Here is a 72,089-nt window from a genome sequence, read left to right as displayed (position 1 = left end):
TTTTTTATTTAAAGTTTTTTTTTTCATTTACATACCACCCACTGTTTCCCCTCCCTCCCATTCTCCTGCTCCCCCCGCCTCTCCCCATCCCACCCCCACACACTCCTCATAGGGGCTAAGTCCTCCCTTGGGTAGTCAACATAGGCTGGCATACCAAGCCTATCCCCTCTGCATCAAGGCTGAGCAAGGCATGGCACCATAGGGAATGGGTTCTAAAAAAGCCAGTTCATATGCTTTGAATGAGTCCTGGTATGATTGCTAGGGGACTCCAAAAAGATCAAGCCACACATCTGTCACCCTCATTCAAGGTACCTAGTGCCGTGTCCCATGCAGGCTGCCCAGCTGTCAGTCCAGAGTCCATGGGCTCCCCCTAGCTTGGGTCAGCTGTCTCTGTGGTTTTTTTCATCATGGTCTTGTTCCCCTTGTTGTTATAGTCTCTCCTCCCTCTCTTCAACTGAACTCCAGGATCTTGGCCAGGTGCTTGGCTGTGGGTCTCTGCATCTGCTTCCATCAGTTGCTGGATGTAGGTTCTATGATGACAGTTAGGGTAGTCGCTGATCTGAGTACAGGGGAAGGGTAGTTAAAGCACCCTCTCCACTTGCTATGAGTCTTAACTGGGGACATCCTTGTGGGTTCCTGGGGATTTCCCTAGCCCCAGATTTTTCCCTAACCCCATAATGGCTCATTCTGTCAAGATATCTCTTTCATTATTCTCCCTATCTGTCCCTCCTTGAACTTGGCCATCTCAAGCCCTTGTGTTCCTAACCCCCATTTCCTTTCCTATACTCCCCCCTCCCATTTACCCAGGAGATCTTAACCTTTTCCCCTCCCTGGGGCAATCCATGCATGTCCCTCTCAGGGTCCTCTTTTTTACCTAGCTTCTCTGGGTTTGTGGGTTGTAGCCTGTTTATCCTTTGCTTTGCATCTAATATACATTTATGAATGAGTAAATACTGTGTTTGTCTTTCTGGGTCTGGGTTACCTCACTCAGGATGACTTTTTCTAGTTCCATCCATTTTCCTATAGAGTTCATGATGTCATCTTTTTTACCCTTTTGTAATACTCCATTGTGTAAATGTACCACATTTTCTTTATCCATTCTTCAGTTGAGGGGCATCTAGGTTGTTTCTAGGTTCTGGCTATTAAGAATAGTGTTGCTTTGAACATAGTTGAACAAATGTCCTTGTGGTGTTCTTGAGTATCTTCTGGGTATACGCCCAAGAGTGATATTGCTGCGTCTTGAGGTAGGTCGATTCCCAGTTTTCTGAGATACCGCCATACTGATTTCCAGAGTAGCTGTACAAGATTGCACTCCCATCAGCAGTGGAGGAGTGTTCCCCTTGCTCCACATCCTCTCCAACATAAGCTGTCTTCAGTGTTTTTGATCTTAGCCATTCTGACAGGCATAAGATGGTACCTCAGAATCATTTTGATTTGCATTTCCCATATGGCTAAGGATGTTGAACATTTCCTTAAACATCTTTGAGCCACTTGAGATTCTTCTGTTGAGAATTCTCTATTTAGATCTGCACCCCATTTTTAATTGGATTATTTAATACTTTGATGTCTAGTATCTTGAGTTCTTAATATATTTTGGAGAACAGCCCTCTGTCAAATGTGGGGTTGATAAAAATATTTTCCCATTCTGTAGGCTGCTGTTTTGTCTTGTGGACCATGTTCTTTGCCTTACAGAAGCTTTTCAGTTTCAGGAGGTCCCATTTATTAATTGTTGCTCTCAGTGTCTGTGCTATGGGTGTTATATTTAGGAAGTGGTCTCCTGTACCAATGCATTCAAGGCTACTTCCCACTTTCTCTTTTATCAGGTTCAGTGCAACTGGATTTATGTTGAGGTCTTTGATCCATTTGGACTTGAGTTTTGTACATGGTGATAGATACAGATCTATTTGCATTCTTCTACATGTTGACATACAGTTATGCCAGCACCATTTGTTGAAGATGCTTTCTTTTTTTCCATCGTACAATTTTGGCTTCTTTGTCAAGAATCAGGTATTCATAAGTGTGTAGCTTAACATCAGGGTCTTCGATTCAATTCCATTGGTGCACGTTTCAGTGTTTATGCCAATACAAAGCTGTTTGTATTACTATAGCTCTACAGTAGAGCTTGAAGTCAGGGATGATGATGCTAGAAGTTTCTTTGTTGTACAGGATTGTGTTGGCTATCCTGAACCTTCTGTTTTTCCAATATGAAGTTGAGTATTATTCTTTCCAGGTCTGTGAAGAACTGCATTGGGATTTTGATGGGGATTACATTGCATATGTAGATTGCTTTTGGTAAGATTGCCATTTTTACTATGTTGATCCTACCTATCCAAGAGCATGGACGATTAACATAATAATTATTATTATTAATATTTTAAAGTTATTATTTTTTATTTATTTATAAGTATATAGTGTTCTGCCTGTATGTGTCCCTACAGGCCAGAAGAGGGCATCATTACAGATGGTTGTGAGCCACCATGTGGTTGCTGGGAATTGAACTCAGGACCTCTGGAAGAGCAGTCAATGCTCTTAACCTCTGAGCTATCCCTCCAGCCCTCACATAATTATTATAAAGACAATAATAGCATAATAGAAATTCTTATCCCTATTCAATGTAGTACATACACACTGTCACCAAACTTTCTCCTTTTCCTTCTTCTTTTATATTCTTCCAGTCTCTGGCAATTGTCATTTACGCTTAACAGCCAAGAGATGAGTTGTATTGGATCTATGTGAGTGACACTGAATGGCACTTATCTTGTGAGCCCTATTTATTTTACTTAATATAATGATCTCCAGTTCAACCCAAGTTGTGACAAATGACAGGATTTTGTTCTTTATTCATTGCAGCATAGTGTTCAACAGCACGTATGTACCACATTTTTTCAACTCATCAGTTCAGAGACTCTTGGCTTGATAGAAGTTTTTGGCTTTTGTGAATGGATAGTGTTGCAATGAACCTGAGTGTATAGACATCTATTAAACACACAATTAAACACAATTCTTTGTGAGCACCAAATAATGTGGTTAGTATTCCTGTGGTGATTCTGATTTGAGTTGTCCTGGTGCTTAAGATACAGTTTTGTTTTTTGTAACAGTTCCACTAACTCACAGTCCCACCAACAGTGTACACAGCTCCTCCTTCTCCATCATCAACATTACTTACTATCTAATATGCTTTTGATAATACCCAGTCTAGTCAGAGGTACTGATACTCTTCTCTTTCCTGATTAATTATATTGAGCCCCTTCCAATACAGGGCATGCCAGATGCCCACTTTCACGGTCATTTATTTTGTTATTTTGATGTTTTTTTGAGCTTCCTATATATTCTGTATATTATGTGTTCTTCCCTTTAATACTTAGCATTCCAAAACTCACTCCAGTGTAATTAGTTTTTCTTTTAGTTTTCTAGGTTTGACGACAGGAACTAGGGCTGGAGATGTGAAAATACCTTATGTATTTTTTTCTTCCTGGGACAATAATGATTTCTGACTCCTGCTGGGGCCAACTTCACATCCCCATAGAGGTACTGACATAGGCTGATTTTGGCCCAGCTGTACCTGGCTGGAGTCTAAAGATGGCCTTACCCCTTTTGAATGTAGTTATGCAGATTTTTCGGAAGGGCTCTCTGTTGACTTGAAACCACTCTATGAACCTCGCCAGGCCCAGGTAAGGCTCTCTTCTACTAACCATTGGTTACTTTCCCAATGATCTGATCAGACCTTCTTTTTCAGGAATTTTCTCTGCATTCAACCCAGTATCCAGACAGCAAAATAGTTCCTAATCAGTTGTATCCCTGGAAGAATAGGTTTTATTCTTGGGAAACACTCATGGATTATTCCAAACTCAAACATCAGGGACTTCTCTTCTCTCCTGTTGGAGCAGCTGTCTGGCCCATCTATGCTGGTCTGTTTTGTGTGAATAGAATCAGACTGCTCACCAGTTCTCTCTACCTGCAGGATAGTCTTTCCAAGCAGTGTGACAAATGGTGAAGGACTGACTAAAACCTTGGATTGGAAAAGTTAAGACATGAGAAGCCATGAGTTATTTTAATTATAAAGAAACACATGGGTTTCCATGTTGTAAATACAAAGTCACTGAACTATGTTGTGAATACCTTCATTTTTGTTACCTCTGCATCCCTACACCTCATATGGTTGTCTACATGTCTATGGACTGAAGTAGTTAAGGTGAAAGAAATACACTTCACGTTATTTTCTCAGAATAGAGATTTGCTGAAGCAGTTGAATAAACCTATTCTGAAGCACCGGTCTTTGCTAGATGGCCCACTTCCCACTCTGCATCACATTTTAACCCAACACATAGTAGATTCCTGAATGTTTATAGAACACATGAGTTCTAATTGGGAAATATTACAGATGACATGTTTCTGCTAGAGACTCTGTTAAATCATGACATAACCTTCCAATCCAGCTTGAATTCTTGCCTTTATATTCTACTTGGGCCACTGTCTTCAGGGCTCACACATTATGTTAATTGTAAACATGAAGTTTATTGTTACATCTATATTTACCCATTCTGTTTCAATTTCAGCAGTCTACAAACTTCTTTTTTGTAAGATTCCCAACAAGCAGCTGCTGTAGCTACTGTTATAGTCTTAAATGTATTTTTAATTTGTCTACCTTGAATATATTTCATCTCTGTGAGAATTTAATGGCATATAACAGGGTGAAATTTATTCATTCAATCTTTTTTATTAAGAATATTTTTATTAATTTTATATACCATCTACAGATCCTCTTTTCTCTCCTCCTGTTCCCCCCTTCAGCCTCCCCTTCCAACCCACCCCTCATTCCCTACTCCAAAAAGGTAAGGCCTCCTGTGGGGAGTTAACAAAGCCAGTTACATTCAGTTGAGGCAGCTCCAAGCCCCTCCCCTTGCATGAAGGCTGTGCAAGGTGTCCCACCATAAGTAATGGACTCCTAAAAGCTAGCTCATGCACTAGGGATTGATCCCGATCCTACTGCCAGGGGGCCCCTTAAGCAGACCAAGGTACACAACTGTTTCACTTGTGCAGAGGGCCTAGTCCAGTCCCATCTTATGTGTTCAACTCATGTATCATCTCCTTGAAACTCAGACATCTGAGTAGAAACTGAAGCCTTCATTCATGTACAATAAGTTAATTCACTTCCAAAGCTGTGAGTAGTCTAACTACTCTTTCCCTATTCCAATCATAGATACTAAACATTATAACATATTTATTTTAAAACTCCTTTAAATATTGAAAATTACGGTTCTTAAAATATCTACAGAGAGATACTTTTAAATTCTAATTTTGATGGCATGCATGATAATGCACTAACAAAGCCAATAGAATTTTATGGTTTCATTGTAAGTGTTTTGTCCATGTTTAGACAAATAAAAATGTATCTGATGATGTAAGTTATCCATCAATTTTGATTGTTGCTTACACACACACACACACACACACACACACACAGAGAGAGAGAGAGAGAGAGAGAGAGAGAGAGAGAGAGAGAGAGAGAGAGAGAGAGAGGAGAGAGAGAGAGAGGGGGGGGGAGAAAGAGAGAGTTTCTTGTTTCCTAAATTAGGAAAAAGCATTCTTGGATGTCATAACAATTATATATTAGTGTTAACTTTTAGTTCCAAGGAGTTGAAAATCTCTTAGCTAATATGCCTGAGTGTATGTATTCACTAAAACAATCTCTTTCAACAATGGCATAACAGTTTATAGAAACAGTAAAATCGGAGGGGGGGTGAGAAAGGGAAAGATCAGAAGAGAGAGAGAGAGAGAGAGAGAGAGAGAGAGAGAGAGAGAGAGAGAGAGAGAGATCAAGGTAATTTGCAGTACGATTCAGTGTTGCATTTTCTGACATATCAGCTTACTTAGCTAGGGGTTTGGTAGGAAGACTTGGGTGCTAATGACTAAAACTCTGTCACTATGCCAAACACTGAAATTCTGCCAGCAGAAAAAAAAAGAGTTAAAAAATAGATAACATCAGTTTGCTCATCTGAATTGTAGGGGGTGTCTTCCAGAATATAAGAGCAACAGATGGAAGGGTCTTTATACTCAGTGCATCATAGTTCAGTAAGTCTCAGGCATTATTTCTGCATAATGTGTCCCATTTCCATGCTGCAAGACTTACATATTAGACATAAATTTAGACTTACCATGTATTATCTATAGAGTGTTTATATTTATGAGGCATATGTAAGTAATTCACATGCAGTTGTATATAGGTGTCTAAGCTTTCTAGATGAATCTAGCTAGCATCAGATGAGAATCTAATGGAGTTTTTCAGAAAAGTTATTAACTATATTCATGGATTTTATTTATATTTTCTTAAATGGAGATATAGTAATGTATTTTAGGCAATGAGCTAAACTGTAGCAGATATAGGACTAAAATATTGATCCTGTTCATTTGCTACGTAATATTAATTCTACATTATTATGTGCTATCTTTTGACAACTGGTCTTCTAAATCATTAAATACACACACAGAGTTTATTGAAAATCAATATGTAACAACTGAAGGTGCTTGTTTACATGATAAAAACATAGTGGGGTTGTTTCTGAATTCTCTTTCATGATCCAATAACAAGAGAGTGTTTGTTCATGACCAACAAAGTAAATGAGAGTCCTAGGATGCCACTAGACTCCAGTTCGATTTTGAGCAGATCACTTCCATCTCCCCCAACCAAGGCCACAGTTTAACATGATAATGTTTACTTCACTGGCAATAATGAACAAGTTAATAGTTTGAATTTACACATGGGATTTTTGGAGAGGACAATATTAATTGCTCCGTGATAATCTTTTTTTTTTTTTTACTAGTTTCGAAGATAAATTTCAGTGAAAGTTACCAAACCAAAGAAGTTGGGATGACACAGACAGAAGTTAAACTAGTGTTTAAATATGGTCAAGTTGGTAAGAATCAGATACAAATTTCCACCCATCTGGATTCCGTCTAGTCTTCTTTCCAAAATATCACTAATATTTCCACTTTTTGATCTCACCATCCAGGCTGTGGAACTAGTGAAGGGGTGGAAAGAGAAGGGAGGGGAGATGAAGGAAAATTGTGAATAAGGGGTTTATTTAATTTAAGCATTTAGGCGTCCAGCATAGTGTTTGCTCATAAGTGGGGTTTGCCAGCTTATTTATGTTAGGCAGTCAATGCACAGCCCTACAGTCCATGCCGCTAGGAAATTCTTAAACTGGAATGGAACAGAAAAATCTACCCGAAGGGCAGGAAGCATTTCCCATTTGCTCCAGAGGACCACAACACCTTTGGGTATTTATTGAAGTCCTTAGATACTATTTTAATTAGAATTTCCCAGGACCAGAAAGGTATGTTGTCAAAAGGTTTTTATACCATTTTGGAAACACAAAAATTTTAGATTTTGGAATCGATTTTATTTTCCTAATTGAAAAGATTCGTTTCAAAGCAGGTGTGCAGAGTATTTGCCAAGGAGGAACTGTGGAACAGATGCCAGTCATTTTGGTTGGTTGGCCTTTACCTAAAAAAATCATGCTGAATTTTAGCTAAACTTTAAGAAGCCCCAGAGTCTGTCAAGTCAAGATCATGTTTTTGTTGTTTCAAGTTGGCTCATCTAGGTTAGAAATGGGTAGGGTACAGAACAAAGAGTCTGAAGCTGACAAGAAGCATAGGAGCACTTTGTCCTCTGATGATGTGTAAAGCCATTCATCCCTCCAGAGTGAAGCATCTGTGATAAAAGGTGGACTGCCCTACACAAGCTGGGAGAGGACTGCCAAACAGAGCTGAAGGGAAGGGTGCCCTGCTCAGGGTAACACCCTGACTTTTGCAGATGTTGGGAATTTCTATAATGAATTGAGAATGAAACTTCTAATTCCGTAACTTCAGATGAGATTGCCAAATTCATACCTCTAGAAGTAACATAATGACTATATAATTATAATTTGACTTCAGCAGAGTTTCAAAACAGTTGGATCGAATTTGTCATTGATCAACCAGCAGGTATTTATTGACCACTTAATATGTTGCGGGTGATTGATAAGATGACTAAACTGAACCTTAGGTTCATATGATTTCTGTCTGGTGTCCTATTGGTCCTGTCTAGGCTAAGGAACTTCAGCCTTCGATCTATCTTGGTCTATCATTGTGATAGATATTGCAAGCTTCTGTAACCATGGGATACTGCCTCACTCCTCCCTATCTTCCTCTGTTGGATTGCGCGATTCACAGAAGAGCCAAGACTGGCTAGTTCTTACAATATAATATGTAGGATTTGGGCATACAGTTTACTTAATATTCAAATCATGCTTGTTGGAGGATTTGATAAAACTAAATTATTAATGCCACACTTATGTGTTGACAATTAGAACAGAAATAAAACAGGGGAAGATGTATTTAGACAGATTAGTTCCCTTTGGTTTATATGTAGAGTGGTAGATTAGTGTAGGCACAGGCACATGTACCTAATGCCCCCAACACACACACACACACACACACACACACACACACACACACACACACACACACAAGCACACTTACTAGACACACACATGCACACGTGCCACCTTCCACAGAACACCAAGATCAGTATGTTCCCGAAAGACTATACTTTGTTCCTTTCAATTCTACTCTGTCAATTATATGAATGGTGTGAAAACAATTAACTCTCTACAACATTGACCTCTGATGACCAATGACAATCACCATGTTACTCATTGACTAAAGCCTGCTTAATGCAGTTGATTTACTTATGGAATGCAAAAGCAGTGTTGGCCGGCAGAAATATCATTATTTTTCATTGTTTTATGGGCACATCCTGCATCTAGTTTTATCCTGCATCTAGTTTTGATATTATGCTTACTAGATGTGAATTAGGATTGGCAATCCTAACTCCTCTGGAAAAATGCAATTTCTTACTGGTATTTTCACAGGCAACATGGATGAAAGTTTAACAAATGGTTTCACATCTGGCTTTGTAATTGAATGTGTTTGAGGTCTCACAGTCTCTCAGAGTATAAGCTATTACAATATCCACCTTTTTTTTTTTTAATCATCCAGAGTCACTATGCATAAGACATTGTCTGGCACACTCAGATTCTAGATACATTCAAGGAAGCCTTGCATTATTAAGATCATGAAAACCACAGCAATCATAACACTGGAAGTGAGTTCAGCTCTTAATGGTACATCTGCTTAATTAAAGTCTTTCCTGAGGAGTAGTTCTTGAAGTTCGTGTCTGTGAAGCTGCATCTGATACATCCTTAAACTCATCAGACAAAGTATAGATTGATGGGCCCTGAAGAGTTACTGGCACATTCATTTGTTTGCCTAGAAACATCTGGATTCTCTAAAATTAGATTCTTGATGAAAGATTCCTGACGGGTTGCCAGATTTCTGTGTAGGCAGTTTCATGCAGCTCAACAAGCATGGCTTGAATGCCTGTTACGGCCAGGTAATGTCTGAAGTTACAGTGACTTACAGAGCTGATTGAGGTTCCTGTCCTCAGAGAGCTCTGAGTCTACGGGAAGATATATTTACAATGCATAAAATGCAGCTTGTGCAATTATTATAAAACTGTAGCTGCATTGCAGGAGGTAGGCTAGACAGATCATATGCTTTCTTGGTGGAAAGGATGCCTAAGTTGAATGATAAAAATTCACCAGGCAAAGTAAATGTGAAGCGAATGGACTCCAAGCAGAGGGAATGGCATGAGTGACAGCTAAAACTAGGAATGAAAGTCTGGGACTTTTGATGGTGAGACTGGAGGAGAATGGGGGACAGAAGGCCATGTCCATGGAGAGCCCTCAGAAATGTCTTGAGCTATGGCAGAGAGCAACTAAGAACACAGGGAAGTCCCACTGTGAGATGTGGATCTGAATGACAGTGCGATGGATATGTATTGATTGAAGGACGCTAAGCCTGGACTTTGCCAGGAAATGGAGTTCACTGGAAGCCTTATGCTGTCAAGGAAAGCATGGACCTCTGCTGTGCTCTCTTTTCTACCTGGGGGGAGGCCATTCTCTGAGGAAAACACTTTTACAAGTCTCCACCTCTGTGTATTAATCTTTCACCTTTTCTTCTCTGGTAGGCAGCTTTTGAGCTCAGTGACGAATACCTGAGAGAAACAATGTAAAGCATGAAGGCTTATGTCTGCAGAGTTTCACTTCACTGTTGACTGGTTCCATTGTTTCTGGGCCCGCACTGAGGTGGAGCATCACAAGGAGCAGACATGGGCACTGTGGACTTGCTCATGTCATGGATCTGGGAAGCACTGGGGATGTGAAGAAGAAGGAGAAGGAGGACAGTGAGAGAGAGAGGAGAGAGGAAGAGAGAAGGAGAAGCCGGGGACAAGGTAAAGTTTCCAGGACATACTCCACTGTGTCCCACTTCCTCTAAGTTGCGCCTCCCATAGTGCCCAGCTCTTTTAAACAGTGTATTCATTTCTGGATCTATCAATGGATTAATGCTTTGATGAAACCAGAACTTTCATGATCTAGTCATGTCTCAGCCACCTCTGAACTCTGCTGTATGAGACATCAAGCTTCTGGGGGAAGACTTCAGATCCAAACCATCTCACCATCCATGGGGTTTATATTTGTGGCACAGAAAACACAAGAATGAAGCAATTCCGATGCCTGCATGAAAGGGGAATTTGTCTCCTCAACATAGTCTATTCTTAGCACCCAACATTCATAACACTCTGACCCATGCATGTTTGGAACACAGGCAGAAATGTTTGTTTATTGGCTGGGTGAATGCAAGGCTGAGTCATAAGCTGACGTAACCGTTCTGTCGTGTTTCAGAGGGAAAATCTCTCCCTTTTGGGGCAACTAATTAAAAACTGAAAAAGCCAAGGCTGCTACTTTTGTTTGCTTCTCTCTGCCACAAGTACCCCACAGGTACTAAGCACAGAACTATCTACATTCCACACTGGGAGAAAGAGAAAGGAAATGAAAGACTTTGGAGGAGAAGAAAGCTTAATTAAAATATTCAGATATTATTAAGTAGTATTTCAAATTGTCATCTAATAAAATTCAAGATACTTTGAGGTATTTATTTATCTGAACAGTGTTTTGTATTAAATCAGAGGTTGACTCAAGTGACATCGACGATGGAATGAGTACATTAGGGAGGGTGTAAAAGAGAGTCCCCCGGACAGCTGTGCGTTTCTCAGCACTTGGAGCACTATGCAGAACAACAGCCTTTGTCTTTGACCAACCATATAGTTCTCCTAGACCTCAGGTTTCTAACGGCTTGCTAATTTTAGGGTAGTTTTTCCTCCCTCCCTCCCTGTCTCTTTTCTCTCCCCCTCCCTCCCTCCCTCCCTCCCTCCCTCCCTCCCTCCCTCCCTCCCTCCCTCCCTCCTTCCCTCCCTCCCTCCCTCCCTCCTTCCCTCCTTCCTCCCTCCCTGTTTATTTTGCCAGAGGAGGAGCCACACAGTGGAGGAAAGGTCTTGACAAAGGACTTGACAAAGTCTTCTCAAGTACATGAGTTGACACTAAAGCCAAATGAAGCAAGCTAATTAACAGCAATAACTTCCGAGTTTGAAACATACGGTTTCAAACCCCACCATATTCTCCCTGCAGGCTGGGGAGATACAATGTGCTACCCTGGCCTCAGTGGCTCCTTGCTTGTCTGATTCTCCATCACCTGTCTGTATTCTCTTGCTGTCTCTCTGTTGGGTGGAACTTGGCTGTCATAAGCTTGGAGGCTTGTTCTCCATGTTAATGACAGTTTAGTTATGTTCAAGAAGTAGAGGTTCAGGGATGAAGAAAATTTGGTGATTTCCTCTCATGACATTAATTTATCATTCTAATGTTGTTTTTCCCCTGGTACCTTCCATTTTACATTTGAAAAATTGCATGTGAATATGTGTGCGTGCATGTGTGTGTGTGTGTTTCTATGGAATGAACCCAGGACTTTGCACATGCATACAAGCACTCTACCACTAATCTCTCTCTTTGGCCTTTATTTTACTGCTTTGCTTTGAGACAGGGTTTTGCTCTGTTACACTGGCTGGTCTGGACCATACCATGTTGCCCATGCTGACCTCAGTCTGTGGCAATCTCCTTATCTTAGCCTTTTGAGTGCGGATATCACAGGCTATGCCACCAGACTCAAATACCTGAAGTTTTAACAGAAAACACTCAGACTACAGTGTTTCTCTGCGGTCCTGGAGAAAGAGAAGGGTCAATTGTCCCAACTGGCAGGTTCAGCTCAGCACTATCAGGATGGCTCATGGAAGACAACTCTGCAGCCTCACCCACCCCTGCGCCCCACCCCACCCCCGGACTGTAGGTTCTGGTATTCTTCACATTCAGAGAAATGTCTGTAGTAGGGGCACTATACATATGGTTACAGAAAGCGTTATCTTACTAAGATTCTTTTTATTTTATACACCTCTTCATATTACTAAATCTATGCTATAGGTTTTGTGTTATTATTTTCTAAAATTAAATGTAAGTGGACTATAGATGTTGAAATGAAGGTCTAAGCAGTTAAGAAGTTTGCCCTATGTGCATTTCTCTTAGGTTGCTGTGTGGTGCCTGTGACCTTCCATTGCCTTCCCTGGCATTGGCATCTGTGAATGACTCAGGGCACTCTGTCATCTCTTAACACTCTTATTCTCACTCAAGAAAATTCTCGAGGGCTCATAGGATCCATTGTCAAAGAACATGCAAGCTCAGGACATTGTTTCAAATTTCACGTTTGTTTTCTGTTGATAGTATGGTAATGTGAAACAGCAAATGATATCATATTCCAATTTTACTCTTTACTGGATACATTTGGACAGGCTTTTCTCATGTCAGTTTCCAATTTTTTCACTTTTCCAAAGGAGAAGCAGATGATAGAATGGCCGTGAGAAATAAGCACAGCTCAGTGTGAAGAACCTGGTATGTGCCGTGCCAGGAAATAAAGACCCAGTACAGGCAACGCCCCAGTTACCCAGCAGGCTTTGTGGTACGGGAAACAAATTCTGTGTTTTCTATCAACTATTAAATTATGTGGCAAACATATGGATTTTACAACCAATTTTCAGATGTAATTAAAATAAAGGCACAAGAAATAAGCGTCTCAATAAGGAATTCTTTCTTTTCATTTATGTTGACCAAGCATTTATTTCTTTTTAAAAAGAAATTAATTTTATTGTTTGAGAATTGTATCCATGCATATAATGTATTTGAACCAAATCCACTCCCCTAAACCCTACTCTCCAATTTCCCCCACTCCCCTATCCCATTTCCCTAACATGTGCTTTGTTTTTAAGCTGAGTCTATTTAATGCTGTATGTATGGATGCAGGACCATTACTGGAGCATATGGCCTCTCCTAGTTCATCACATCCCCGATGAAACTGACCTTCACTCTGCCTGCAGCCATCAGTTGCCAGTAGTTCCTCAACTAGGGGTGGGACTTCATGAGTCCCTCTCTCTTCTGTGATGAAATTTTGGCTAGCTTGATCTTGCCCAACTCCTGTTCACGCAGTCGTAGCTGCTGTGAGTTTATGTGTGAAAGGCCCTGTCATGTCTGACAAGTTCTGTTTTGCTGCAGACCTCCATTACACCATCTCTGTCTTAGGACTGAACCAAGCATATGTTCGCATTGAAACCACTTCTTGAATCTGCTATAGGGTTCTGTACCGACCTTTTAATAACCAATTCATAGCTTCCCCAAGTAGCTGAGTGCTCTTAAAAGATGGTTCAGGCTTGTATCTGAAGCTACCCTGTGAATTAAGCAACTGTCCTCATAGGTCTGGGCACTGAGCCTTGAATCAGCCATGTGACAGTCCATCTGCTGTGCTAACCAAAGGTAAATGGTCCTCTCATTCTAGAGGAGTTATTCAGATTTAACCAAGAGACCTCACCTTTCACAGGTTAGTCAGGCTGGATCCACAGAGGCTTTGCTTAAGTGACCAAAGAATGAAAAATAATCTGAAATGCAGGTAAAGAAGTATATTGGGGTTATTTTCAATGTACATCAAATGAGCCTAGAAATATGAAGTGCCAGGAGGGCTGTTATGAGGGGATACAGTTATGAATTGAACAACATAGCACCCTGGGTTCCAACCACATGTATCATCCATATATCGTCATTCACTCTTTCTTACCCTTTGCACTTGCTGGGGCTGGAGTCTTATTTCCCCTTTTCAGTATTTGAGAGGAATATATAAAGACGTGTTCACAGACATGAAAGGTGATATTTTGAAAGGGTCTTTGTCAGAAAGTTTCTGGCTGTCCAGTTCCATCTCTGTCATTCATTAGCTGTCATTCATACGAGACCTGAGGGGAAGGAGGTCTAGATGCCGCCTTCCTATGCCCACTCTGTCAAATAGCCCTGTGCACAGCTCTCAGTGCAAGCACCAGAAGTACCCATGATCCTATCAATAGACTTAGACTAACCTTTATTTGGAAAGGCTACTTTACAGCCATGCACAGTAATTAACCCTGAAGATTTCTGGGATGGATTATTGACTATGGCTGCAAGTTGTTTATTTAATCAAATTTACTTTTGGAGCAGTCTCAGACTCCTAGCAGAACTGTGCAGAAAGGTTCATCATATAGTCCCAGATTTTAGCATGTGGAGCTAGCTGTCTACATTGTCGTTTTCCCACACAGAGCACTAGTGTGTTTGTTAAAATCAATGAGCCCACATCGACATATCATCATCATGCATGCTCCACACTTCCAAAATAAAATCAAATGCAGTGTCTTAACAAGTCTCCTCCAAGTGCTCTGAATATGCTTTTGATGCTATGAGAAGCCAGGAGTTGGCTAGAGTAAATGGTGTTTAGAAATGTACGTGCGTAGGTGCTCTCAGACGCATGTTCCATGTAGACACTTTTAAGAACAGGTCCTACTGGGTCTGTGAGTTATCATTTCAGACATTTTCATTCTTATTACATAGCAGTAGAGCCTAATATGTGTTTAAACTCTCTTAGTGTTAACAATCTGAAAATAATCTACAATAAGCTCCAAACATATGTAAACACACACAATGGAGAGATAGCATGGCCACTTTATTTTAAAGGTTAATTTATTACTTTAATTTTTTTTTTGTGTGTGTGTATGTGTGTGCCTACAAGAGGTTGTGAAAGGAGCCGCATTTGCTTGGGAAGATGACAGGCTACGTGAGAGCAGTTTGACTAAACACAGGTTAATGGTATAAATGACACAGTGGAGCAAGACATAATTGAGGGGGACTGTCTCCTTCCTCTCAGAAGCACCATGAGCCTTTGGCACAGGGACAAAGCGGGTGAGCTCACTGTGTCATGTGGAATTGTTTTCCATGTGGCCATTAAGTCAGTGTCCTTAGATAAAGCAGCATTACAAAATTAATAGATCAGCTATTGTTAGAATCCATAAATTCACTCGTTAAAGTAGTAATTTCAGAACCAAAAACTCTTTTCGATAATTGAATTATTGTTGTGGAAGACCAAATTTAGTCTTTGTTTGATTGTAGATCCGTAAAGTATGTGAAGAAAACATTTAGATTAATCAGCCATCCTTTGTTCAAATCACGTGTGTGTGTGTGTGTGTGTGTGTGTGTGTGTGTGTGTGTGTGTGTGCATCCTCAAGTATTCTAGTCCAGTTGTAAGGCAGGGTGCTACCTTTTGATGATCATGAAGCAGAAAAATGAATTCGCTCATAATCAGCCTTTTTGTTCTGATCATAGTATATGGGGCTGTCACGTTAGTGATGGCCTGTCTCAGTCTGCCAGTTCACCTTAATAGACAGAAGGCTTTGGGCAAATATCTGGGCACCTTATGGACCAGGCGAATTGATATACAAATTTAATCATTACAAAAATGGTCAAGCACATGGTCAACTAAAACAGCCATATTCTTTCCCCAGTTGCTGATTTCGGCTTTCTTCTCTAACTGCTTTGTACACTTTCTTCAACAACTTAGAACCAAATTTCACATTTAAGCTCCACTGTTAGTTTTGGTTTTGGGCTTTTGTTTGTAGGTCTGTAGTGACAGACACAGAATTTGCTCTTCCTGAAAGCAATAGCAATAAACAGAGGGGGCAGTCTTCACTCCTTGATCAACATCTCTTTTCTGTCACCTTGATGAATGACTTGACAAAATGGTTTCCAACAACAACCTACATCGTCCTTAAACCATGACTGCTTGGACACAGTGATATCCATTGTCTCTACTTTTCTCCAACAGCAGGCATCATGCAATGCTCAATATACGAATTATAAAAAAAAAATGCAGGTAAATGGAGAACAATTTGAAAACAGCACATGAAAAGAATCTTGTTTTATAAGTAATGGTTAATAATGAAGAATTCCATTGCTACTAAAAGCAAAAACAAGAAATAAAAGTAACAAAATAAGTTATCATTTTAATGTGGAAGGTGAAATGAACTCTGTGACCTCAGCCTTAGCAATGATCTGAACACCACAGAATCAAATTTCCTAACCCAAAATGCTTCTATTTGGCTTCTTTGCCTTTTTTTTTTTTTAAATGAAACTTTTCTGTAATTATGCACCTGCTTTCCTTGTTTAGATTTATTTTTATTTAGTAAATGTAAAGAGTTAGAATGGAAAAGGAGGTACATACCATTAACTAAACATTTTGCATATTACCTATGTTCCTGTAAGTAACTGAACTCACTGAGTGACCAAATAAGTAAGTAAGTAAATAAATAAATAAATAAATAAATAAATAAATAAATAAATAAAATAAACCATGGAAGTAGAGGGGAGACTATTTGGGAAGAGTAAAGATATCCTCAAGAATGGGAAGGAGATGAGAGAAGGGATGGAGGAAAATATGGTCAAAATGAGTTATATGCACACATGAAAATGTCACAAGGAAACCATTATTGTGTATAGTTAATTTAGTTATAGTAATTTTAAAGCTCCAAACACATATATAAACACACACAATGGAGAGATAGCATGGATGCTTTCTCTATTTTAAAGGTTAATTTATTACTTTAATTTTTTGTGTATACGTGTGTGCCTGCATGAGTGTATATGCACCATGTGTGTGCATGTACCCACGGAGGCCAGAAGGCATTGAATCCCCTGGGACTGGAGTGACAGGTGGCAGTGAGTCATCTGATATGGGTGTTGGGAACTAAATCTGGGTTCTCTGCAAGAGCAGTAAGTGCTCTTAATTACTGAGTCATCTCTCTACATCCATTGGATAATTTCTAAAATAGTTACATTAAATATATGCAAATGAAAACCTTATTACCATTATAGGTAATTTTTAAATTATGAATGTATAGAAATGCTATAATTAACTTTGTAAATTCTCTTTAAATTCTTTGGTCCTTTCAGATTATTCCTTTTTGCTCATGCTGAATAAATATTTTGTTACATTTTAATAACACTTGAAATTATAAAATTCTAATATTTGAAAGTTTACTATACAAATTGATGCTTCATTATATTTTCACACATTCATATTATGAATGTATTCGCCCCTCACTGCCCACGCATCCTACCCTTGTTCCCTTCCTCCCCCATCATCTACTTTCCTGTCACGTTCTCTATTTTGATTCTACATATAAAATAAAGCACGTAGAATTGGGGACGGCTCAGTGTATAAAGCACTTGCTGTGTAAGTGTGAGGACCTCAGTTTGAACCCCAGATTCCATGTAAAAAGTCACTTGGATCTGTAACCTCCATGCTTCTCCAAGGAAGGAAGCCCTGGAAACTCAGGGCCAACAAGTCAGCCACATGCAGCTATGAACACAAAGAGATCCTCCCTCAAACAAGGTATAAGAGAACCAACAATCCAAGTTGTTCTATGACCTCCACATGCATGCCATGACGCACACAGTGCCACGGACAATCATAGACACACATCACATAGACACACGGGATAAGAAATAAAATAAAATAGAACATGCATTTTTTTTAATCTAGAAAGAATAGCTTTTGTTTACTTTTTGTCACATAGCTAAGCAGGCTTTCTATAATTTTGAGGTGGTGGAATCATGGTTAAAAAATTAAAGTAATGGGTACATTACCTAAGTCCAGTGAGGACATCTAATGCTAAAGAGGATTCTGTGCACAAGTCGTTTACCTTTCTGACCTCCTCCTATGAGGCACTAAACATTAGCTGGCTTAAATTGGAATTTCCCCTCCTCCTTTTCAGCTTTTCCATGGGCAATGAAAAGAGCAGGCAAAGTACAGAAGGTCACGCATGATGAGCCGCGGTAGCCATTGTGAAACGGAGACTTTGGTGTCCGAGATGGTGGAATTAGATAAAGACAAAGCCTGCAGAGAGTCGGAGCAAGAGTGCAAGAAGAAATGCTTGTCCTCATGCCTAAGGTCAGCATTTTTGTGAGAAGGAGGAGGGAATCCCTTTTAGGTTGACTATTCAGCTCAGGTCCAGTCAAAAAGCCTCTCTTATTTCAGAATTATTAATCATAGACATTAACAGACATATTTTTGTTACCTAAACAAAGCTTTGTGTGGAAAGTTTGCACATGTAGGATTTATGCTTTCATAGGTACAAGAGTTAACTGGTAAGAGTTCTAGGGTATGTCCACTTCATTTGCTTTTTATTTTTATTTAATTTCAAAGTTTGGTACCATTTTTGAGTAAAGCAAGGAACCAAGAATAAAATATGAACCATTCAGAATAATCTAATTCTGAAAAACCAAAGTACTTTGAAACTTTACAACCTTTAGGAAAGTGAAAAATGGAGATAGTAATTAATAATTTCGTACTGCTAACAGAAGCAATTGATGTGGCCCACAAATTTCATTTCAATATGAAAATATTTAGAACACTTTCTGAAGAACAGATCCAAAAATGGCTTCTTGGGAGCAAAGCACAAGTTGAAACATGCAACTGGGAGAAGAAGCATGTTGGAGGGAAGATTTTGAAAAGTTCAACCCCAAACTTACCATTTTAGGATTTCAAAGCTTCATAAAGTAAAGAGAATGTCGTCCACTGGGAAAGGACAAATACATAATTCATGCGGCAGCCCTCCTGACATACCCTGCTGCTTTGGTTCCTAAAAATAGATGAGGAGAAAACAACATGGACTAAATTCCTCCCGAGAAGCAATAAGGATGCTTTCTCTGAAAGGACTCTAAGCATGTGCAGTATGAACAGCAGTGGCTTCTGAGTCTATTTTAGAGAAGACAAGGGTGTTATGCAGATATATTTGAAAAAAAAATTTCCCGGTGGCCTTATTAGCATCTAGCCGGAGGGCATCTCATGATTCTCTGCCTCACTGTGTTCGGTGCAGAACACCAGGGTGAAAAGCACCTTTATTAATAGATTTAAAATACACTTTAGAGACATGTACTTTCATCCAAACAGCATTTTTTTTTTTTGACACAGAATCTTCAGTTGGGGGCAAAGACATTTACCATCAACTTGAAACCTGGAGAGTGTTTCGTTTAAGGATGCAGTGAGTTGGATTAGAAGCCATTTCAGTTAATATAAGATTTAAAGACTGGGCCCTCATCTGAAAACCCATTCTCTTCTCTGCAATTCTAGCCTTGCATTAATGTGTTAATCTTGTAAAGACACTGACAAGGAGGGATTCAGTCTAAGCAGAAATTTTTAAAAATCAAGACACTGTGCTCGCTGGGGGTCTATACTGTTTTTTCTCTTTAAATTAATATATAATATTATATTTTGCACGAGGCACACTCTCAGGACTGGGTATTTGCACTTTAGATCACCAAGACGACTCTGTGAGATTTGAACCGTATCATAGTATTTAAAATTGCATCATCATTTTGGTGGTCATTGTTCTGAAACATTCGCCCCAGTTATATTTGATTGCAAAAATAACTGCATCAATATAAAATTGTTTGGGAAGATTTCTGATTTAAAAATGAATGAGATAAATATAAAATTAGAATGTCTAGATTTTACTTAGCTATTTAATATTACCCAGCAAAAGTCTTCTGTACTACAAATTCTATAAAATATTTTAATTTATGCTATTAATTAGCATAATCTTATGAATTCTCATCTGTCTTTCAAAAAAATGTCAGATTTACAAAAACATTCAAACCCCAAATCCACAGTGTATGGACTTCTGGTATCCCCCTGTCAGTTCAGATTATTTACACTGATCTGGCTGCTTCAGTGACCCACTTTTTCAATGACTACTGCATTTTGCAGGCAAAGATAAAAGGTTTATTTTTCCTGCTGGTGGTAATTTCTCCTGCCTGAGACTATTAATAATTTAGTCAGTAGGTTTATAAAGTAAACTTTTATTTCTTTGAAAATTTTATAAATTCATAATTGAAACAATGAATTATGCAAATTTCTTCATTATTTATACACATTGGTTCTCTAATACATGTGGCACTTGATGGCCACATATTACTATAAGAATGAAAATAAATATATTAACAAAATATCTTCAATGTATTGATAAACTCTGGCCTAATTTAATATATTGTGGGTAATTTCTAAGCAGGGATAATAAAATCGGTTCTTATAGCTAGAGTTTTAAATTTTAAAAGCCATATAGTTTGGCCTTTAATTCTTTTGTGTGTGTGTGTGTGTGTGTGTGTGTGTGTGTGTGTGTGTGTGTGTGTGCACGCGCGCGCGCGCACATGCATGTGTGTGTGCAAGTGGTTGGGTGTGTGTAATCTGGCTGACTTCTTTGAACTTAATTATAGAAAGTGTATTTAACCCATCTTGTTACTCATGTATGTATTTGTACTTCTTACATTTGAAATGGTAAAGATATTACACTGTGGAGCAATTTCCTTCCCACTCATGATGTTAAACTGTAATCTTCTAAGGCAGGGAGTTCTGATATTTTGGAGTATTAGTCAACAATTGAGAAAAATAAAAAAATGAAATCACCTGCATACTATATTATTGCTGTTTGACTTACTTATTTATTTTTGAGATGTTGTGTTGCTATGGAGGCCTTTTTATCCAGGACAGCAATGCAATCCAGGCTGACCCCAAGCTTGCAGTTCTTCTACCTTAGTGTTCTGAGTGCTGGAATTATAGATATGTACCATCAAACCCAGGTCCAGCATGTACATTTGATAATAGAGACTTAATTATATAATATTAATAATCCTATTTGTACATATTGCTTCAAATCTCCTACAGCACTATTGAAATGGTTATGGACTCATCAGACCTTCAATCTCATGCATGTATTTCTATGTCCTCAATCCTTTTAATAAATTTTATAGGAAATGGTATTACCTCCATTTCTTGCTAACAAGTACTCTCATAAGAGTTGCCTACTGTCCGTTATGAATATCCATGATGTGCAATGTTAAAATGGGAAAGCTATAATTGGTAAATAGGTCAATAAGTGCACAGTTCAGAAGACAGCCGTATCATGCTGTCATGTGTGCTCATCACTCTCATAATGAGGATGTTTGCATTGTAGGTTAAAAGTTGCCTCTGTGAAAAGCAACATTGGAATCATACACAAAGCTGTTGGGCCAGGATGACAGAGCTCCTAACAAGAAAGGATAGAGCGAGCAGTCGCCAACCCCAATGTGTCTATTATAATAAGATTCAAAAGGAAGAGCTAATCTGAGCAATGACTGTGAAGAGGAAGCATATATTTTTGGGATGAAAATATATGAGATATGATCACAAGATGATCTACGACCTTAAAATGACTTGGCACCGTTGCAGAGGGAGATGAATGTTTAGACTCACAGTACGAATAAGTGATGAAGTCTCCTAATTGATGGCGTTTGAAGGTCCTTTTATTTTAAACTTCCCATCAGAAAGCCCCCTATAAATAACTGATACAGCCATAATAAGGGGCTACTATAAAAATTGCCCTTTTAAGGAGAAAAATATAGCAATTTCTAGGTATCACAAACTGAATGAATATTATTGATTCATCAGGAAATATTTATCTAAATTTAGTTAATATAAACTAGTGCTTCTAGGCTCAACTTACAAAACTTTAAAAAGCAAAGTTTTATAACAATTTTCCTATGGTGAAAGAAAGTCTTAGATAAGCCAACTTTGAAAATAACCAAAACAATGGTCCTTAATTTCTGGAACACAAAACTAAGTCTTTTAATCTTTTATTATCATGGAATCTTGTATGTTATGGCCATACCAGAGAATGTCTTTTTGTGAAGAAAGTAATGCAATACAAAAACCATTATTTACCTGTTTAATAAACCAAACTTTGTTCATATCATTGTGATATCTAGCAATCGCTATTTTTCTCCTATTGTTAATATTCAAGGATGGGACATTTCTACTGCTAATGGCAAACAAGCTAAGCATCCTTCAGCCAGTAATAGATGTCTGAAAAATAACTGCCACCATTTCCTGATCTCTATGGCCATCAAGTGCTATAACTTTGAAAGAATGAGGAGTTTATATCTATTTTAATCTGTCGAATGCAAATGAAAACCACCTTACATTCGGACATTTTATTGTGGGGGCTGGAGAAATGGTTCAGTGGTTAAGAAAACTGGCAAGTCATCCAGAGGACCCGGATTTGATTCACGGAACCCACACGGCAGCTCACAATGGTCTGTAACGCCAGTTCCAAGGTATCTGATGCCTTCTTCTGCCCTCCATAGACAATACTCATGTGGAACTCAGACATGCATAAAGGCAAGCACCAATACAAATTAAATAAAAAAGTACATTTTTAAAAATAAAAAAAAATAAAAATTCAGGTTTGAGTGCACTGTTATTATTCTGTAGACTTGTTATGATTCCTTTGCATGATAAAAAAAATGTCTGTTTAATTGTTTATGGGCATCAATTTTCTCATATCTTAAAACAGACCATATTTTGTCCAAATCCTCCATCAGGAGTTATACACGTACCTGCTTAATCTAACCTGGATGCCTCTCTCATCACTCTGAAGGTGCTCTTCAGGAGGGCACATCAAGGAATGTGTGTATGGGCACTGTTTGTGTAGTACAGAAAATGAGGACAGATGCAATAGAGAACGTAAAAGTAATGCTAGAAGTGATTTGAAGTACACACACACACACACACACACACACACACACACTCACCGTACAACAGTAATTCTAAGTTGCAACCCATTGTCTCAGAGGCAATTGCTCCAGCTTCCTATATACTGTTGTTCTTTGACACTCCCCCCTTGGATTTTTACCTTTTATTCATTTTGATTTCTTCTTTTTTTTTAAAAAAAATTTCAAAAACCTGGAAGGTTCTAACTATAGATTCATTTTATAAATGAAATTGCTGGGAATAAAACACCTCAAAACTACATGTGCTTTGTTGTGCTTGTAGACTCATGGGCTGGCAGTCAGGGAGTTTGCAGGATTTGCAGAGGTCTAGATTTTGGGTCCTCTCTCCAGGTTGACTCCTGTGCCTTGGAGTTTCTCCAGTCTTCTGTGTTAGTATCACTCATGTGGCTGTTGATATGTTAGGAGCTGACCCATTTAGTCGCCCATCATCTCATGGTTCTTAGTTTTGTAAAGAAGCATCATTTGGTATTTCACTAGGGTTTTTTTTTCCAGTATTTTTGGAATGAATTTTCTCTCTTTCATACATTGCCTTATTTCTTTTCTTTTCTTTCTCTTTTTTTTTGTTTTGTTTTTCGAGACAGGATTTCTCTGTGTAGCTTTGTAGCCTGTCCTGGAACTCACTTTGTAGACCAGGCTGGCCTCGAGCTCACAGAGATTTGCCTGGCTCTGCCTCCCAAGTGCTGGGATTAAAGGCGTGCACCACCACAGCCCGGCCATTTCCTTATTTCTATGTCTTGGCTCTAAAGTTAGAGATGTTATCCCATTGTTTATTGCTTTTTCCCCCTCACAATTCTAATTATTGTGAGGTTAAATTAATTATAAAGCAAGGATTTTCTTAATATTCAGTTGGGAAGGCATTTGACAACTGAAGTTTCCACAGCTAGATTGCTCTTAAAATCTACATCTTTGGAAATAGATAACTGAAAGTTAACCATTTAAAATTATACTTGTCTTTAGCTATTCATGGAACTGAAAAATCAAAATTAGGTTGAAATTTCATATTGATCCAGTCAGAAACAGGTAACAGTAGATGTTGGTCAAGATGTAAGAGTAAATGTCCCCTGTGCACTGCTAGGAGGGACATGATCTATCTGAACACTAAGGAAATCAATAAAGAAGTTCTTTAAAAAAAAAATTAAAAGTAGAACTTGCAGAAGGTCAATTAAGTTACTTCTGCATATACAAAGGATTTGTTTTAGTTACATGTGCATCATGGTGGCAAAATGATGAAAGTGTCTCACTCCATCATGACAGGGAAGATTTCAAAGGGTTCACGGTGTCGGGAACATGTGGCAGAGGCTCTTTGCATCACAGAGGACCAGGAAGCAGAAGTCAGGGCTACAACCAGGGGCTGAGCTAGAACAAAGTCCACCTTTAGTGACCCACCTGCCCACTATGCCATCTCCTGAAGGTTCCCTACAGCATCCCCAAATAGCACCACCACTCGGGGATCACATGTTTAATGTCACAATTCACAGCAGTCAAGTTATAGAATCAGCCTTGGTGCCCATCAGTAGAGGAATGGAGATGAGATATATAGGAATGTTAGTCATAAGGAAGAACGGAATTATATTGCTTAGAGGAAGACAGATGGGACTGGAGGTCATTATGTTATTGACATAAGGGGACATCACAAAGACGGAAATCACATTTTCTCTCTCATAGATGTATTTTTCAGGGTGAGAAGAACATAAGAGTAAATGGGGTCTTTTAGTGATATGGAGGGGAACCATGAGGAGGGGATCAGGTAGAAATGAGAACTAGACAGGTGAATATCATCAAAGTGTGCAAAATCATTACATACATGCAGAAATATCTTGCTTTGTGCAATTACTATGCCAATTTAAACATCACGTACAAACCCCATGAAATTAAGTTTTAGTAACATAATAAGTTCTCATGAAATACTGAATCAAGAATCTAAACGTTTTAAATATTCTCAACTAAAATTGGTCTCACATGATGAAAATTTAACATTTATTTTCCAGCCAATTGTTGATTGCTACTTGGGTTCTGTTCATCATTTTAAAATATTCTTATTTGTTTTGCAGTATCGCTGGCAACAATCACTAGCATAAATACAGTTACATAGTCAAGGAAATAGTGACTCAGAGAAATGTTACAAGGAACAAAAAATGGGCCCAAAGTGGTAGAACTCATTGCTTATTAATTTCTGTAACAAATTAATCCATGGATGATGATATTGAATCAGTGTTGACTGACAATGTTCCTGGATTATTTTTCCCAGGAGTGACTGCTTTTACATCTGCCTCTGTAAGGTTCACATCCAAGTAATCACCATCACAAAGCTTTTGTGCAATGTATTAACTCATAGGTCTCCCTCAAATTTGTGTAGGGAACATGGTAATCACAAAATTGAGTACATTAGCTTGTCCTGAGTTGCACTTTGGATTCAGTTGTTTTGAATATCCAAATAAAAATTAAAGTTCTTAGGTTAAACTGCAGTTTTCCTTAGAAATAAGTGGTGTTTAATTGCAAAGAAATTAACTTGCATTATATTTACTCTCAAACTCTCTTTATATGTGACAAGTAGAAACTTCACACACAAACACAAATTGAGTTTGGAAGACGAAAAAATGTGAAGGGACATTATTTCATGAAACAGTGCAGAAGAGTGAGGGACAGGCTCCTGTGGAGTGAAGAAAAATAAATACACAGTAATCCTTAGACTAGTCAGTGAAATTCCATAATCTAATTGTTGTTGCATGCATTAAACAGCCTTTTCATTTTTAATTATATTTTAATTAATTAATTGGGTATGTATTTGGTGTATTGGTGGGGGCACATGCTATGATGTGTGGAGGTCAGAGAGCAGCTTTCTGGGGTTCACTCTTTTCTTCTACAGTGCGGGTCCCAGAGACTGAATTCAGGTTCATCAGGCTTGGCAGCAGGCTCTTATCTGGTATTTCATCCTACCAGTACCAAAATTATATGTATTTTGAATGTTTTAATTTGTTACTACTATTCTTTTGATTTTTTTTGTGTGTATGTGTGTGTGTGTGTGTGTGTGTGTGTGTGTGTGTGTGTATACATGTGGGTGTGATGCTCATGAAAGCCAGAATGGGGCTAGAATCCCTTGGAGCTGAAGTTAAAGTGGTTGTGAGCCAACAAATGTGGGCTCTGGTATCCAAACTCGGGTCCTCTTGAAGAGCAGAAAGCACATTTAACCACTGAGCCACCTCACCAGTTCCTAAAATATTTGTACACTGTGGCTAGGGAGATGAGTCACTGGGTAAGAGAGCATGCTGTGAAAGCATACAGATCCAACTTTGAATACCCAGCACCCACATAAAAAGCCAGGGTGGCTGTGTGTGCCTTCAGAAGGTCCCTAGACAGTCAGCCTAATGGAAACAGAAAGTATCTAGCTCAGGTTAACATTCTGGCCTAGTGCAAGCTTGCTAATAGCTGATTTCCTCCAATTATCTCTAGTTTTCCCATTCCTCTTCAACACTGTGTGAGGCTGAATAAAAATTTACCAGTAAAGATTGTAGCACTCAATAAATTTCTTTGCATGGGTGGCAGTAGATTTTAAAAATTACTTTCCTAACCTCTCTCAGGTTTTAACGACATCAACAGAATAGAAATTCTCTGAACATGTCTGTCTTCTCCTTGTCTCTGTACCCTGCATAAACAGATCCCGCTGCATAGATTAGTTTTGCCATCACATACTTCATTCTTTGCCTCTCAGAAAACCTGTTACCTGTTTGTGAAGCCATTTATTTATTCTGGAAAAATAGACTATGCTATGTACTAAATACTAAACAGTGGGGCACACTTGAAAAACAGGTAGCATACAATCAGAAAGGGCATGGAAGTGGCACTATTTTGAAGCATAATGAGTTTTACATTTCAAGGAGAGGAGAAAGAAGATTTAAAAAAAAATTAAATAACTTCCTTTATTGGGAGACAATGTCCAATAGATTTGGACAGGTAAATGGGACCAGAAGATAATCGTTAATTATAAGATGATTATGTGCAATTTGTTTTCATGATAAGTGTGAGACTATATGCACAGGCAAACACTTAAGTCAAATTAATGTGTGACTGGAAAGGGAGGCAAAGAAAAAAGTGCATCTCAAACAAAGCAAAAAAGATATTGCAGAATCACATTCACAGCTGGATTCAGGGCCTTTAAAACAAAGCAATATACAACACATACATATGTTAAATGCTTTAGTCTCTCATAAGTGAAGTATGAGTCAAAAGCTGATACTCAGGTTATTTATTTGGGGAAATGAGAATGGTAAAGATCAATGATAGTATATTGTCCAAGTGCTTGTTCAACTTGTCCATTATCATAGCATGTCATAATCGGAGGTTAGCTCCCCTGGAGACATCTGAGGACCTGTGCAGAAGATATCCAGGACCTGCCTGTCAAAGACGGGAGAGACTTGGCAGGTCCTGTTCTAAGTGCTGACACGTGAGATATTTGCCTCCTCTCCATTCTGGGTTGATTCAATAGCTGAAGTGTCTAGATGTCCATACATGTAGCCATTCATCATGGCATTGGTTATAGTATAAAGCTATCATCAATTCTTTTGATTCATCATTTCCTTTAATTAAAAAAAACTAGAGAAAATTTTAATTTTAAGATGTTCAAATTCAGAAATCCTTCTAAATTAGCATTTCCACTTAAAAGGAAAATTAACGGCACTTGACAACCCAGTTTTAAATTGTCCTCACAGTGTAGGTGGAGCTTTTGTTGGGACCACCAAATAACTCCCAAATAACTACAAAGACTTACTATTAATTATAAATTCTTGGCTGATAGCTTAGGCTTGTTACTAACTAGCTCTTACAACTTAACCCATATTTCTTATCCATGTTCTGCCACATGAGGTACCTTTTTTCATCATGGCATGTTTATCTTGCTTTTCTCCGCATCTCCTGACAATTCCTGTGATTCTGCCTTCCTTCTTCCCTGCATTCTTTTTCTGTCTGTAAGTCCCACCTAACCTCTACTTGCCCAGCTCTCGGCCAGTCAGCGCTCATTGTTCCATAGCAATGCAATTCCAAATGTTCATGGAATGAGAGGGCTGAACTAACTTGGGGTATTTCCTGGTATTGCAGTCACTTTCCTGTCGTTCTTTGTTTCAAAGCCCCTATGTAGATATGGCAATTGCACTACCAAAGAGACGATGGCAGCCACCTGAGCTCGCTACCGATTTGCTTATCTCTGAAGTAAAACAGTTCACTCCTGAAATGAGCATGTAGAGCAGACCCTGAGTATGTTAGATAATAGCTGGAGAACTGGGAAAACTTCCACTGCTCCTGCTTGTATAGACACTAAGGGGAGTGCTACTAATAATCTCACATCTCGACACTGAGAGGCAACTGTGTCCATGGTCCCAGAGAGCCTGAATTCTGATTGAGTTGGCAGTAGACTTTGATATCATTTACATTTACATGATACTGGTTGTTTGGGTGTGTAAACTCAGGAGTCATAGAGTATTGAGGGCATCTACTCAGACTCCAAAAGAAGGCCTAGACCAAGGGTCATGGGTGGTGTTAGGAACCCAACAGACACTTCTGGAAAGGGTGATAGGTATGACTGTGAGGGTCAAGTGGAGGTTATGGTGGAAACTTCAGACATATCAGAAACATGGTGCATTTGCTGAGGAATTAGGGAGAGAGGCCCTGCAGGTGACAAGTTCATAGGTATGGGGGTCCCCAAGTCTGTTGAAGCACAATGTATATCACTACATGTAGATAGGATTTAATGTCTGCCCTTCAGGGCCAGGATTGCTTTTTTAATTAATTAATGAATCCAGCTTGATTACAGTCCTCCCCTCTCCCCCCAATCCCTCCCCCAACCTCCTCTCTTCTCTCCTCCATCCATTCTCCTCCTTTTTTTTTTTAGAAAATGGCAGCCCCTCCCCCCCCCCATGTATATGAGCCAGCCATGGTATATCAAGTTTTGGTAAGACTAGACACCTCCTTGCCTATTGACCCAGTAGGAGGAAAGGGTTCCAAAACCTGGTAACAGAGTCGGAGACAGCACCTTCCACTATTTGGAGTTCCCACAAGAAGAAAAAGCTACCCATCTGTAACGTATATGCAGAGGACCTAGGTCAGTCCTATGCAAACTCCCTGGTTGGCGGTTCAGTCTCTGTGAACCCCTATGAGCCCAGGTTAGTTGATACTGTGGGTTTTCTTATGGTATCCTTGGCCCCTCTGGCACCCACAATCCTTCTCCATCTTCCACAGGATTCTCTGAGGTCTATCTGAACATTAGTTTAGCTGTGTGTCTGCGTTTCTATCAGTTGCTGGGTGAAGCCTCTCTGATGACAACTGGGCTAGCCAATGGTCTATGAGTATAGTAGAATATCATTAAGAATCATTTCATTGACATTTTTTGCCAGTCATGTTTGGTTCTATCCCAGGCCTCTGGGCTGTCCAGCCTCCATGTCCTGGTCCTCCAGGAATTGTCAAGTATGGGTCTCAAACAGGATCAATCATTACTTGGTCATTCCCATAATTTCTGTGCCACCTTTACCCCAGCATATCTTGTAGGCAGGGCAAATTGTAGGTAAGAGGTTATTTGACTGCATTGGGGTTTGAATCCCTCCACTGGAAGTCTTGCCTGGTTATAGGAGATGGCCAGTTCAGGCTCTGTATCCCTCATTGCTAGGAGTCTTAGCTAGGGTCACCCTCCTAGATTCTTGGGAGTTTCCATTGCACTAGGTTTCTAGCTCATTTCAGAGGTTCCCCTGATTCCAGTTGTCTTTCCCAGTACTCTCTCTCCACCCTTTCCCCACCAGATCCCTCCTGTTGCAAAGCACCCTCCATCCAGACCCCCCTCCCAGTCCACATGTAATGTCCATTCTATTTTCCCTTCACAGTGAGACTCATGTGTTCTCCTTGAGCCTTCCTTGCTACTTAGCTTATTTGGGTCTATGGATTGTAGCCTGGTTACTCTTTACTTTATGGCTAACATTCATCTATAAGTGAGTACATACCATATTTGTCTTTCTGGGTCTGGGTTACCTCACTCGGGATGATCTTTTCTAGTTCCATTCATTTGCTGGCAAATTTCATGATGTTATTGTTTTTAACAGCTGAATAATACTCCATTATGTAAATGTACCACATTTTCTTTATCCATTCTTCAATTGATGGGCATCTAGGTTGTTTACAGTTTCTGGCTAATACAAATAAAGCTTCTTTGAACACAGTTGAGCAAATGTCCTTGTGGTATGATAGAGCATCCTTTGGGTATATGCAGGGCCAGGATTTCAGTCTTGCTTTGGGCCTATCCTTTCCTAATACAACTACTATTCCATTTTTTATTATTTTGTAATGGAACTGTTAACTCTATAATTTTTTTGTCTGGTTTTTATATACTTTCACAGCTAGACATTTGTTTTGAGTCCTGAAGGAAACTCCCTCTTTGAAAATATTAGAACTTTGAAGGGGATTGGGGGCTCTTGGAGATGTGCTCTGCATTATGAAGTGAGCATGAGCCTCTTGGGGCTGAAGTGTGGAATATTTTCCTTTAAGATGTATTTGTGTATTAAGTTGACAAGGGATGTACTTGAGATGATTAATCTTGATTGTCAACTTTATAGGGTTGGAGAAGTGCCTCTCCAAACCCATTTGAGGATGTGTCAACAAAGGCATGTCTGGAAGACTAGCAAGGAAGGGAGGACCCACCCATCAGCCTGCTTAGAGCGAGAGGAAAGTGAAGAGAAAGCCTGGTATCTCAGGCTCACTCTGATGCCCTAGCTGCCACGATGTGGGATCTGTCCCTTGTCCTTCTTTCTTTTCCACCATGATGGACTGAAGCTTCTGGCACTAGGAGCTGACATGTCTTTCCCCCTTAACTTGATTTGCTCAGATATTTAGTTTCAGTGATGAAGCCCTAACAAAAGGTGTCCTTCACCATTTACCGGTTAGAATCATGCAACTATCATGATTAAAAACACTGTAATAAGTTTAGCCAGTGCTAGTACTATTTTCCAGTTCTCTACAAATGAATGGGCTCATGTCTTAGTTCCCTTTATATTGCTGTGAGGAGACAGCATGGCCATGGTAACTTAACAGAGAAAGGGTTTACTGGAACTTGCAGTTCTAGAGTGTGAGTCTATGATCATCATGGTTCAGATCATAGCAGCAGGCAGGCAGGCATGACATGGGATCATTAGCTGAGAATTTATAGCTGATTGACAAGCACGAGGCAGAGAACTAACAGGGAATAGCGTGGACTTCTGAAACCTCAAATTCCTCCCCCAGTGCCTCACCTCCTCTAACAAGGCTACACCTCTCAACTTTTCCCAAACAGTGCCACCAACTAGGAACAAAGCTCCAAATACGTGAGTGTATGGGGGTCATTTTCCCTCAAACAACCACAGTCTCTAACTTCAGGAGCTTTTGTTGTCATAACCCTGCTTTTCATCTACTTGATGGCTAGCGCTGCTTTCTTCTTTCTCTTTTTTTTATATTTTATTTTATTTTTTTAAAATTTTTATTTTGCAATACAATTAAGTTCTACATACAGGCACAGATTCCCTTGTTCTCCCCCCTCCCGCCCCCCTCACCTTCTCCCCAGCCCGCCCCCCATTCCAATCTCCTCCAGGGCAAAGCCTTCCCCACAGACTGAGATCAACCTGGTGGACTCAGTCCAGGTAGGTCCAGTCCCCTCCTCCCAGGCCGAGCCAAGCGACCCTGCATAGGCCCCAGGTTTCAAACAGCCGACTCATGCAATGAGCACAGGACCCAGTGCCACTGCCTGGATGCCTCCCAAACAGATCAGGCCAATCAACTGTCTCACCCACTCAGAGGGCCTGATCCAGTTGGTGACCCCTCAGCCATTGGTTCATATTTCATGTGTTTCCGTTTGTTTGGCTATTTGTCCCTGTGCTTTATCCGACCTTGGTCTCAACAATTCTCTCTCATATAAACCCTCCTCATTCTCGCTAATTGGACTCCCAGAGATCCACCTGGTCTTCTTTCTCTTTTATCCTCCATCCCTCCCTCTCATCCTTTCTTTCTTCCTCCTTCCCTCCCTCCCTCTCTCCCTCCCTCTCATCCTTCCTTTCTTTCTCCTTCCCTCCCTCCCTCTCATCCTTCCTTCCTTCTAATCCCCTCTCTCTTTTCCTCTTTGTTCTCTCTCCTCCCTCCCCTTCTCTCTCCTTCTCTTCTGACCTCCCTCTTTTCTGTCATCTTTTTCTTCTTCTTTTCCTTTCCACATTTCTCTACTATCAAAGCAAAAATATTCTGACTATTTAAGAAATAGTATGGCTTTCAAATTTATAGTTAACTTATAATAACCTTCGTGTGTTATAAAGTTGATGCTAAAGTTCATTTTTTCCTGTGTGAATATTCATTTATCCAGCATTGTTGAAAATGATCAGATTTTAGTGTTGAATACCTTGGAACTTTTGTTAAAAATCAATTGACAGTATGCGTGTCATTTTACTTATGAATTTTACTGATCAATATTACTTTATTCATTAATCTTTATTATTTTTCCCATTATCTTATTGCTATGATGAATTTTATTGATTTTTTTAAATGTTGAATCAAGTTGATATTTCTAAACTGAGTCCATTTAGTGATTTTTATGTTGCTGTATTTATTTTACTAATGCTTGCTTGAGGATCTTGGCAAGAACTTTGTTTAGATAGTTTCATGTTAAATTTTCTTTTCTTATTTGACTTTTCTCATTTTTTTTGTTATCAGTATACTACTTCTCAAAAATTACTTTGAAAATATTGTTCTATATTTTTACCAAGAACTGGGTAAATCTGCTATTTCTCTTTAAATATTGATATAATTTACCAACAAAATCATGTAGGCCTAGACTTGGTTTATGTGAAAAAGTTTTGAAAATGAGTGTTTCTTTTTTTATAGATGAAGAGATGCTAAGATCTTATTTTGAGTGAATATTGTTCAGTTGTGTTTTTTCAGAGTATTTCTATATATACCCCTTTGTTACTTTCTCTGTATAGTTCTTTCATCTCCTTGCCTTTCTTTTATGAGAACACCTTCCTTGTTCATTAAGGTTATGGGATCTGAAGAAGATACACCTGAAAGTCTCAGAAGCTCCACACCATGTCACTTTATGTATCATAGATATGTAAATAGGAACTGTGATCATTTAAACATCTGTAACCCAGGTAATAATACAGTAGTAGCTCAGTCACATTCCATTGTCATCTGCCATCTTCAAACCCTGGTTCCAAGATCAGTGCATGAGATAATATTAAGCTGAAAAGGTTTTATTGTAAGTCACCTTTCCTGTACTATTGGATTAACCTAGCACTATTGGTGTGATGTAGTCACACTAATGAACCCAACTGCAAGGAAGGCTGATTCTATCTGGGTGTTGTGGAGAAGGAGAACATATCATAAGTTTTATAGTTTTTAAAATTTGCCTAAGCTGTGAAAAGAGGTCAGGACTCTTTGTTTGCCTAAGAATCATTGCAATTTTTGATGTTAGTGAACTGTCAGTGGTCACCAGTGGAATAGAGAATGAAATGCAAATGGCAAGGGAAATTACTTTAACTTCTCCTTGTGTTATGGCACCAGAGGTTTCAGATAGTGATGGGCAAGCCTGGCTCTACGACATGTTGCTGCACCCATAAGAAGCAGATCTGAGTTTCCCAGATGAAGTTAATCTTTTGAGGAAAATGAGAAGCAAAAGAGAAGGGCTGTTGTCTGCTAAGAACAGTCTCTGCCTAGTTTCTCACAGAAAGTACTAAAGCCATGCTCCTGTTGACTTTCTGAATCTGAGTAAACAATCCTAAGAACTTAGAAGGGTCAGTTAGATCTGGAGTTAGCTTTAGGTTTAGAGTCTAGTTCTCTTTTTCTCTTCCTCTACACCAGCACTTAAGTGCCCGATAATTCAGGCTTTTTCTAGTTTAATAAACAAGTGTTGAAAGCCAGGATGATGTAGGCACTAGGGATATGACTGAATCTAGACATGATTGTGAAGTTCAACATTTAGTTAACTATGGCTCTACTTGAAATAGCACATGCATAGCTCTGGTCTACATCTCTACCAGTTTTGTCTCATCTTTCTTCATGGTCTACAATCTTTCTTCCTGTTCTAGTGCACCTTTTCAGAATTCCAACTTTGAACAAGCTCATCCAAGATGGAAGAGTCACTTCTGTGTTTCTTAGACCGAGGAATTTATTATGTTTCTTGCCAATGAAAATGTCTGCTTTACAAATCAGATGCAATAAGCAGTAATCATTTTTTCTCCCTTGCACTTCATTAGAGTTGTTACCTTTTGACAAGTTTAATTTGATGGTTCATCAAACTGGCAGATAAGATATCTAGGAGGAAAATAGAAATAAATTGAGGAATCCATGTTTAAGAATGGGAATTCGGCTTCTAGGACCTAGGCCCCGGGACACAAGCAGTCCCTGGAAACCCCCATCCACCTTTGCCCCAGTTACCAGCCAGCAGGAAAGACTCCTGTGAACAGACTCCCCCACCCAAACTCCCCATCAGACCCTGCAATCTACAAGACCCATGCCCTACCCCAAACATACCCATCCCTCTGAGATTCCAGTGGCATCCTGAGACACAGAATCCACCAGCTCTCATTGGACCAAGAGGTGAGTGACTCTTCTCCCACCCAGAGATTTCTGCCTGTAGGACCTAGGCCCTGGAACACAACCTCTCCCACGAAGGCCCCACATATCTCTGCTTCAGTTGCCGGCCAGCAGGGAAGACTCCTGTGGGCAGGATCCCCCACCAAACTCTCCATGGGAACCTGCAATCTATAAGACCTGTGCCCTACTCCAAAGCTACCCACCCCCTTGTGACCCCAGTGGCTTCTTGAGGCACAGAAACTACCAGCTCTCATTGGACTAAGAGGTGAGTGACTCTTCTGCCACCCAGAGTCTTACCTGTAGGACTTATGCCCTGGGACATAGCTAGTCTCCAGAATCCCCTAGCCATTTCTGCTCCAGTTTCTAGCCAGCAAGGAAGACTCCTGTGGGCAGGCTCCCCCACCAACCGCCCCCATCAGACCCTGCAATCTACAAGACCCATGTCCTACCTCAAACATATCCATCTTCCTGTGACCCCAGTGGTTCCCTGAGACATAGACTCTACCAGCTCTTATTGAACCAAGAGTTCTCATTGGACTAAGAGAGGTTTCCTAAGATACAGAATCTGCCAGCTCTGATTGGACCAAGAGTGCTGATAAGACCCAGAGTGGCTCCCTGAGACACAAAATCAGCCAGCTTGGATTGGACCAAGGGTAGCTCCCCAAGACATAGACACAGCAGGCACAGACTGGACCAAGGGCAGTTCGCTAAGATACAGACACCTCTTGCACCTATTAGAGGAAGAGATGGGAAGACACCAGTGCAAAAATACATACAACAACATAAAGAGCAATATGGCATCACCAGAACCTAGCTCTTCTACAACAGCAAGACCTGAACATTACAAACGTAGATGAAGCAGAAGAAAGCGACCATAAAAAATAACTTTATGAAGATGATAGAGGCCTTTAAAGGGAAAATGAAAAATTTCCTTAAAGAAATTGAGGAAAAGACAAACAAAAAATTGGAAGAAATCAATAAATCCCTTAAAGAAAGCCAAGAAAACCATGAAAAAGCAACTAAACATGTGAAGAAAACAGTTCAAGACCTGAAAACTGAAATAGAAACAATGAAGAAAACACAAACCCAGGGAATGCTAGAAATAGAAAATCTGAGTAAATGAACAGGAACTACAGATGCAAGCATAACCAACAGAATACAAGAGATGGAAGAGGGAATCTCTGGCATATACGATTCAATAGAGGAAATAGATTCATTAGTCTAGATGAGAAAGAAAACACCAAAGCCAAAAAAGTCATAACACAAAATGTCCAGGAAATCTGGGACACCATGAAAAGGCCAAACCTAAGAATAATAAGAATAGAAGAAGGAGAAGAATACCAACTCAAAGGCACAGAAACTATATTCAACATAATCATGGAAGAAGACTTTCCCAACTTAAAGAAGGAAATACCTATGAAGATACAAGAAACTTATAGAACACCAAATAGACTAGACCACCTAAAAGTCCTCTAGCCACATAATAATTAAACCACTAAACATAGAGAATAAAGAAAGAATATTAAGAGCAGCAAAGGAAAAAGGCCAAGTGACTTATAAAGGGACCCATCAGAATAACACTTGACTTCTCAATGGAGACTCTGGAAAGCCAGAAGGTCCTGGACAGATATAATGCAGACACTAAGAGACCATGGATGTCAGCCTAGACTAATATACCCAGCAAAACTTTCAATCACCATAGATGGAGTGTTGTGAACAAGACATTCCAAGACAAAGTCAGATTTAAACAATACCTACCTACAAATCCAGCCCTACAGAAACCACTAGAAGGAAAACTCCCAAGGAAGTCAGATACACTCATGAAAACACAGGGAATAGATAATACCACAGCAGTAAATCCCAAAGAAGAGCACACACACACACACACACACACACACACACACACACACACTACAACCAAAAGATAACAGGAATTAACAATCACTGATAATTATTATCTCTTAATATCAGTGGACTCAATTTGCCTATAAAAAGACACAGGCTAACAGAATGGATATGAAATCAGCATCCATCCTTCTGCTACATACAAGAAACACACCTTAACTTCAAAGACAGATACTACCTCAGAGTAAAAGGCTCAGAAAAGACTTTCCAATCAAATGGGCTTAAGAAGCAAGCTGATGTAGCTATTCTAATATCTAAAAAAATAGACTTCAAATTAAAATCAATCAAAAGAGATTGGGAAGGACATGACATAATAGGAAAGATCCACTGAGAAGAAGTCTCAATTCTAAACATTTATGCCCCAAATAAAAGGGCACCCACACATGTAAAAGAAACATTACTAAAGCTTAAATCACACATCAGACCCCACACATTAATAGTGGGAGACTTCAACACCCTGCTCTCACCAATGGACAGATCTGCCAGACTGAAACTTAACAGAGAAATAAAGGACCTAACAGATGTTATGACTCAAATGGACTTAATTGATATCTACAGAACATTCCACCCTAACAAAAAGAATATACCTTCTTCTCAGCACCCCATGGAACATTCTCTTCATGTGACCACATACTTAGTCACAAAGCAAATATCAACAGATATAAAAAATTGAAATAACCTCCTGTATTTTATTGGATCACCATGGCTTAAATTTAGATTTCAACAACAACAAATATCATAAAAATCTACAATCGCGTGGAAACTGCATAAAGCTCAAATGAATCACCAGTGGGTCACGGAAGAAATAAAGAAAAAAATTAAAGACTTCCTAGAATTCAAATTCAATGAAAATGAATGTACTATATACCCAAACTTATGGGACACTATGAAAGCAGTGCTAAGAAGAAAATTCATTGCTCTAAATGCTCACATAAAGAAGTTGAAGAAATCTCACACTAGTGACTTAACAGCACACCTAAAAGCTCTAGAACAAAAAGAAGCAAACTCACCCAGGAGGAATAGATGCCAGGAAAATCAAATTGAGAGCTGAAATCAATAAAATAGAAACAAAGAAAATAATATAAAGAATCAATGAAACAAAGAGTTGGTTCTTTAAGAAAATTAACAAGATAGACAAGCCCTTATCCAAACTAACCAAAAGGTAGAGAGAGCACATCCAAATTAACGAAATCAGAAATGAAAAGGGAGACATAACAACAGATAATGAGGAAATTCAGAGAATCATCAGGTCATACTTCAAAAACCTGTAGTCCATAAAATTGGAAAATCTAAAAGAAATGGACAATTTTCTGGATAGGTACCACATACCAAAGTTAAATCAAAACCAGATTAACAATTTAAATAGATCATTAACCCCTAAGGAAATAGAAACAGACTTTAAAAGTCTTCCAACCAAAAAGCTCAGGACCAGATGGTTTCAGTGCAGAATTCTACCAGACTTTCAAAGAAGAGCTACTTCCAATACTCTTCAAACTGTTCCACACAGTAGAAACAGAAGAAACATTACCAAACTCCTTTTATGAGGCTACAGTTACTCTGATACCCAAACAACACAAAAATGCAACAAAGAAAGAGAATTATAGACCAATCTCCCTCGTGAGTATTGATGCAAAAATACTCAATAAAATATTGGCAAGCCAAATCGAATCCAAGAACACATCAAAAAAATCATCCACCATGACCAAGTAGGCTTTTATAAAAAAAAAAAAACTGAAAGAAAAAGACACATTATCATCTCAGTAGATGCTGAAAAAGCCTTTGACAAAATCCAACACTCCCTCATGATAAAAGTCTTGGAGAGATCAGGAATAAAAGGAACATATAATATAATATATTAAACATAATAAAGGGAATTTATAACATGCCAACAGCCAAATCAAAGTAAATGGAGAGAAACTCAAAGCAACTCCACTAAAATCAGAAACAAGAGAAGGCTGTCCATTCTCCCCATATTTATTCAACATAGTACTTGAAGTTCTAGCTAGAGCAATAAGACAACAAAAGGAGATCAAGGGGATATAAATTATAAAGGAAGAATTCAAATTTTCATTATTTGCAGATGATATGATAGTATACATAACCCAACAGGGAACTCCTACAGCTGGTAAACACCTTCAGTAATATCACCTGATACAAGATTAACTCAAAAAAATCAGTAGCCCTTCTATATACAAATGAAAAATGGATTGAGAAAGAAATCAGAGAAACATCGCCCTTTACAATAGCCACAAATAATATAAAATACCTTGGGCTAACTCTAACTAAGCAAGTGAAGGACCTACATGATAAGAACTTTAAGTCTCTGAAGGAAGAAATTGAAGAAGATATCAGAAAATGGAAAGATTTTCCATGTTCATGGATAGGTATGATTAACATAGTAAAAATGGAAATCTTACCAAAAGCAATCTACAGATTCAATGCAATCCCCATTAAAATCCCAACACAATTTTTCACAGACCTTGAAAGAACAATACTCAACTTCATATGGAAAAACAAAAAACCCAGGATAGCTGAAATAATCCTGCACAATAAAGCCACCTCTGGAGGCATCACATCCCTTGTGGTTATATTGTGTTCCCCAATATATAGTGTACCCTAATAAACTTATCTGAGGGTCAGAGAACAGAATAGCCACAATATTAAACATAGAGGTTAGGCAATGTTAGCACACACACCTTTAATCCTAGCATTCCAGAGGCAGAGATCCATCTGGATCTCTGTGAGTTCAAAGTCACACTGGAAACAACCAGGCATGGTGACACACACCTTTAATCCCAGGAAGTGATGGCAGGAGGCAGAAAGGTATATGAGTCATGAGGACCAGGAACTAGAGCTGGTTCAGCTTTTAGGCTTTTAGCAGCAGTTCAGCTGAGATCCATCTGGATGAGGAATCAGAGGCTTCCAGTCTGAGGAGACAGGATCAGCTGAGGAATTGGAGAGGTAAGGTGGCTGTGGCTTATTCTGCTTCTCTGGTCTTCCAGCATTCACCCCAATACCTGGCTTAAGGTTTTATTTTATTATTAATACCTTCTAACAATTCATGCTACAATCCCTGACATCAAGCCTTACTATAGAGATATAGTAATAAAAACAGGTTAATATTGGCATAAAAACTGACATGTGGACCAATGGAATTGAACTGAAGACTTTGACATTAACCCACACACATATAAACACCTGATTTTTGACAAAGAAGCCAAATTGGTACAATGGAAAAAAAGAAAGCATCTTCAACAAATGGTGATGGCATAACTGGATGTCAACATATAGAAGAATGCAAATAGATCCATATCTATTGCCATGCATAAAACTCATCCAAGTGGATCAAAGACCTCAATATAAAGCCAATTACACTGAACCTGGTAGAAGAGAAAGTAGGAAATAGTCTTGAACGCATTGGCACAGGAGACTGCTTCCTAAACATAAAACCAATAGCACAGACACTGACAGCAACAATTAATAAATGGAACCTCCTGAAACTGAGAAGCTTCTGTAAGGCAAAGGACACAGTCAATAAGGCAAAATGGTAGCCTACAGAATGTGAAAAGATCTTCACCAACCCCACATCTGACAGGGGGCTGATTTCCAAAATATATAAAGAATTCAAGAAACTAGACATCAAAATACGGAAAAATCCAATTAAAAATGGGTTACAGAGCTAAACAGAGAATTCTCAACAGAAGAATCTCAAATGGATGGAAAATATTTAAGAATTGCTCAACATCCTTAGGCATCAGGGAAATGCAAATCAAAATGACTCTGAGATACCATCTTACAACTGTCAGAATGGCTAAGACACCTTAAGTTGGAGAGGATGTAGAGCAAGGGGAGCATTCCTTCACTGTTGATGGGAGTTCAAACTTATACAGCCACTTTGGAAATCAGTATGTCAGTTTCTAAGAAAATTGGAAATAAGTCTTCCTCAAGACCCAGCTTTATCACTCTTGGACATATACCCAAGGAAACTCAATCATACCACAAAGACACATGCTCAGCTATGTTCACAGTAGCATTATTCATAATAGCCAGAACTTGGAAACAATCAAGAATGGATTGAGAAAATGTGGTACATATACACAATGGAGTACTACTCAGCAGTGAAAAACAATGACATCATGAGATTTGCAGGCAAAATTAATGGAAGTAGAAAATATCGTCCTGAGTGAGTTAACCCAGACTCAGAAGGACAAACATGGTATGTACTCACTCATAAGTGGATACTAGATGTAAAGCAAAGGATAACGAGACTATAACTCACAGCTCCAGAGAAGCTAGCTAACAAGGAGGACCCAAAGGGAGATGCAGGGATTGCCCTGGGAAGGGAAAATAGATGAGATATTCATGAGTAAACTGATGATGAGGGGTGGGAAATGGAGGGTAGGGGATGGGGGATGAGAACATAAGGGAATGGGACGGTTGAGCTGGAACAGGGATCGAGTGGGAGAGCAATGAAAGGCACCATGATAGAGGGAGAAGTCATGGGGGTAGGAAGAAACTAAGTGCTAGGGAAGGTCCCAGGAATCTACAAGGATGATCCCAACTTAGACTACTAGCAATAGTGGTGAGGGTGCCTGAACTAGCTTACCCCAGTAATCAGATCAGTGAATACCCTAACTGTCATCATAGAGCCTTTCTCTAGTTACTGATGGAAGCAGATGCAGAGATCCACAGCCAAACACCAGGCTAAGCTCCAGGAGTCCAGTCAAAGAGAGAAGAGGGATTCTATGAGCAAGGGCATTAAGATCATGATGGGGAAGCCTATAGAAACAACCAAACCAAACTAGTGGGAACTCATAAAATTTAGACCAATAGCTATGGAGACTGTTCGGGTCTGGAGTAGGCCTTCTGCATAGTGAGACAGTTGTGTAGCTTAATATGCTTAAGGGGCCCCCTGGAAGTAGGATCAGGATCCCTCCCTGGTGCATGAACAGGCATTTTGGAGCCCACTACCTATGATGGGACACCTTGCATAGCCTTGAGGTGGGGGACGAGGGGAGGGGGCTTAGACCTGCCTCTAATAAATGTACCTCCCTATGGGAAGCCTCACCTTCTTGTAGGAGGGAATGGGGGATGGGTTGGTGTAGCTAGAGTTTTCCTGCCTGGCCCACAGTCAGGACAAATCTCTGTCACCCGCCAGTCCCACAGCCGCTCAGACCCAACCAAGTAAACACAGAGACTTATATTGCTTACAAACTGTATGTCTGTGACAGGCTTCTTGCTAACTGTTCTTATATCTTAAATTAATCCATTTCCATAAATCTATACCTTGCCACATGGCTTGTGGCTTACTGGCATCTTCACATGCTGCTTGTCATCGCCATGACAGTGTCTCTCTCTCTCAGCCTTCCACTTCCCAGAATTCTCCTCTCTCCTTGTCCCACCTATACTTCCTGCCTGGCCACTGGCCAATCAGTGTTTTATTTATATAGAACGATATCCACAGCAGGTTGGGAAGGGGAGGCTGGAGGGACAGGAAGAGGGAAGAGAGGGATTTATGATAGGTATATAAAATGAATAAAAAAAAATTCTTAGTAAAAAAAAGAAGAATAGAAATTCAAGATAGAGTTCAGAGAATCCAGCTCTTCAGTTCATAACTGAAGAATTAAAGAGTGAAAGAGTTAGAGGGTACTATCACAAGGCTGAAATACCTCCTGTTAAAGATCAGGCTTGATCTATGAAGAAGGAGGCTGAGACTACAAGAGGAGGGAAAACAGGCTAGGCTTGAGAGCGGAAGGAGAGCTAAGGAATGAGTGGCATTGTCTAACACCACTAGCTTTTCTTACTATGGGGTCAGCCACTAATTTTCTTCTCATGACAAATGCAGCCATTGCATAATCAATCAATATTGTAAACGTTTTCTACGCTGTGTTCCATAACTGTTCTATTCATATTCTCTCTCTCTCTCTCTCTCTCTCTCTCTCTCTCTCTCTCTCTCTCTCTCTCTTCTGCATTATATACATATGCAATAGCTTTAAATATGTCTTAGCATTTCTGCTACAAGATGTGGAGTTTAACTCTCTTTCCTCAGAATGTGGCTTGGCCTCAGTGACTCACTTGTAATGATTTGAATTATAGAAATAATTCCATGAGACCTCTTATTGTAGCTTTCAGAAGATGTACAGTTTTACTGGGTCTTGGGATATATACTTTAGGATCCATGAGCTTATGTCTGAGCAGTCTGGCAACCTATATGCCAACATGCTAGACAGTTCACAAGAAACAGAGGTTAAAGTTAAAGAAAACTGCTCAGCTATCCCATTCCTTAGCTATTTAAGTCTCTCTGTGATAGATGCATGGTTGAGCTGCCCCAGAATTTCATCCCTGGGAAGAAGACATGAGCCTTTCTACTTCACCTCGTCTGAGTCCTGACAGGGAACGTATGCCACTATTGTAATTCTGTTTTCTCCCACTAAGTTAGCAATAACTTGTTATGCAGGCACAGTAACTGGAAGAGATTTTCTTTTATGAGGAGAGGAATACTTCCACAACAAAATCTTTGAGAAAAGAAGGTGGAGTAAGGGGAACTGGAAGAGTCTTGAAGAAAGTGTTAGAAAGGCTTAAAGGCGCACAAAATCTTAAAGCTTCATGGTCAACAAAGATGCTGCTAGTCAGAGCTCCTCAGCAAGAAAGGAAAGCATTGTTAGACAGAAGTAAAACGATCTTTGTTCTGCACACAGTGTGGAAACTTCAACTAGACTGTTCCTAAGGAAAGTAAAAAGTGATAGTATCTAAAATTGTTAATAACCCTATGAAGTGCATGTTTAGACATGTAGAGTGTGGCTGAGTGTTAACATTGCTACCTAGCTTCTTTTTGTTTATAGTAAATTGTGGGAGAGAAAAGATACATTAAAGGTATAGCTCTTGACCATGACTGTGAAACATCCAGGACTTTCTAGGTCCTAAGCAGAAAGTCCCACCTGTCTCTCAGAGATGATTAAGTTTAGAAAAAAAGCAGAATCTCCAGGATAGCATGCAGAATGAAAGCTTCCTTTGCAAGGGTCATGAAGGAGAAGAGTCAGGGAGAGAAAGGAGAAACAACAATTGGAGAAAGGAAAGGGAGGGGTGTTGGATCTAAAAAACAGTTGAAAGAAGCTAGAGAACATGGAGAAGAAGTGAGGCAACTCAGAAATATGTAGAGGATTCTTTGAAACTTGAGTTTCGACTCTTGGAAGAAAGCAGGAAGCAGGGAGGGAAAGAAGCTAACAAGTTTGTACCAAGCCCGGGAGTGCAGGCAGCTGTAACACGAATTGCTAAATGGTCTTATTAAATAAAAAACCCAGAACCAGGTATTGGGGTGAACTCTGAAAGATCAGAGAAACAGAAAAAGCCACATCCAACCTCACCTTGCCAACTTCTCAGCTGATCTTGTTTCCTCAGACTGGAAGCCTCTGAGTCTTCATCTGAATGGATCACAGCTGAACTGCTGCTAAAAGCCAAAAGCTTAAAAAGCTAAAGTTCCTGGTCTTCACACCTTATATACCTTTCTGTTTCCTGCCATCACTTCCTGGGATTAAAGGTGACTGTCTTTCCCAAGCAAGACGTAAGATCTCAAGTGCTGGGATTCAAGGTGTGTGTCACCATGCCTGGCTGTTTCTAGTGTGGCCTTGAACTCACAGAGATCTGAATGGATCTCTGCCTCCTGAATGCTAGGATTAAAGGCATGTGCTACCACTGCCTAACCTCTATGTTTAATATAGTGGCTGTTCTGTTCTCTGACCCCCAGATAAGGTTATTGGGGTGCACAATATGTCAACCACAGGAATCTACAGTGCAACCAGCTGTCCTACTCACAGGAGATTCCCACAGTTCTTGCAAGTGTTAAGTGTGTGGGCATTTGGTCTGACAGTGACTCTTTCCACTGCGGACACTAGCCCAGTGAGAACTTCATCCAGCCATTCACCATTTCTCAGCATTCTATCCAGGGTCTATCTGGAAAAAGGGCCCACGGTTAGGGAATAAACTACTCTGCAGATCAGAAAAGAGAATACACAGAATTTAAAGTCCCTGGGGTGCCCTGCTGTGGTAGCTGGGTAGAAGATAGGAGACACAGAGACAGAGAGGGCAAGTCACAAATCCTCTGAGAAGCTAAAGGAAGATGGGTTTTGAAAGACAAAGTATCCAGTGGCTTCACCCTCTGCATCTAAGGGGAATGCCTATCCTGAGTGGTTGACTGTCATGGTCAGGTCTGAGATACTGAGACCAAGGCAGATCCCTCAGTTTCCAGAGCTTCCTCCTGCATAGGACTCAGAGATGTGCTTCCTTCTCTCATTCTCTAAAGCACTGGAGGATAGATTGTGGCTTAGAAATAACTCTTGGAACACAGACTGAGGGATTTTGAATCCAATGTCGTCTAGTAGGTCAATGCTGTGGGATGTTCTGTATGTCAAATGTGTTGCTCTGATTGGTCAATAAATAAAACACTGATTGGCCAGTGGCTAGGCAGGAAGTATAGACAGGACTAACAGAGAGGAGAACTGAGAGAACAGGAAGGCGGAAGGAGACACTGCCTGCAGCCACCGCCATGACAAGCAGCATGTGAAGATGCCGGTAAGCCATGAGCCACGTGGCAAGGTATAGATTTATAGAAATGGATTAATTTAAGATATAAGAACAGTTAACAAGAAGCCTGCCATGGCCATACAGTTTGTAAGCAATATAAGTCTCTGTGTTTACTTGGTTTGGTCTGAGCAGCTGTGGAACTGGCAGGTGACAGAGATTTGTCCTGACTGTGGGCTAGGCAGAAAAACTCTAGCTATAGGTCAACACATTTCCGAAGCTCCAGGAACATATTTTTTAAAGCCTTTGAGTGAATACAGAGAATACATCCTTAATCTGTGCTGTGAGAAGCACAGAGAAGGGATTGACCTACATACGGCACCAACCTGTTATGTGGAAGCTAAAGAAACTACCACAAGCCTCCACTGTGACTCACGGCCCACCTCATACTTGGATGATTTCTTGTATTACAGGACCTACCAGAAAGCTTCAGTCCAAGAACTTAGGCTATGAGAAGCTTCTTTTTGTTTACTTGTTGTTTATTTTTCCATTTGTACAATTTTAATTTCCTATTTTCTGTTCTATTTTATGTGGGATTTTGTCACTTTTTTTTTCTCTTTTTCTCATGTTTTTATTTTTTCCTGCTCTTTTATTCTTGCTTCTCTATTTTTCCTTGTTTTGTTTTGTTATTTTACTGTTAATTTTTATCTTTGTTAATTTTTAACTTTTTAGTTTATTACATATTAACCTCCCCTTTTGTTAATTGTTGACATGTATTTTTATTTTTAACTGGTTTAGGCTCTGTGGTGCTTAGCTTTAACTGTCAATATGACAGTCTATAGAACAGAATGTGAAAGGAGTCTCAGACAGAGATTATCTAGATTAAGTTGGTTTGTAGACACATCTCTGGGAGATTATCTTGATTGTGTTAATTGAGGTGGGAAGACCCCTTCATTCTGGGTGGCACCATTCTGGATTGCATAAGAGTGGAGAAGCAAACTGAGCATTAGTATGCATGCATTAATTCATTGCTTCCTAAGCATTAGTATGCATGCATTAATTCATTGCTTTCAGCTCTTAATGTAAAGGTGATATAATGAGTTGCTTCAAGTTCCTGCCATCTAACTTCCCTGCAGTGATATACTGTAACCTGAAACAGTGAGCTAAACGAACCTTATGTCCCTTAAACTGCTTTTGTTCAATATTTTAAAACAGCAACAAGAAAGGAAACCAAGGCAGACTCTATTTCCATGTCTTTTCTTCTTATGGATTTGTTGTTGTTGTTGTTACTGTGGTTTGTGTTCATTTCTCTGAGTGATACAAGGAATGAAGCCTCATGGTTGTTTACTGAGAAGGTTCTCATAGAAGAGCAGAAGAGATACTTATCTAAAATATGTCTAAATATTAATAATGAAATAATATTATATTTGAAAAAAGAAGACAAAATTGACTCCTCCAAAAGTCTGTAACTCCTCAGAAACTGAATGAGAAGACAGTGAAGAGGATGGGATGGTAGGCAGAGAATTAGAAATATTTTTAAAAATATGATCAATGACCTAGATGAGGCACTACAGCCAATCAGTGACTATTGGGAGAGGGAGCTATCATTAGACTCCTAAACATATACATGTAAAATCAACACTAAATGGGCTCAAGAGATGGGTGGTGAAGAGAGAGAGAGAGAGAGAGAGAGAGAGAGAGAGAGAGAGAGAGAATATATATGTATATAACAATAATTTTAGAATAAGAAGTCATGAGGTCATGAACTTGAAAGCGGAGAGACACTATGGGAGAAAATGGAGAGAGAAGTAAAAATGATATACATACAGTATTTATTTTATGTATTTAAAATACATTCATTTCTGTATGAAATTCTCAAAAACTTAGAAAATTAAATTAAAAATATGATCTATGAATTCAAACTGAATATAAATAAACAGCTGATGTAATTAGGACATCTCAATAAAGTGAGATTCTGAAAAAAACTAAATTGAAATCTTAAAGAATGGAAACCTGAATAATTAAAAAAAATAACAATCCCCAACAAAAGTCCCACCAGTAAACTAGAAGAAACAATAGTTGGTGTTGAGGCCAAGGGTGACAAGTTATCATATCCAGATCAGAATCAAGGAAACATAAGAAATTATGAACAGTGGATATAAGACTTACGGGACATAGATGAAAAACCACTCTATAACTAGAGACATCTATAATTATGAATAATCAGTGTAGACAATTGAGATGTATAGACTATGGAGAGTGAAAAAGTATTCAGTGAATCAATAGCAGAAAACTTCCCAAATCTCGGAAAAGATATAGATATCAGGCCACAGTTAGCAGTCCTAAATAGATACGAGCCAAAAGACCCTCCATAAGAAATATATTACCTAACATAAAGAAACAAAGAATACTAAAGTCCGAAAAAGAGAAACCTCATGCTCCTTAGAAAGGCAAACCAGTAAGAATAACAACATATTCCTCAGCAGAAGTTACACCAGCTGGAGGTAGGATGGAGTGGAATAACATGCTTCAAACCCTGAAAGAAAATAATTGTTACTCCAGCAGTTTTATTGTCAGCAGTTAGTCATAGAACTAAAGAAAAAAGAGGATTCCCAAGGCAAAGACAAAATAAAGAAAAAGGAGCCAGTGAATAGTCATTATAGAATATGCTTAGACGAGTCCCACCTTTAAAAAAGAAATTGAAGCAAACACAATTGTAGGAGTGTGGAAAAGCCACACTAGATCAGACAAGAAAATGAGAATTAGAAAGTAAAAATCAACCATAATTATTTTTTATAAACCATCAGACTTCTAAAATGAATAAAGGAGGAACAAATATAAATAGATTATTAATAAACATCAGAACAAAAAATGATAGAAAATGGTATATACCATTCAATAACAACACAGAATGTAAATAATTTGAATTACCTTATTAAAATATGCAGAATGGGTAACCCAACTAAAACACAAAACTCAGCAATTTACTGCCAGCAAGAAACTCAGGTATTCACAGACTGAAAATTAAAAGATGGGAAGTGATTTTTCAAGAAAATTTAATCTGAACCAAACAGTTATACTCATATATGACAAAACAAACTTTAAGACAGAATTGATCATAAGAGGCAGAGAAAATTGTTACATACTGATAAAGGACAGAAAAATCCAACAAAATATATAATGGTCCTAAATATTTATATTGTGATCATTAAGGAATCCACTTTTGTAGAGCAAGCACTTTAGTATGTGAAAAGAAGCTAGCCCTCCCCTGCCCCAAATAGTAAAGTTTGACCTCAGGACTTGATTCTCAGCAATCAATGAATCACGCAGCTAAAAATTAACAAAGAAGCATCATTGTTAAACTACACTACAGATCACAGGAATTCAAGGATGCTTCAAAATATACCAATTAATAAATATGTAGCTCAGGACATAAGTTGAATAAAAATTTTGAATCATATGATCATCTTAGTAGATGCAGAAGACATCTTTATTAAAATCCAACATTCTTTCATGGAAAGAACAGTTTTAAAACATCTTATCTCAATGTAATAAGAGCCACATTCAACAAACTCATGTCCAATACCATACTGAAGGCAGGAACCGAAAGTATTTCTTCTACAATTAAGAACAAGAAACAAGACAATGGCATCTGATCTCATCTCTCAAAATAGCTCTTGGAGATTTAGCCAGAGTAGCCAGGCAAGTGAATGAAATAGATGCAAACAAAAAGAGGCCATCATATTTTCTCTGTGAGTGACAGGCTTGAAGATGGTGAGTCTGTACCTGGAAAACCAAAGAAGCACCATCAGGATTCTTAGATCTGATTAATGCATTTTGCAAAGTATCAGTGTGCAAAATTGACTTATGAAACCCAGAAGCTTTTCTATGTAACAATAATGAAAACATCATAAAGCTTAGGAATAAACTTAACCAGAGGTAAGAGATCATTACAATGAATATATAAAACACTAAATAGAGAAATTGAAGAAGACCCCAGAATATGAAAAGAAGTCTCATGTCCATGGAGAGGAGGAATCAATATTGTTAAAATTGCTATGGTACTGAAAGTGCTTTATAGATTTAATGTAATCTCCATCAAAATATCAATGATTGTCTTGGCAGAGGTAGAGAAAACAATCAGGAAATGAATATAGAAACAGAAGGACAATAATTAGTTAAGAAATCTTGGGTAAAACCAGAAATGCTAGAGGATCCATAATGCCAGGTTACAGAGCCGTAGGGGGGAAAGCATGATGTCAATGTAAAAACAGATGCATAGACCAGTGAAATAGAACATATAGGAGACATAGAAACAAACCAGCAATGAGCCCACACACCTGCAGATACCTGATTACTGACATAGATATAGAGGAAAAGACAAACCTTCCAATAAATTACCTGAGGAAACCTGGTTATCTACATGGAAAAGACTGAAACCAGATCTTTATCTCCCACCCTGTTAAAAGTCAGCTGATATTAAAACAGATAATTTCCCAAGGCTCCAGTAGCTCTAGAAAGAAAAACAAGCATTGCCATATAGAATTCTTTCAAAACAACCCCCCTGCCCTGCACAGCAGTACCAGTAGTAGGCAGAGTGATGGGACAGAACGGGAGATGTTCTTGCCACATGGTCATTTGACAGAGAACTGATACCCAGAATTCAGAGATGTCCACCAATGTAACAGATGAGTGATCCAATTATTAAGTAGATAAATGATAATTTACCTGTTTTCAATATATGTTGGGCTCAGGAATGTCAAGCGATTTAAGGTGTATGTATATTTATAGGGAATTTACAATTTCTATTTAGTTATCCTTGGTATCCTCCAAGCACAGGATGTTACAGAAAACAAATGACTCTATTAAATCAGTCAGGGGATTTTGTGTGTGCCGGTACAGCCCTGTCCATGGGAACAATTAATAGTGCTTATAAATACTGGAGACTGATAAATTCATGACATAAAACACCTATAAGGATTTGAGTGGCAAAGAATAACAACCATGTCAATTTGTTTCAAGGTGAGGGGTTTACCATTGAATTGGAGGAGTGTGTGGCTTGCATCAAAAGTCTAACACATTGCATACAAATGCTGAGTAGGATTTAAACCATATCACTGCCAAAAAGAAAACAATCGAAGTTAACATGTGGAAGCAGTATTGAATTTTCCAAATCTGTTACCTATTGGAAGAAGTCAGATGTGTCCGTTGGGAGATGTTACAGAATATTTTGACACACTGCTGACTGAAACTCCTATTTATTGTTCAGCACCCACTAAAGCAATGGTGTATTCTGTATGAAAATAAAGTCAATATTTTATAGAAGTTGAAAACATGAGTCATCTTTCTTGATTCAAGATACTAACATAAGCAATACAAATAATAAATTGAATAAAATGCTAATGGTAGAGTTGTTGGCATTTTATACATCATTGGGCTGCGAAGCTTGTGTGTTTATCTGTACGCACAGCTTCTTGACAGACTTGGATAATCACTTTAAAGTTCCTCACCAATGTCAAGGTATGCATCCTAGGTATGGTTATCTTATCACAGCCAGGAGTTATTTGTAATCTCACCATTTTCCTCCTTTTGAAGTTTGACTTTCTCTGACATGTGCTCTTATCAGTAACTGATGGATGTTTAGTCTAGTGCTGACCTTACTTGCACTATTCAAGAGTAATTTTTTTTTTTTGTAAAGACATCAAACTTAACAGTTCTCTGCTACATATTGCTATCAATAAAGAAATCCTCAGTTATAGATCACAATTAGCCAGAGGTATATTTTTTCTAGATTGTATGAAGTGGCTGTGAGTTGAGCATGAGGCACAGGGAACAGGGACAGTAGAAAAAGAAATGTTATATTTTCTGGCAGGTAAGTAGACATGGTGTAGCTAGAGTTTTCCTGCCTGGCCCACAGTCAGGACAAATCTCTCTCACCTGCCAGTCCCACAGCTGCTCAGACTCAACCAAGTAAACACAGAGACTTATATTGCTTACAAACTGTATGGCCGTGGCGGGCTTCTTGCTAACTGTTCCTACAGCTCAAATTAATCCATCTCTATAAATCTGTACCTTGCCACGTGGCTCATGGCTTACCGGCATCTTTACATGCTGTTTGTCATCTTGGCGGCTGGCAGTGTCTCTAACTCAGCCTTCCACTTCCCAGCTTTATTCTCCTCCTTGTCCCGCCTATACTTCCTGCCTAGCCACTGGCCAATCAGTGTTTCATTTATTGACCAATCAGAGCAACACATTTGCCATACAGACCATCCCACAGCAACATGGAATCAGTGTTTGATGTTCACATGGTAAAGCATTATACATTGGCTCATTGAAGAATATTTATTAAGTAATGGCTAAGTTCTAGATGTTAAGAATAAAATGAAAATGAAGACAGGAAAGATCAGGTCATGTTGAGACAGCAGAGGTCAGGCACAGTGCTGAGCTCCATCTCCAGTCCTCTGCACAAGCAGATTGGTGTTGATTTATGCTATTTCTAATACCTGATACTTTCTCCAATTCTCAGATAATCCATTTTGAATGAATGGAAATCTTGAAAGATCCTTCTCCTTGTTCTCAACTCAAACCCTGTAGCTACCTTGAATAAATCTATCCATTTTACACAAGACAGCTTGTCAGATTGAAAAAGATAACTATCATATATTCTGACTTCTTTCCCTCAGGCTAAACACTCCCTTTGTCTTAGTCTATTCCTCACATGATGTAGCAGTATGTCCCTATTCTTTTGCAGCAATATCCTTGAAATACAATGAGTCTGTCAATGTCGTTATTCAGATGCAATAATAGATTCCTCTACTAAACTTCAACTTGCACAGAATGAAAGGGAAAGAGACTCATTTTCTTATTTTGTGAAAGATACTCAATAAAGTATATAATTGCATCATATTTGTATTTTTATTTCATTAATTTTTGAAGGTTTTGTTTTCTAGGTTGATGAGGGAGCAATGGTGGTAGTATGTGCATTATAGATCATTTTAACAATAACTTTTATTACATTTGTTCTTTGATAATTTCACACACACACACACAAACACACACACACAAACACACACACACACATACACACACACACACACACACACACACACACACATACACTTCACTCTCTTTACTTTGACCCCCTCACTCTCTTATTTTCTTCCTACTGTGTCAATATACCCACTTCTCTGTAAAAATCCCTTTTCCACACTCAAACTTGTTTGGTGATACACTGAGTTTATTCAGGACTGTCTGTGTGACCATAGATTTGGAACTATCCTTGGGGGCCTGGTAGGTTCATCTGTGGATATACAACCAAGACAAAGACTGTTTTCAGAATCCGACAGTAGCCAATAGTTCACTGGAAAGACATAGGGTACCATGAGTCCTGCCAGATCTAAGGTTGACTCTTAGCAGGCCCAATGTCGTATAGGTTCACTTCAGCTAGCTGTAGTTGCTTGGAGATCGTGATTGTGATGGCGGTTTCACGTCAGAAAATTGCGTTTTAGAACTTCTCCCCATATTCTGGCTTACATTCCATCTCCTCTTCCACAGTGTTTCCTACATTTTCGAAGAGATAATACAAATGATATATTTAGGGCTTATTCAAGCATCTTGGCCAGCCCTGCATCTTTGTATTCACCACTGCACACTGCAAAGAGAAGCTTCACTGATTAAGGCTGAGAGTAGCATTTTTCTTGGAGTATACACATGTGTATTTAGAAGGCAATTTGCTACTATACCGATTTAGCCTCAGAGCTGTAGTGAGTTACCCCTTGTGCCTAAGACTTCCTTACCCATGGATTTTTAACCGGGTTTGCAGTACCATGCCTGAATTCTCACATGCAGTGAAGAACTCAAATCAAACCAGATACTAGTTGTTTATGTCCATAATATTCACCAGTGTTACATCTTGCCTGGCAGGTTACTATTGTAGTTCATAGGGTGCACAGCTGGTTAATACCATTGATGTCATTATAACATCTGTCTTTCCCATACAGCTTTACACTCAGCCCCTGTCTTCCTTCTGTATTTTCTAGTGGTTGACTTAGATCTCTGTTGTCTTCTTGAAAGGTAATTATATTCTTTTGTTTTGTTTTGTTTTGTTTTGTTTTTCAAGACAGGGTTTCTCTGTGTAGCTTTGTGCCTTTCCTGGATCTCTCTCTGTAGACCAGGCTGGCCTCAAACTCACAAAGATCCGCCTGCCTCTGCCTCCCGAGTGCTGGGATTACAGGCGTGCGCCACCACCGCTCGACCATTATATTCTTTAATTACACTTATTTATCTGTGGTAAGGGGATATGTTTGTATAGACTTTCTCATTCCAGTGTGTGTATGTGTGTGTGTGTTTGTATGTGTGAGTGTATAGGCCAAAGGACAGTTTCCACCATCTGAGTCATGGGGATGGAACTCAGCTTGTCAAATTTAGCAACAAGAGATTTTATCTGCTGAGCCATCTAGATGGGCCAAAATGATTTGATTTTATAACCAACTCATGTTTCACATTTTGATTTCCTTTTCCACCTTACCGTTGACAAGTAGATTTTTAGTGTGCTATCTATATTTTCACCCATTGTTGATAGAATATTCATATTCTCAGAAAGTTCTTGATCTCTATCACTAGAAACAAGTTTTTAAAAGAGCAAAGACTGTTGCATGAATCCTAAATGTTTTTTTATAATGAAAACCCTGAGCCAGATATCAGGGTGAAGGCTGAAAGATCAGAGAAGCAGAGCAAACCACAGCCACCACCTCTTACCTCATCAACTCCTTAGCCTTTAAGAGAGCAAGTTCCTGTCTCCTCCCACCTTATATTCCTTTTTCTGTCCAGCCATATCACTTTCTGTCTCAACCTTCTGGTTACTGAGATTAAAGGTGTGTGATGCTAAGTGCTGGAATTAAAGGTGTGTGCTACCACTGCCTGGCTCTGTTTCTCTGTTAGATAAAATTAATCTTGTGTAGCCCAGTGAGGCTTTGAACTCACAGGCATGCAGACAGATCTTTGCCTCTGCCTCCCGAGTACTAGGATTGAAGGTGTGGACCACCACTGCCTGGCCTCTATGTTTAATCTAGTGGCTTGTTCTGTCCTGTGATCTTCAGGTAAATTTTATTTGTTCAAAATATCACCACAAAAGACAGTAAAAGTAAAAAAAAAAAAAAGGAAGAACATTTGATCATGTTCTTATACAGACTGGTGCTGAGATTTGTCATAAGGGTCACTGCTGAGCAAGCAGCAGCATCAATGGGTTCATAATTTCAAGGGAATTTTCTAAGATCTCCCACACATAGAAACAGAGTCAGTCATTTTTGGCAAACACGTTAGAATTTGCAATATAGCAAGATTTCCTAAAGAACCTTAGATACATAGTGTGGATCCCTTCTTTTTGAGATACATTGATGTATTAAAATTGTCACCAGCCTCAAAAACAAATGAACTCATCTCACATGCCAGTCACACTACTGACAAACAAGACTTGGGTCATGTTAAGTAGCTTCTTGGACAGTTCCTCATGGGAAAAATTTTAAGATCTATCTCATCACTTTACATTAAGGCAATCATGTGATGACTGTGGGCATTGGGTCTCTAAGAGGGGATAATCAAACACTTGCTCTCTTTTCACCAGTAAAACTCAAACTGAAAAGTATGGTTAGACTGACAGTCCAATCACCTCTGCAAACCCCGTGAGCTGCTGGCCATAGAGGGAGTTGTATCAATAAGCCCAATGATGGAAGCAGTTAAAATGTGATCTCAGTTCAAACTAAAGCCTTTATCAATATTTATTTTGTGATGGTTTAAGTTTGGAAGATAATACATTAAAGAACAGTTAAATCAACAACCCTGACAATGGACTGTGAGGTTTTGCTAATTAATGGAATTAGAGTCTTAAAACTGATAGCACACAGGGATCTGGAGTTACTAGATTTCACCATTCATGCTTTTGTAGATAAAGTAGAAATAAATTGTTTTCTAAAATACTAATCATGGGGATGGAGAGTGGTTAAGAGTGCTGGCTGTTCTTCCAGAGGACCTAGGTTCGATTTCTAGCCCCTACATGGCAGCTCACAACCAGTTGAACTCTAGTCCCAGAGGATCTGATGTCTTTTTTTTTGGCCTCTGTAGGTTCTGCACCCCTGTGGTACATAGGGATACATGCAGGCAAAACATCCATACACATAAAGGAAATAAATAAACAAACAAAACAAAATAAGATGTGTGCTTTTTATGCTTGAAAATGAGACAGAAGCTTTCTTATACACTAAGAAAACATTAATATCTCAGAGCATGTCATACTTTTTTGGAGAATATTTTAAGTAAAATGCTTAGCATTAACATTGCAAACATCTGAAGAAACTATAAACAGAAGCGGAGACTAGGAGTACATCAAGCCATGTCCTCAGAAGATTCAGCTGAGTGGAATTTATGTGTCTAGAATTTAATGATTTCTCAGCAATCTTTCTAAGTTGTCACTGGGACTGGAGTTTCAGACAGTTGTGAGCAGTCATGTAGGTGCTAAGAACTGAACCTGGGTCCTCTGAGAGAGCAACCCAGGATCTTCACCACTGAGCCATCTCTCTAGTCCCTTAATTAGTAAAAATTACCACAAATAGCCAAAACAGGGTTGATGATGCCAAAGCAATAGAACTTGTTGATACAGGGATGATTTTGTAATTTTCACATCAGTGTTTGGAGAGAAGCAGCCTGAAAACATCAGTGATAGACTGATTCCACTTCTGACTCATGGAGCTGTTTTGAGCCAATCACTGACATGGCTGTCAGACAAACTAACAGAGATTAGTGATACCTCATTTTTCCTGGAGAAATCACAAGGGAACACATCAATTTTAGAAAGAATAAATGTTATGACCATGTGAATTTCATTTTGATTTGCTTGTTTTGTTTGAGACAGACTCTTGCTCTGTATAGGTGACTTTATATATCAATGTGCGTCTAGTGCAAAGAAAAAAAAAACGAAGTAGTGTAAAGCTTTGTCACAGCCTTACTTTGCCACAGAAATAGTCTTTTAGGTTCAAAAGCTTTTAGCTTGCTGGAGACGTAGTTTAGTTTGTAGAGTGCTTGTCTACCAGGCAAGAGGCCTTGTACTCAGTCTCCAGCACTGAACAAAGTGGGTACCATTGTGCAGTCCTAAATCTTGGATGATAGGGGCAGGGGGATTAGTATTTCATCGCTACATACTAAGTTTGAGTACAGCCTAGGCTACATGAGACCCTAAATAAATAAATAATAAATAAATAAAAAGTATCTTAGTGTATCTAAAGCTTTCTTTCTTCTTCTCTACAGTATGGAAAAGCTTTTTTAAGAAGACACTTAGAATTTATAATTGAACATCTAATTTGCTATAAACTGATGTAAATGCAATTTTTAAATTTAAATTCCTTTTTTTTAAACATTCATACATGAGAACAATATTCACACCATTTGCACCACACCAACTCCTCCTGTGCCACCAACTCCATCTTAGATTCATGGCTTTTTCATATTTATATCTTACTGAGTCCATTTAGTATTGACCCTATATATGTGTGTTTAGGGTTGACTACTTGAGATTGGAAAATCACTTAGGGGCATCATATCTAACAAAGACCAATTCTATCATAGCAACTATTGATTGATTACTTGTAGTTCTTCATCTAGAGGTGGGGACTTGTGAGATTTTTCTCCTTTCAACATTGAATGTAAATAGCTACTGTCACTGTTAATGTTTTACTTTGGCAGTCCTATTGTTGAGACTTCATGGATATAGCTTTCTTGTCATGTCTAGAGAAAACCACATTTTTATATTTAGAAAATGTTTTGCTTTGACTTTTCAAACTAATTAGCTAAAAAGTAAGATCCAAAAACATCATAATGCAGGCTTATCTCAGTCAGGGTCATGGTAGTCACTGTTGACCACTCCTATGTCTTGTCATATGGGACAGGTTTTGGGACAGTAGCTTATAATTTCAATGTTGACATTTAATGGACTAAAAATTGGTTTTGTAAATATATTCATGTGAACCAAATATAGGCTGAGTGATCTAAGTGTGTGATGGAGTTATATTCTGAAGAGCCTGGGGATTTACTGATATGGCATTTAGAAATCAATAACCAAAACAGTCAATTACCTTATAAATAGTCAAACTGAATTTGTCAAAGAGACACTTTAGTCATTAAGGCAAAACTGTCAGATGAGCTATTCAGCCCTGTATTGATGACTACGTACTCAGCAGTGGCATCGTTCAAAATTGCTCTTTGAGTAAAAATTGATCAAATCCATGTGCCTAAAAGAATATTTATTTGTAAACAAAGGTCAATGGATTCCTTGTGGTCAGCCTCTGGAACATCTGCATATGAAGAAACACAAATACATGCTTTCTAGATCCTTTCTGATCATGAATGAGCACTTACTGTAATGACTGGGATTTATTTGCCTTCTGCTTAATCTGGGCCACCAAATGTGCAACTGAGTCCTTATCATCAGAACAATTACATTTGCTGGGAAAGATTATGGCCTCGATGAATGACCGTTTTTCTCAGAATTTGCTATTTTAAAAGGAAAACAAATGTTCAGTGGCTTGGGGTATACTCATTTCTTTATTTAATGTATGCTGTCACCATTCTGTGTCAAGGCCAGGGGAAGGGTGTTCCTTGCTGGATAATGGGGGGGAGTGGCTATTTGCTGAGTCAGCACTACACCCACTAACTCTGACTCCACTGTGAAAGCAAGGTGATCCCAGCAAATGGAGGTACCCGGTAAAGCATCCCCAAATAATGGTGGGAAATAGTTTTGCATATAACAGCATAGGATAGGATCCAGATTGATATGGTTCAGTTGCTTCTAGAGATCACAGAGTGCTGCTTTTGGCAGCACACCCTGACTTCCCATGTTCTCCCTGGGATAAGGCACAGAAGAAGGCAACCTTTGGCCTCCATGTTCAAGAAAGGAGATATGACAACTCCTCAGGATATGAAAGAGAAAGTTTGCCTCATTATTATAATTATTATTAAATTATACAATTAAAATGAATGTATATAGAACAGTTACTTTTCTTTAAGGCAAAATAAAATCTTAAATCTCTAGAACTTTTACTATGATCCCATAGCAAAGATAAAATAAAAAAGTACTGTTTTCCTAAATTATGTGGTTCATGGAAATCATGTACTTTGTTGACTCAGTGCAAAAAAAAAGAGGAAGGAGAAATGAATGGAGAGGAGGAGAGGAAGGAGAAATGAATGGAGAGGAGGAGAGGAAGGAGAGATGATGAGAGGAGAGAGAGAGGAAGGAAGGGAGCAGAGGTGGGGGTGGGGACTGCTTGCACTTCCACCTCCAAATGTATAACAATGTGGTATTCTTTGGAGTTAAAATTTTAAAAAAGAGTTATTGTAAAAGGTGGCAGAGGAAACAGATGGAAACAGGAGTCCCAGGGCTGTATTCTCAGTCTTCTTGGCGTTCACATACCAGTTGGCATAATCTTGCATAGTCTTGAGAAGATCATAATCTTCCCATGTATGAATGATTCCAACTTCAATGCAAACTTTCCTCCTGGTCCCAAGCTCATCCGTACAACTGCAGGAACAGAAACGCCGAAAACAAAAAACAACTTCACTTGCATAAGCCATATTCAAAATTTGTGTAGAAAAGTTGGTTTTTATATGCCTTGTTAAACCCTGAATATTATTTCATATCATGCACATTCCATTCTCTATTCTGGGGTCAGGTATACAAAGGAGAGTTTTCCAAGTGCCAGGGCTTATTCTTCTCACTATTTTTGATGTTTAAAACTTCTCTGAAATCTTTCCTTTGCAGTCAAATAACCCATCCTTTCCTCTCTTCCTCCATCCTGACCACACCAAGGAAGTCCTTATCCTTAGATGTAACATGCTCGCTTACATTTATATGCTGCAAAGATTATGAGATTGTGATCCCTCTTTGTGCTCCCCCTCACAGGCACATATACATATGAATAAATATTTATTCATCTATTTAGCATCTAGCAATCAATTGTTTAGTTATCTATCAATCTACTTTGTATGTATGTATGTATCTCTATCATCCATCCATCCATCTATCTATCTATCTATCTATCTATCTATCTATCTATCTATCTATCTATCTTTCCTTCATTAGATTTAGGTATTTTGTTGAACTCATTTGTACAATAATACTTCTGTTTAGATGGTTCACAATAAGGTATTTTAAGCAAAAATCACCCCATTTTGAACTCTACAGACATAAAATAATTTGAGAATAAAATAAAAGATGATAATCTATTACTTATATAAATTTGAAAAAAAACTCTAAATGGAAATAAAGAAAAATGTGACATACTCAAATAGCCATTGTTTTGGCAGATAACTTACTTGTTGCTTTGTAGAATTGTTCAGTTAAGGAAGAGCTGGGTCCCAAACTCTATAGCAACGGGTCTTTTTCTGGATCTTACCTCTAGTTGGAACAATTCTTCCTCCGGAAAACTTAATTCTACAGAACGGGCTGAAAGAATGTGTTGGAGACAGTGCTGTTGAGTAATTCAAGCACTGAGTAAGATAGAGATAATAGAAAATGGAGAATCCCTTACAATCCCAGCAGTCTCTGATCTATTTCTTTCCTTTACATAATAGTTGTTTTGATATAATAGAAAATGTGTATAAGTTGATTGTAGTAGTTTAATGAGAATGGCCTCTATATGCTCATATATTCGAATGCCTGATCCCTAGTTGGTAGGACTGTTTGGGAAGGATTAGGAGGTGTGGTCTTCTTGGAGAAGTTATATCACTGGGAGTCAACTTTGAGGTTTCAAAAGACTCTTGTAATTCCTAGCATGCTCTATTTCACTCATGCTTGTGAACTTAGATACTAGCTTTCAGCTGTTCCTGCTACCATGCTTTTGCCCCACCATCATGGACTCTAACCCTCAGGAACCATAAACTTGATTAAATGCTTTCTTTTATAAGTTGCCTTGGTCATGGTCTTTTATTACAGCAACAGAAAAGTAACTAAGACAGAATTTGGAACCAGAGAGTGGTCAATTGCTATGACAGACAGGCTGACCATGCTGTTTTTTGAAGGGCTTTGAAAATTTTTGAGACTTTGGACTAGAAAAGCAGTTGAAAGGTATAAGCACAGCTTAATGGGCTATCCTCATAGGATCCTGAAAGACACAAGACCTGGGAGCCATGGGGACTATGGATGCTGGGATCAGGAGGTTTTAGATAGGAACAATATTAGCAACTGTATGAACAGTGTAGCTGAAAAGGCAGCATGACAATTGCATGCAAAATAATTGAATGTGTGCCTCCCCCATGTATATATGGTGTATGGATTCAGTTTTACACTGTGTGGCTTCCAGTGTTACAGTTGGATTAGCACCATCAGATTATTTCATGTGCTCATGGTGCAAGCTCAGTGAAATGCATCAGTTGGCAATGTTTTGACCTAATAATGAAAACCAAAGACATTCAGTGTTACTTAGAAGACAACATTCCTATTTGATTATTAAGGGTGCTTCCACAGCTCACAGTGCTACAGACATCACTGTGATGGCTGTTCTTGGTTGTCAACTTGACTATATCTGAAATGAACTACAATTCAGAATGGAGGGCACAGTCGTGATCCATGTCTTGAGGCAGGAAGACAACATGCCTTTGATCTGAATCTTGAGGTAGAATGACAGACGCCTTTAATCTAGATCTATCGATGGAAAGCCACACCTTTAATGTGGGCCACACCTTCTGTTGGAAGCCTATATAAGGACAATGGAAGAAGAAAGGGTTTGTTCGTTCTTTGCTGGCTTACCCTCACTTTGTCAGCATATCTATTCCTTCACTGACACTGGAGCCTTCCTCTTTGGGATTCCAGCACATACAGAAGACCAGCTGAGACAACCAGCCTTGTGAACTGAGCAACTACTAGATTCTTAGACTCTTGGACTTTCCATTAACAATCATTGCTGGACTTTCCATTAACAGTCATTGCAGCCTATAAGTCATTCTAATAAATTCCCTTTGTGTGTGTGTGTGTGTGTGTGTGTGTGTGTGTGTGTGTGTGTGTGTGGAGAGAGAGAGAGAGAGAGAGAGAGAGAGAGAGAGAGAGAGAGAGAGAGAGATTCATCTCATAAATTCTGTGACTGTAGAGAACCCTGACTAATACAATCACCCACAGATTTATAATTGCTCTCAGCTCTACACCCCTCAGTATCATCAGCTGAGACGTGGAAGGGCCCAAACCTTATTGTTTTCCTGCTATCTTCATATCAACATAAATAATTCTTTTATCAATTATTATTTTTAATTCCAGTGTGACTTCTATAATGTCTCAAAAAATAACGTAATACCCACAAAGAAAAATTAAGGACTAAAAACAATTCTTCAATGAAGAGTGGACACATGAGTACTCATTTTGAGAGGCAAATAGGAAGGCTGCTGTTTGATTTGTAAGGAGTTCATACAAGTTTTCAAGGGGTATAATTTGAAAAGTTACTATAGGTAAAACATGCTGCTGAATTCTGTGTACCAAGGATGAAATGCTAACTGTCTCAACAAATATTTTCAAAGTCACAACTCAGATTCTACAGTAAGAACTAGTTTGGTGGTATTATACTACACAGCAAAATAATCAAAGCCACTGATGGATAAAGCATTAAGCAAGGTACAAAAAATGGCAGGTCTAATATGCCCTGACAAAGGGAGCACATGCTGTGTGTGCACCCACACGCAGGCGTGTGTGTGTGTGTGTGTGTGTGTGTGGGGTGTTCCTAAAATCAGTTTCCTCATCAAACTACAGTCAGAAAAGTTGAAGCAGCTGGAAAACCTATCAACAGTGTTTGGTGAGTAGAGCTACTAATTTAAAATTCTGTGCTTTGGAGCGAACAAGATGACTCAGATCAGCTGGTAAAGGCACTTGCCAACAAGCCTGCTAATTAGAGTTGGATAGCAGAAATCCAAGACAAGATGGAAGGAGAGAACCGACTCCACAAAATTATGCTTGACCACCCCATGTGTGCTTTTGCACATGCACCTACACACTCACACACACACACATACACACACACACACATTAAAAGGCACAACTAAATCAAATGATTAATGTTAAACTCTTTTGTTGTTGTTGTTGTTGTTCATTGTTGACACAGATTGTGTAGTTATTGATATTGCTTCAATAAGAATAAGAGATAGACCTATAAAATTCACAGAAGATGATAAACTTTCTGGCCCAAGTTCAATTTAACAAGGTATCATTGCATAGTATGTCAAGAAAATTTATGTACATAAGCATCAAAATGTACACCATCATCCAAATCCTCAACAACTGTTCTGTGAATTTCATCAGGGACAAGGTATTAAGTTATAACTAAACCAAGGTATTCCTTACGAGTGCTGTGGCTGTCACCCACATTCAGCTGGCCTACTTTGGTCTCAAGCAGGCTCCCCAGCTGTCAGTCCAGAGTTTGTGAGCTCCCACTAGCTTGGGTCAGCTGTCTCTGTGTTTCTTCCTGTCAATGTCTTGACCCCCTTTGTTCCTATAATCCCTTCTCCCTCTCTTCACCTTGGTATGCCAGCCAGTGTTAAATACCCAAGGGAGGCCTTACCCCCTATGAGGAGTGAATGTGAGGTAGAATGGGGTTAGTGGGGAGGCAGGAGAAGAAGAGGGAGGGGGAACAGTGGTTGGTATGTAAAATGAAAAAAAAAATTAAATTAAAAAATTTTAGAAAAAAGAGTGCTGAGGCTGACAATGGTGCCATTACATACTTTGTGGAAGTACGATGGCTAAGTCAAGGCTGAATGTCAAGAAGATTTTACATTCTACCACATGTTGTCAAGTTGATTGTGGTATAAACACAGCATTTGTGGCAAAACTTGACAATGACAACTAGTTTACAGATTCAGTACTTGTAGAGGACTTAACTGCTCATGCAAATGAGCTATATTTGTGTTTTCAAGGTGTCAAACAACTTATCAATACAATGCTCCAACTCAGAACATGACTCCAAAAGAAACTGAAATTACTGAGCTTAAAAGAGCAAAACCAATGTTATACATTTTGACATGCCGGCTAAACATACACTGTGTACAGTGAAAACTATGCAGCCTTGACTTTCAATTTGATACAAAAAAATCTCGATAACTGATTTTAAGAGTTTTAAGGAAACAAGCAATATATTTTGGAATATCTGTGACCCCATTTTTAGCCAGCGTAAATACTTCACCTGCCAAATTTCAAATGGGATGTAAATAGCTCCAACCTGACACCCAACTTAAGAAAAACATGATCATGCCTCTTCTGGACTTTTGCAATTCTTGTCTTCCCAGAGACAAACATGCCCCTTTGTTGTCAACCCTCATTCCTGTCAGGTTTTTTAGGGCAGTGCCTAAATTTCTAAGCAACTGTTTTTTAAGAATGAAGTATGTGAAGAGCAAATTAGAACCCAGGTAGCTGATGAGCTCCTTGAGAATTGTGCCTATCTCCATTCACAATAATCTCCAGCTATAGACCAAATACCATACAAACAAGACTATAACAGGAAATTGATCAGAACCTGATGCTCTACTGAGCCAGATGTTTGATTAAAGCTGCTCTGAATTAAAGGCAAGTATCACTTTGCAACAATGCTTGAATGTGTCTTAACACTGGCTTAGAAACGTTTTTGAACAAGTTACCTTTGGTGACTCATCTGATTAGTTGGCACTTTAAAAACACGTGTGAGGATATGTAGAAAGAATACCTTTTAGAATTTCAGAAAGGATGTTTTTGTCTGTATGTTTGTCTGTGTACAACCTGTTTGCATAGTGCCCGTAGAAGAGGGCAATGCATCCCCTGGAACTGGAGTTACAGAGGGTTGTGTCCACCATGTGGATGCTGAGAATTAAACCCTGCTCCTCTATAAGAGCATCCAGTACTCTTAACTCTTAAGCCATATCACCAATCCAGAAATATCATTTTTGAAAATTTATTATTATTATTATTATTATTATTATTATTATTATTATTATTATTATTTATGTGTCTGTGTATATGTGCATGCAGTAGTGGTACATGAATACACATTCCCTTGGAGGCCATGACAGAGTGTCAGAACCCTTGGAATTGGAGTTACAAATTGTTGTGAGCCACCCAGTTTGGGTGCTGGGAACTGAACCCAGGTCCCCTGCAAGAACACATGTACTCTTCTTATCTGCTCAATCATCTCTTTATCCCCTAGAAATAATATTTTTGAATTTGAAAATTATAATTATTGAATAAGTGATCTATCAATATTGCTTTCAGATATTATTATATGATTTAATTATCTGGGTTTAATCTAAACTATTTCTACTAATTCTTAAATTGTGGCAGCTTAGAAAACTGGAATTTTGCAGAACAAGAATGGCCTTCAAATGAAGTTTCATATAGTTTTTGCTTTCAGACTACCTGATAGATTCAAACCATGAAAAGGTTTTAAAATTAACATTTACACTACATGAATATTTATCAAAATGCTTGTTTTTTTTACTGCTCTGCTGTTGAGTAGCTCTAAACCAAATGCAAAACAGGAAAAGAAGAAAAAAAACACCCAGTGTAGGTATCCTGCCAGGAAATGCCCAGCTTTTACTAGCTTGTGTACGGAGACTCAGAGTAGACAATTAGAGAAGGAAATAACGGTTTCATTTCAGTATTTCCCATTTCCAAAATTTTACCAGTATTGCCATTAAAGACACAGGTCCACAGAATCTAGGAGCCAAGTATCCCATAAAACCTGACTCTTCCTTTAATTTCCTCTGCTTAACCCATGACTCCATCCATTTCAACATCAGTTGATTGCCTTTCAACCTCTACTGAAATAACAGTTGATGGTTTATTTAAACAAAGCAAAGAAATTATACCCTTTGTTTTGTTCACAAGTAAACCAATGTAAAATTTCCCATCACATGTATAGACATTTTTTTTTCAGGTGTGTTGAGAGAAGAATTAACTTCTACCTCTTGGCAGACATTTGTATAAACATATCTAGACTGGCAGAGGGTTCTTCTGAAAGACAGCTTAATTTGGTAGCTTACAGTAAAGACACATGGCTGGATGGGAAGCATTTGGCACTTAGGCCAGGAAGTGTCAGGACAAAGATACAACAACATGAACTTTGAGTTCACACATCTGTCATAGTTTTCCAAAGAATACAGAAATATGACATTTATTTTACCCTTACTGTGCGTGAGACTCTTTCAAACATCTTATTCGTGGATGCAAGGGGGTGAGGGAATGTCTTTTACAGTCAGGCTCAATTTGTACTCTGCCTCTGTTCTTAGCTACCCTTGTCTGATGAACTCATCTCCTATTGCCATATGTATATTTCAGTATTTGACAAATGTACAGAATGGACTGATCAAATGGAGCTTTATTACAATCTTGAAAGAAAGAGAGATAGTCAGTATTACCCTCAGTTTGGTAATTGTGAAAATCATTAACAATTGTTTATTGTAATATCCCAATATTATAATAAAAATAAGGGTAATTGAATCGAATATGGGTCTCTGTGTCCTGCTGTCTTATGATTTATGAAATAACCTTTCTGAAATGAATTCGAACACTTAGAAAAATCAGTGCTTTATCTGGTAACCATTCAGTACTCAAAGGGGGTTTTAGTCACTTGGGCTTTTAGGACTAAACAACTTAAATTACCCTTGGGGTTGTCATAGACATAAGCAATTAGGGAGATGAGGACCATCAATGCCCGAGTAGCATCTTCTAGACATTTGCAAGCATGTACTAAATCCTCCGACTGTTGGGACTCTGTGATACCTACTCTAGAAGTATTGTGCAACACAGAGAGAGCTACATCCTTCTGAGAGCTCATCTCAAGTTCTGAATTTTTTTATATAATTTGCTTACTGACATAGCAACAATCTGATAACAAGCTACAGAGTGGTAAAAAGATTACTTTTATAGGGCCAAACATAGGGTAGCAAGGTGACAACCCAAGTTTGGAACAACAGAGCCAATTCTATAGAGAACATCACAGACCTGGTGTCTGCTGCAGTCTATTCATCTTTGAGTGCTGTTTCTGGACTCTTTGCCTATGGCCACTTTTGCTGTTCCTCTTATAATTAAAAGAACACAAAATCAAAAGCTCAATGATGGTGCTGTTTTTGTTTCTATAAACCTTAGTTTTGAGATGTCATTCGTAATGAGTGCTTTTAACTCATTCAAGAACAATATCATTGTTCAACTTTGCTCCAACCCCCAATCCACCCCTACAAAACCCCAGCTTTTGTGAGCAGATGGGTACATGTATGTGTTTAGTAAAGAAAGTGGTATATTCCAGACATGAAACATATATATATTCCTGAGTGTGGTTTATTTCATTTAACATACTCTCCAGTTAACCCATTTTCTTACAATTGACAGAATTTCATTTTTAAACAGCTGAATAATATTTTATATTATGTAATATTATATAAATATCACATTTTCCTTATCTGTTTATCCACTGATGGGCTTCTAAGCTGGTTCCATGGCTGCCATGAGTTGTGTCATAATAATTTCTCTATTCTTACCTCCAGTTACGTCACAACCTACAATTTTTTCTATAATAACCAGTAACTAGCTCGTGGATTTTTGTCTCCTCTATAATTAGGATCCAAGGTACAACTAGCTGTTACTAAACCTGTCACATTTCTATAACATGTCAAATTCTATAGGGGGTGTCCTTTCCTATGAATAGGGACATTCTTATAGAAATTGCTACAAAAAAGATAAATTCTTTTGCAGGCCATACTAGACCATCAATATTGGGTCTTTCTCTACATTTACTTTCCTGTCACTTCGTAGCTTATTGCACATCTGGGTTTGGCACCCAGTGCATATCCATTCTTCCTAATTCAGGTGTTACATTCCCATAGTGTATTTAACCTGGTATACTGCCCCCCCCTCTCTCTCTCTCTCTCTGTGTGTGTGTGTGTGTGTGTGTGTGTGTGTGTGTGTGTGTAAAACTAGATGTTGAAACCCAGGGCTTCATGAGCACTAGGCCGCGGCTCTGTTACTGAGCTATGTCATCAACTCACATGATCTATATCATCCACAAAGTGTGAGGCTACTCATAATCCCATCTACACTGGCTTTGCTAAAACTTAAGTTTGGGGTTTGTGACCATCTTCTGACTATACAGAGCACCAAATAGAGGTTTACCATGTTGGACTCTGGCTGTGAGGCTGATATAATAATAATGGAAACCAGTAAAATCTAAAAGAATCATTAGATGATTTGACACTTGATAAGCTAATCAAAATATAAAATAAAATAAGCACAGATTTAAAATAGTGATTCCTTACATGTGGATAAAGCTGTTCTCAGAAGCATAGGTTGTTTTTTAAAAAAAATCCCTATGTCCGAAGTATAGTTGGTTGGTAAAGTCCCTGGTTGCACCAAACAACACAGGCAATTGACACTGTTATTAGCTCACCAGAACTAGGTAGTAAGGTCCCATTGCTGAAGACATCACATACCGTCCTCAAAAGACATAGAAGAATGACATGTTATCTAGGCTGCATGCTTCCACTCTGTTAGCTCTTCCTGATAGTACAAGAAGTTGTTATGCAGGCTTTAAGGGATGAATTGACTGATAGTCTTACCTAGCTATGACTGTGTCTGACAATGCCTATGAGCCAGGCAAGATGAGCTCACTAGTATAGCTGTTGCAAGTGTATTATGAGAGTAAATAACTACTTGGATTTGAGGCCTTCTTTGCAGTGAAGAAGTCACATCTGGTACTGTCAATCCAGTCAAAAGACCATGCTTATCAGGGCTGGAGAGATGATTCAGGGATTAAGAACAATGGCTGCTCTTCTAGATAACACAGATTGGATTCCCAGCACCCACATGATAGCTCACATATGGTTGTAACTCCAGTGCTAAGTGATCCGAAGTCTTCTTCTGGCCTCCATGAGCATGTATGTACTCACATGGTGCAGAGTCATGTAGGCAAAACATCCATACATGTAAAATAAAATTAAAATAACAGACCATGCCTAGGGAGACTATAGACTCTGGTGGGGACATTTTTGCTGTTGTTTTGATAAATGGACATGCTGTGCCAATGAGATCTCCTTCTAAATAGCTATCCCGATGCTGACAGATTGGTGCCTCTGTCAGCTTTGTCAGGGATGTTTGTGTTCAGCAGTGTCTGGAGATGCTCATCATTGTTCAGGACTCTAAGAAGTGACTGCTGAATGCCAAGGTGTGATGGGACAGCTATCCCACCCCCTCCAAAGCTCAGGAAACGCCACAGAAGGAGAGGTGGGGGGAACATAAGAGCCGGAGGAAAGGGAGTGAGTGCTGTGCTCCTCTGACTTCTAAGCAGGACATAGCTGCTGCATTCTTGAATTCACAGCAGCTGTGGTTAGTGGCACATGGGAAGGGAACACCCTGCCATGGCATTAGGAATGACTTAATAGGACCCCACTCTTTCCTGAGGATTGGAGCATTATTAATGGCCAGTGGGGGAGAGATTTTCTTTAGTGGTATAGCCATTGGTTAGGTGATTATTCTCTTCTAAACAAATTCTCTTGTAGGCTTTTACAAACAGCCCTAAGGAAACTCACTGCACACACACACACACACACACACACACACACACACACACACACAAATAGAGTGAGAAAAAGAGAGAGAGAGAAAGAGAGAGATTAGATGCAAAGAGGAAGATGATTAGTGGAAGTGAGAGGGGCAGAAGAGAGGGGACTATGATCTAAATGTATTAAGTACATGCATGGAAGTGTCATAATGAAATCCATTATCATGTATAATTAATCTATGCTAATAGAAAGCGTGTTTTAAGAAGAGAAAAATGGGAGTGATTACCACAGGATATTATTGAATTTAGGATGAGAAATTGTGGGTTTTAAAGTAGAAATTTTTATATTTTGGAGGTTTGACCCATTGAGTATTTCTGGACAAGAAGCTAGCTTCATTATATGAGCACTGAGCTTCCTGATTTGATTATTATTTGGGTATGTAAAGGCAGCAGATAAAAGTTTAACTGCCATTGAATGCCAATGTGTCAGGTACAGTGGCACATACTAGTAATGCCAGAACTCTGGGCTGAAGCAGAAGGATTGATAAATAAAGCCAGCCTGAGCTACATAGCAATAACCTGTCTGAAAAAAAAAAAGAATGGATGAAAGAAAGAAATCAAGTGAATTGCTATAGTTCACAAGAGGCGGGAGTAATAAAATGCACCACAGCATACCACATATGAGGTGAAGGGAAGTTGGGGAGCTAGGGGGCTAGCCATGAGGCGGGGGTGGGGAAAGGACACAGGAAAAGAGACTTTACTGTAGTTTCTATGAGAAGGATCGGATATTGAGTGAAAGTAGAGTCTAGATGAAGCATTTTGAAGAATATCCAGGGACTCTAGGGTATAGAGATTACCCACAAGGTGTTTGACAACCTGCTTTGGAGTGAACATGGACAGTGGGGTTGGTAGAACAAAATCTGAGAGCCCAGTGGCAAAGCTGGATGAAACTGGGATGTGGACTATTAGGGTGGCGTTTGAAAAGCCCGCTTGCCGGACACATCTCAATGGCGTGCTGACTTCAGCACCGGAAATGTTTCGTTGAAGCGGTGGCTGACTGGAGTTGTTTGAGCCCATGGATTGACAGCCAACAGGAGCACTCAGACCAGTGCTAGTAAGAGCAACAGCCAACAGGGTGGCGGGTGCTACGTTTGTGGGTGACTTTGTTTTCTTGTTTGTTCGTTTGTTTTCAATAGTTTTCTGAGCCTTTGATTATTCATCAACCTGATGGGCCCCATCCGGAGGTGATGGCCTCCTTCTCTAGGTTGTAATGTTTGACAGTATGGGGGGTCTGATATCTGAGAGGTCTTCACTTAACAGTGAAGTGACAGTGACCTTAGTCCTTTTGAGGCTCTGGGTGTTGAGCACAAGGCACAAGACCCTCAGCGTGCTGAGGAGCAGCTGGCCCAGCGGTTCTCACGTGGAAGAGCTTTTCAAGAGTCGTAAATAGGGTAAAAACTAAAATGTTCCTTCTTCTTCTCCTCTTCTAATAACCATTATACCACACTGGTCAAGAGATGAATAGTGACTTCAGCAAGGCAAGCAATACCATAAAAGTTTCTATCCAAGGAGGCTATAGTCCCTGAGACGGTGTGTTGACAAGTCTCCACCTGTGAATAGCAACATGTAAGGACCTCTGAAGAGCATGTTATCTCTGCTTAAAGGTACAGGCTGAAATTTACATAGGAAATAGCAACACATCAGTCACCCTTGTCAGCACCACCTGGTTGACAGACGGGGCTCCTTCTATGACTCCTCCAGGAAAATAACACCAGGTTCTTTTTGAGGAGATTAGAATGAGCTGAGCACTTTATTAAATAAAGAGTTTCTTCTAGGGGCATCATGCAGCGTGTAGACAATCCACTCCATTTAGACTGGATCTTGCGGGGTGGATTCTCCTAACTGAAGTTAACAGATCAGGCTCCTGGCAGATTCAGCAGCTAGCGATCACAGTGGCAGTTTAAGTGCTTGCCATCTGGGGATAGTGCCTCCCCAGGTAACCCTTGCCATTTGGTACAACCCGTCTGCTGGCATTCAGGCATCTGTACTGGCCTGTCCTTGGGGTCCTAACAGGATACATCCTCAGCTACAGCCACTAAGAACCGCCCTCTATGTGCATTTGCTCTGATCCCTTATAAAAGGCTCTGCCTGGCTCTGTCTCTTTCTCTTCCTTTACTCTCCTCCCCAGGGACCAGTCTCTGACCCCTTCTCTGCCCCTTCTCTCCCCTCCCCTCAATAAACCTCCCACATGGGCTCTGTTGTATGGTGTGACTCCTTCCAGTCATTTTTCTCTTTCTCTCTTTCCCTCTCTTTCTCTCTTCCAGGGGGCGGCTCTGTCCTTTCTCTCTCTCTCTCTCTCTCTCTCTCTCTCTCTCTCTCTCTCTCTCTCTCTCTCTCTCTCTCTCTCTCTCTCTCTCTCTCTCTTACCTCTCTCCCTCCCCTACCACTATAAAATCCTTTACATGAACTCTGTCTGCATGGTGTGAATGCCCCTTGGCTCCGCCCGCCAAGGTCCCCGCTGGGCCATTTTGAAAATACAACATAGTCAGTGGGTTATATGCGCTAAAGGAATAAAGTCTTTCCTAAATTAATATATTTAAATTCTATCTCTAATGTGATACTATTTGGAGGTGAGAACTTTGGGAATGATCAGAGCAAGAAGATAGAGCTCTCAAGAAAGGGATCAATGTATTATAAGGAAATACAAGAGAGCTTTGCTTCTCTCTCTGCTCTCGACCATGTGAAGCTCCAAGAAGAAGACAGCTATCTGCAAGTCAGAACATAGGCTCTCACCTGCCTCCAAGTCTGTGGGGGTGTTGACCCTGGTCTTGTCAGCCTTCAACACTATGAGGAATAAATGTTTTAGACACCCAGTTTATGGAATCTTTTATAACAACCCAAACTCACTGAGGCACAACACAAGGACAGTCTACTGGCATATAATTCCAGTATGCAAAGTCCAAGGGTTTACATATAACATTTCATGATCTGGTGACAAAAGCCAGGCTTTTGCTGAGACTGGAGTGTGAGGCAAAATCCTTGTCACATGTGCATGAATTTAGAACAATCTCTTAATGTATTAAAGCTTTAGTTTCCACCTGTGTGTAAAATGAGGATAATAATAATTCAGCTCATAAGGTTGCAGAGTTGATGGAATGAATCACTGTCCTCCTCATACATACAGACTACATATAAATGCTGAGCACTTAGCAGTAGTCATTAAGCATTAATTCAGTGAAAATGCTTTCAATTGACAGTGAGAAAAGCATCCATTTTTGTCAATTTATTCCCACTGCAATGAGAATAAATAAGAATCCAAGAAGTAAAGGAAAATAGTTCTAATCTTAAATCATACTAGTTTCAAATATCAAAATATGTTTGATGATGTCTTCTAGCTCAGGTTCTCCAACATTCCCTGGACTTTGTGGCTTTTCCTGGTGTAAATAAAGAAATGTTTCTGGAGAGAAAGATTAAAGTGACAGCTCTTATATTTGCTGACTGTGAAGCCTTGGGCAAAGCATCCATCACATCTGCATTTTGTTTCTCATTGATAACGGGGGGGGGGGATATTAGTCTTTGAAGTACTGTTAAGTTTGGAGGAGGATGACACACTGGA

This window comes from Peromyscus eremicus, chromosome 15 (genome assembly GCF_949786415.1).
Source record: "Peromyscus eremicus chromosome 15, PerEre_H2_v1, whole genome shotgun sequence".
NCBI lineage: Eukaryota > Metazoa > Chordata > Mammalia > Rodentia > Cricetidae > Peromyscus > Peromyscus eremicus.
Note: the sequence above shows the minus strand (reverse complement) of the source record.